This window comes from Scleropages formosus, chromosome 25 (assembly GCF_900964775.1).
Source record: "Scleropages formosus chromosome 25, fSclFor1.1, whole genome shotgun sequence".
Taxonomy (NCBI): Eukaryota; Metazoa; Chordata; class Actinopteri; order Osteoglossiformes; family Osteoglossidae; genus Scleropages; species Scleropages formosus.
Window position 1 is genome coordinate 18,675,262 of NC_041830.1, and position 72,089 is coordinate 18,747,350.

Sequence of the window (72,089 nt, forward strand, 5' to 3'; positions counted from 1 at the left end):
AAGGCGTTCCCAGGCCAGCCGGGAGACGTAGTCTCTCCAACGTGTCCTGGGTCTGCCCCGAGGCCTCCTCCCAGTGGGACAAGCCCGGAACACCTCCCCAGGGAGGCGTCCGGAACAGATGCTCGAGCCACCTCAACTGGCTCCTCTCGATGCGGAGGAGCAGCAGCTCTACTCTGAGCTCCTCCCGGGAGACTGAGCTCTTCATCCTGTCCCTAAGGATCCGCCCAACCACTCTTCGGAGGAAACTCATTTCTGCTGCTTGTATCCGCGATCTCATTCTTTCGGTCATGATCCAGAGTTCATGACCATAGGTGAGGGTAGGAACGTAGATCGACCGGTAAATTGAAAGCTTCACCTTACGACTCAGCTCCTTCTTCACCACAACAGACCGGTGCAATGACCGCATTACTGCGGACGCTGCATCGATCCGTCTGTCAACCTGCTGCTCCATTTTTCCCTCACTCGTGAACAAGACCCCGAGATACTTAAACTCCTCCACTTGAGGGAGCAACTCCCCCCTAACCCGGAGGGGGCAATCCACCTTTTTCCGACTGAGAACCATGGCCTCGGATTTGGAGGTGCTGATTCTCATCCCCGCCGCTTTGCACTCGGCTGCAAACCTCTCCAGTGCACGCTGCATGTCTTGATTCGATGAAGCCAACAGGACCACATCGTCCGCAAAAAGCAGAGACGATATCCTGTGGCCACCAAAACAGACACCCTCCGTTCCGTGGCTGCGCCTAGAAATTCTGTCCATGAAGACAATGAACAGGATCGGTGACAAAGGGCAGCCGTGGTGGAGTCCAACATGCACCGGCAACAGGTCTGACTAACTGCCGGCAATGCGAACCAAGCTCCTGCTCCAGTCATACAGGGAACGAACAGCCCGTAGCAGCGAGCCCTTAACCCCATAATCCCGAAGTACCTCCCACAGGATGCCACGAGGGACATGGTCGAATGCCTTCTCCAGGTCCACAAAACACATATGGACTGGTTGGGCAAACTCCCATGAACCCTCCAACACCCTAGTGAGGGTATAGAGCTGGTCCAGTGTTCCACGGCTAGGGCGAAAACCACATTGCTCCTCCTGAATCCGAGGCTCGACTATCGGTCGGATTCTCCTCTCCAGTACCCCGGCATAGACTTTCCGAGGGAGGCTAAGGAGTGTGATCTCCCTGTAGTTGGAACACAATCTCCGCTCCCCCTTCTTAAAAAGAGGGACCACCACCCCGGTCTGCACCGTCCCCAAACTCCACGCAATGCTGCAGAGGCGTGTCAGCCAAGACAGCCCCACAACATCCAGAGACTTGAGAAACTCGGGGCGGATCTCATCCACCCCCGGAGCCTTGCCACCGAGGAGTTTGACTACCTCAGCAACTTCAGCCAGGGTAATGGACGAGTCCCCCTCCGAGTCCCCACCCTCAGCTTCCTCTACGGAAGGTGTGTCGGAGAGATTGAGGAGATCCTCAAAGTACTCCTTCCACCGCCCGAGAACATCCTCAGTTGAGGTCAGCAGCGCACCACTTCCACTGTAAACAGTGTTGGCGGAACACTGCTTCCTCCCTCTGAGTCGCCGGACGGTTTGCCAGAATCTCTTTGAGAGCGACCGAAAGTCTTCCTCCATGGCCTCACCGAACTCCTCCCAGGCCCGAGTTTTTGCCGCGGCGACTGCCAGAGCCGCGCTCCATTTGGCCCGCCGGTACCCGTCAGCTGCTTCAGGAGTCCCATGACCCAGCCAGGCCCGATAGAACTCCTCCTTCAGCTTGACGGCATCCCTTACCTCCGGTGTCCACCACCGTGTTCGGGGACTTTTTAGCCGCAGCTCCGAACCGCCGCCCTGACAATGGAGGTGTGGAACATAATCCATTCGGACTCAATGTCCCCAGTCTCCCTCGGGACCTGGTTGAAGCTCTGTCGGAGGTGGGAGTTGAAGACCTCTCTGACAGGGGCCTCCACCAAATGTTCCCAGCAGATCCTCACTATGCGTTTGGGCCTGCCAGGTCTGTCCAGCTTTTTCCCCCGCCATCGAATCCAACTCACCACCAGGTGGTGATCAGTTGACAGCTCAGCCCCTCTCTTCACCCGAGTGTCCAAGACATATGGCCGAAGGTCAGAAGAAACGACTACAAAGTCGATCATCGATCTCCGACCTAGGGTGTCCTGGTGCCAGGTGCACTGATGGACACCCTTATGCATGAACATGGTGTTTGTTATGGACAAACCATGACTGGCACAGAAATCCAATAACAACTCACCGCTCGGGTTCAGATCAGGGAGGCCGTTCCTCCCAATCACGCCCCTCCAGGTGTCACTGTCGCTGCTCACGTGGGCATTACAGTCCCCCAGAGACCAGAGAACGGCAGAGTCCCCAGTGGGAGCGCTTTCCAGCACGCCCCCCAGGGACTCTAAAAAGGTCGGGTACTATGCACTGCCGCTAGGCGCATAAGCACAAACGACAACGAGAGACTGTTCCCTGACCCGAAGGTGCAGGGAGACGACCCTCTCATTCACCGGGGTAGACTCCAACACATGGTGGCTGAACTGGGAGCTATTAATAAGCCCACACCAGCCCGCCGCCTCTCACCTTGGGCAACGCCAGAATAGTGGAGAGTCCACCCTTGGTCGAGAAGAGTGGTTCCAGAACCCAAGCTGTGAGTGGAAGTGAGCCCGACTATATCTAGACGGTATCTCTCAACCTCTGAGATCATTCAGGCACTCAAACCCCTCCACCACGATAAGGTTCATTTATTTTATTTATTTTTATTTTTATAGAGCACTCTTCTCACGCAGTGACACAGAATGCTTTAAGACAGGCATAAAGAAAGAAAAACAGATACAAACAAAGAAGACAGTTGACTAATGGCTACCATAATGAAGAACTTATTAAAGAGCTATAAGTATATCTACTGGCCACCGGGGAAAGGAACAAAAACTCCCAACTGAAGGTTGAGGGAGAAAAAAACCTCTCGGGGGTCCACGGTCCAGTGGTTGCCCACCCCTCCTGGGCATTCTAGAAAGTAACAATTTGTAAGCCAGTGTTTCACAAGTAATTATCATGTTGGTAAATGGCATCTTGGATCCCCACTCGGCATGGAACATCTCGATCGTCATGGCAGATGGACATCATCCTCTGTCAGCACGGGATTCGTCTGTCAACACTTGCTAGCCTCCTTAAGTCTTATGTGGCTAGGTAGTGCTCAACGAGAAGATAGGACAGAGCTAGTAATTTGTTACTTAAGTAAATTTAACATGCATTTTTATAAAGGTGATAAACAACCAAGGCAGGTGGAATTACATTACGAGGTGGAATGCCTGAGTGAACATATAAGTCTTTAGTTGGGATTTGAAAATAGAAACAGACGGAACATTTCTGACAGTAACTGATAGACTATTCCACAGTTTAGGTGCTCTATAATTAAAGGCTCGACCTCCTACTGAGGTCTTATTGATCACAGGTACTTTAAGGTAACCTGCATCTAATGAACGGAGATATCGTCCTGGGATATAAAAATTAATGATCTCACAAAGGTCAGCCGGAGCAATGCCATGTACTGCCTTATAGGTCAAAAGTAGGATTTTATAATCAAATCTATAAGAGACCTGGAGCCAATGCAAGGATTTAAGTACCGGTGTTATATGATCAAACTTCCTAGTTCTAGTGACAATTCTCGCAGCAGCTTTTTGTACCAACTGTAGCCTGGATACAGTCTGGTACGGACAACCCGACAATAAAGCATTACAGTAATCCAGCCTGCTGGAAACAAAAGCATGAACCAGTTTCTCAGGATCCCGTCTGCAAAGGAATCGCCGCATTTTAGCTATGCTTCTTAACTGAAGGAAGCACGACTTAGTCAAAGCGTTTACATGAGATACAAATGACAGCTTTCCATCCAGCAGGACACCCAAATCCTTGACACAATAAAATTTAGTGTGGAGTTTATGTGTCTGAGTTACAACTCGAATGTAGGATATTTGTGCTACAATGTTGCCCCCAACAGGACATATGTGTAACAACATCCTCACATCTTCAGTGTCTAGTTCCAGTTCAAGTTCAAGTTTATTGTCATAGATACAAGTACCATGTGCAAGTGTCTTGAAATTCTTCCTGAATGTTTCTCTACAGGAGGGGGTGTGGTGGTGCAGTGGGTTGGACTGCAGTCCTGCTCTCCGGTGGGTCTGGGGTTCGAGTCCCGCTTGGGGTGCCTTGCGACGGACTGGCGTCCTGTCCTGGGTGTGTCCCCTCCCCCTCCAGCCTTACACCCTGAATTTCCGGGTTAGGCTCCGGTTCCCCGCGACCCTGTATGGGACAAGTGGTTCTGAAAATGTGTGTGTGTGTGTGTGTGTGTGTGTGTGTGTGTGTGTGTGTGTGTGTGTGTGTGTGCGTGCTTCTCCACAGACTATGGACAAAGACAGAAACATCAGAAATACTGCACAAACAAAACAATGACAGTGAGTAGTGCAACAGCAATAACAATAAATCATGGTAACAGTAATAACAATAATACCAGTTGACAGCCAGAGAACTCAGAATCAGAATGCTTAAAGTGGCAGTGTAATTTACCAATGTGCTTGGGAGGAGCAGTCCAACTCTAGTTACTAAAGGTGGCACATTGGTTAGTGTTGTATAGTCCTACAGCAGTTGGGTAAAAGCTGTTCCTGTACCTAGCACTGCGGGTTATGAAACATGGCGCCGGCACAAGGCGATGTGTTGATTGCTTCTCCTTGGAGACTTGTTAGCTTAGTGTATATTATTTCGTTTGTGTCACTGTCCTTGGAGTCAGTTTATTCCCTTATTACTTATGACCGCCAAACACTTCTGCAAATACATGAAACAGTGCGATCAGACGCAATTCTTAGCGTTAGAGAGCTGAACTCGCTACCTTCATTCTGCCGCGAACAACATTATGACCGCGACCCACCTGGGACCACTCAGAAGACGTGAGCTCAGAAACGGGGCCGCAGGGCCAGCGTACAGATTAGAGCGAAACACCGCGAGCTATGACCTCCGATGCCCAGAATTTTCCTGTCCAACGTTCAGTCTCTGGACAACAAACTGGACGATCTCAGAGGGCGACTTAAATTCCGAAGAGACTTATGGAACTGCTGTGCTTTCTGCTTTACGGAGACGTGGTTCACCACGAGCACCCTGGACCACGCAGTCCAGCCCGAAGGCTTTTCAATTTACTGCGCAGATCGGACTGGTTCATCGGGTAAAAAAAGAGGAGGGGACGTATGCTTTCTTATTAATGACACATGGTGTACGAATGTGGAAGTGATTGCACAGAACTGCACTCCGGACCTTGAATACCTTCTGATCAAATACCGACCCTTCTATCAGCCCAGGGAGTTCTCGGCTGTGCTCATGGCCGCAGTTTACATCCCACCCCAATGGAACACACACAGCGCTCTGAACGAACTGTACCACGTTGTCACTAAGTACGAGAACAAGCACCCAGATGGACTGTTCATTATCTCTGCCTGGGACTTCAACCAAGCCGATTTCAGGAACGTGTACCCAAAATACCATCAGCACATCTCCTGTCCCACCAGAGGCTCAAACACCCTCGACCATTGCTACACTTCACACAAAGGTGCGTACCGCTCCCTGCTGCGTCCACACCTCGGGCAGTCAGATCACGTCTCGATTCTGCTGCTCCCGGTCTACAAGCGGAACCTGAAGCGAGAGGAATCTGTGACGCGGATTGTGCAGCGCTGGACACCACAAGCGGAGGAAAGGCTCCAGGACTGCTTTGGCTCCGTGGACCGGGACATGTTCAGAAACTCATCCTCCAATCTGGACGAGTATGCCACAGTGGTCACGGACTTCATCGGGTACTGTGTAAATGTCTGCATACCACATAAAACAGTCCGCTCATTCTCCAACCAAATACCGTGGATCACCGCTAAAATATGAAATAAGATCTGCGCGCAAACTTGAGCGTTTCAGTCCGGAGACATGGACACATACAAGGAGAGCAAGTACAAGCTTTGCAAAGTCATCACCAGCGCGAAACGGGAATACAACAGGAAGGTGGAATCAGAGTTTAACTGCACTCAAGATCCTTATAGGCTGTGGCAGGGAATCCAAACACACACACACACACACACACACACATTTTCAGAACCGCTTGTCCCATACGGGGTCGCAGGGAACCGGAGCCTACCCGGTAACACAGGGCATAAGGCCGGAGGGGGAGGGGACACACCCAGGACGGGATGCCAGCCCGCCGCAAGGCACCCCAAGCAGGACTCGAACCCCAGACCCACTGGAGAGCAGGACTCGGTCCAAACCACTGCGCCACTGCGCCCCCCGCTGGAATCCAAACATTAACAGATTATAAAACACAGACGCGAACATTGACAGGTGCCGCCCCGTCTCTCCTTGACGAAGTGAATGCATTTTATGGCCACTTCGAGATCACGAACAGAGACTCCCGGTGCAAATCCCCACAGGCGCTGAATGACCCCAGTCTCACCGTCTCTGTAGCACAAGTGAGAAAAACTTTAAGCCGAGTCAACATCCACAAAGCTGCTGGTCCGGACAGAATTTCAGGGCGAGTTCTAAAAACATGCCGTGAGCGTTCCCAAGAAAATTAAAGTGAACTGCCTTAATGACTATCGCCTGGTGGCACTGACCCCCATTGCAATGAAATGCTTTGAGAGGCTGGTGCTGGGACACATTAAGGACACCATCCCAGACACTCTGGATCCACTGCAGTTTGCCTACCATCACAACAGATCCACTGAAGACGCAATATCACACACACTTCACACCATTCTGTCTCACCTGGATAATAAAAACTGCTATGCAAGGCTATTATTTGTAGACTATAGCTCAGCATTTAACACTGTCATCCAAACCAAGCTGATCCACAAACTACTAGGTCTGGGACTGAGTGCCACATTGTGCAACTGGATCCTGGATTTCCTCACCAACAGACCCCAGTGTGTGCGGATTGGCAGCAATACCTCCTCCCCACTGACCCTCAACACTGGTACTCCACAGAGAAGTGTCCTGAGCTCAGTGCTATACTCCCTGTTCACACATGACTAGGGGGCCAGGCACAGCTCCAGCACCATCATAAAGTTTGCTGATGATACCACCATTGTGGGTCTGATCACCAACAACGATGAGACGGCCTACAGAGAGGAGGTGAGGCTCCTGGGAGAGTGGTGCCAGGACAACAACCTGTCTCTCAATGTCAGTAAAACTATTGACTTCAGGAAACAGGATACAGTTCATGCACCTATCTGCATAGGAGGGGACGTTGTAGAGAGGGTCAACAGCTTCAGATTCCAAGGGGTCACCTTCACTACCAAACTCACATGGACTGAGCACACAGCATCAACCATCAAAAAGGCCCATCAACTTCTCCACTTTCTCAAGCGTCTGAAGAAAACCCGGATGTCCACTACAGTCCTCACCACTTCTGTGGAGTCCGTCCTCACAAGGTGTATTACATCTTGGGGCGGCAGCTGCTCCATACAGGACAAGAAAGCCCTACAGAGGGTGGTCAAAACAGCTCAGGGAATCATTGGCACGCAGCTACCAGCAGTCCAGGATACCCACACCACACGCTGCCTCAGAAAGACGATGCATATCATGAGAGACCATAGTCACCCCACACGGGCACTTTTCTCTTCTCTGCCATCTGCAAAGTGGCTCAAGTCTATTTTAATATTCATTGTTCTGGTCTTTATATGTCTGTTCTTGTGTTTGTCCGTTTCAGCAGTTATTTCTAGTAATAATAACAATAATACAAAAAATGTATTTCATATTGTGGCTTTTACATTAACCTAGAAGATATTGGACTGTCTGGAGTGTTATCATTTGTATAGCAAGACTACATATGAAGAGAAGTAACACATCAAGCACAGTTATGTGGTCTTACAGATCTGTTTAATCTCTCTCCTTCCCTCCGTCTCCTTTTGCTATGAAACTGATGAACGTTTCGCTACCATGTAGCTACACCACCAAACTGAACTGGGTTCAGAGCAAACAGGCTGGCTGGGTGAGAGCCAGTTTATATCATAATGATCTGCTTCATTTCCTCATGAAGGAAACACTGTGGTTTTTCAGTTTGTCTTTCATAGACAGGAGGTGAAGCAGGTTTTTGTATGAGTGTTGATGTAGATTCAGCACTGTGGTCTGCAGCGCGCAGTAATACACAGCAGAGTCTTCTAGTTGAACTCTTGAGATGGACAGAGAGGCTTCACCAGATGCCTTGTCAGCATTTGAGGAGAATCTTTCTTTTGCAAACTCTGCACTGTAGCTATCGGACCCACTGAGCAGTATGAACTGGGGACCTGTTCCTGGATACTGGCGGTACCAGTGGATATTGTAATAAGTGCTGGTTGTGCTGAAGGTACATTCCAGAGAAACACTCTGTCCTTCTTCCTTCAACAACGAGGACTCCTTCTGTTGAATCTCATCTCCAGCTGAAATGGCTGTGAACAACAGATAAAAACCCATCGAACTGTTTAATGATGAGAAAAGAACCAGTTTGGTAATGAAACAAAGACTCCAGAGACACTTACGGAGGCTCATGATGAACAGCATTCCCACAAGAGGCTGCATCTTGTCTCAGTGTGAACCTTCACAGTGCTGGAGGACAGACGACTGGAAGAATAAACGTGTTCTTGGTGTCTTTGGGTGGATGTCAGTCCTGTGATGTGGGTGGGGCGATGAGACCTTCTTGTGGAAGCTGTGGAAAACAAAGGAAGTTCTGACATATGACATCATCTGCGCACAGCAGTTTCACATCCATTTTGCTAAATTTTTTTACTTTCAGAGAGGAGACGGTGAGGATCAGTTTTAGCTATAATGACCCACGAAGTTCTCACAAGCTGTGTATAGTTTAGAAGAACTGATTGAATTTGGTTTCACCAGTACCATGAGACATACTGGTGTCCCATCTCTGCATATGAGCTGTTACATTTATTTCATGGCGTTTATTTTATTTCCACAGAAAACTAGCAATTTATGTCTTCTCATCCTCCAAGTTCTTATGTAGCTGCTTTTAGACAAGAAGTGATCAAAGTTGGTTTCATTAGAGGGCAGAATGGTGGTGGTGCTGCTTTGTAGTGCCTGGGCTGTGGGTTCAAAACTCACTCAATCTGGGCAGAGTTTGCATCTCTCTTATTTGCATGGGTTTCGATCCACATTCCGTAGACATGTGTTCCAGTGGATTGGTCACTCTGAATTGCCAGTACGTGTGTGCGGTGTTGATGCGAATGAATGATTCTTCTTTTGACCACTAGAAGGCAGCAGATGTTCACTTCAGAGACCAACAGCTATTATTGTACTGCCACAAGTCCACTAAACAATCACTGCATTCAGTTCTGCAATAACAGGCTTTTCACTGAAGTGATTTTGATGTGACACAGGAGGAATGCAAATTTGTGGAATATGATTTTCTCTGCGATTGTGACTGTGGAATAATGAAATTCACTTCATAAAGCTGAGACTTGATGACTGCATTGTGTGAATTTTTCTCCTTTAGTGAGTTTTCTTTATGGTGGTCCCGCGCGCGAAAAGCAAAGCATGGAGGTTCTCGGTTCTGGCTCCATTGAGGTGGAATTACCTCCCTCCTCTCACTCAGAACTGAAACTCTGTCTATATTCAAGAAGGGTCTGAAAACTCACCTTTTGCAGACCCACTTCGCCCATCATCTCTCCAACTCATGTATGGTGTAAATGTTCATGCACCGTAACTTTATGATCATACACAGATAACCCTTTATAGAGCCGCTACTCTCTATTCTATGTGAATGTCTGTGTACCTTATAAAGATTATAAAAATTCTATTAGAAAAATTTAATATTATAAAGATTTTTAAGATTATAAAAATTTAGGAAGGTATGTCTGCAACTATGTGTCTTTCTCCTAATGTAATGTACAAATTGTATTTTTGATGAGACGTACGTTGCTTTGGAGAAAAGCCTCTGCTAAATGAATAAATGTAAAATGTGAATGTAAAATCTCACAATATGAATATTCTTTGCAGTCGTTAGTTCATTATTTTCATGTGCTTTATTTATTTGTAGTACATTATTCTTTGCTTGGTGGCTTGACTGGCGACTTTTTCCTATGAATCATTTTTTTATGGTTTCTGGAAAATAAATACACACACACACACACACTTTCAGAACCGCTTGTCCCACCTGCGGTCGCGGAGAACCGGAGCCTACCCGGCAACACAGGGCATAAGGCCAGAGGGGGAAGGGACACACCCAGGACTGGACGCCAGTCCATTGCAAGGCACCCCCAGGGGGACTCGAACCCCAGACCCACCGGAGAGCAGGACTGTGGTCCAACCCACTGTGCCACCACACCCCCCTTGAAAATAAATAACTGGAAGCAATAAAATGAATTTTACTGTGCAACTGCATTTTAATGCTTGAAAGAGGGTGCATCAATTTTATTCAGATCTCCATACATTTACATAAATATAGTAACAGCAAAAAGTTTGACTTTTTTGTTGTGAAATGCCATTCTCTGAGTTTTTTTTTTTTTTTTTTTCAGTCACACTGAGGTTTTTGTACAGAGTAAATGGGTTTCCTGTCACTGTGGGCCTCAAGGCACAGTAGTACATCGCAGAGTCTGTCAGTGCTGTAGAGGAGAACTTCAGATCCACAGTGTTGTTCTTTTTGTGAACTTTAGCAGACAGGTGTGGATTTGGAGGACTGGCTTCCTGTACCTTTCCTGTGGATTCTAAAATGAGCAGGAGATATTCTGGTTTTGATCTGGAGTACTGTCGATACCACTGTATGCTACTAACAGTACCACTGTAGTTGCAGGAAAGTGTAACATTGTTTCCCTCCAAAACATGAACTACATCACTGAGTGGTGTAATTGAATTTCCAGCACTGTAATCTGTAGGAAATAAAGTAGATGTTAATTTCAATTTATAAATTTTAACAGTTACGTTTATTATTCTCATAATTACAAATGATCTAATTAGCTTTCTTATTTTAAATGGTGCTCTAATTCAAAAATGTCATTAATACTAATAAAAATATTTTAGTATTACCAAATATATGAACTGAGTGTAAAGTGTGACTTACCTACAAGTGCTGAGAGGAGGAGAAATGAAGAGAACAACATCATGGTGGATGGAGAAAGACACACTGACAGTGTGTACAGTTAGAGCTCAACACTTCCTCTACTGTACAGGAGAACTCCTCCTGCCCTGAAGTGCTCTGCTCCTCCTTCACACACAGCACAGACACACACAGCACACACACACAGCACACACACACTCAACTGTGCAGGAACACATGTTAATATCAGGACACAGCAGGTGATATTTCAGTGTTAGGAAGTTACGATATACTAACACAAACATCTGACAAAGTGATGTTACATAGCCACAATACCTAAACTGTTCCAGCTTGCATCAAAATCCAACTTAGAGACAGACTGTGGAACTGAACTTGTTCAGAATCCAGGGACTGGCTGTACAGTTTTGTAAATTTGTCAGGAGTTTTGCACGGAGTCGAGAGGAGCTGGAGGAAGCAGAAGTTGGAACAGGTGACAAACAGATGAACCGACACAGTGCTTCATGTCTCCTCTTTCCATTGTTCTTTCTCTCTATTAGTCCTCGTTTCCTTTCCTTTTCATGTGAAAACTGAATGCGCTTTCAGTCGTTACATGGCTGCACCACAAAGATGAATGTACTTCTGTGCTCATATGCTGACTAGATTACAATCAGGTATTATCAGCTCTCTTTCCTGCTGAGGCCAACCTCTGGTTGTGTCAGTTTGCCCTATAGAGCCCCTGGGGGGAAGTAGGTTTTTGTACCACTGATGCCCTGAGTTCATCACTGTGGGCCTCAGTGCACAGTAATACACAGCGGAGTCAGTCAGTTGCAGCCTCTGAATTGTTAAAGGTACCGCGGTTTTCTCAATTTTGGCATCGAATCTGTCCTGGAATTCAGTGGCAGTATCACCACCTCCAGATGTGAACCTTCTCAGAATGTACTTGGGAGAACCGTTAAGGTGGTGGATGTACCAGTAGAGATATGCAGCTGTGCTGCTAGTTGTAAAGGTACAGCTGAGAGTCACTGATCCTCCTTCGTATCCGATCACATCTCCTGTGGACTGAATCACTGTATCCTGAGCTCTGATTTCTGGGGAGAAAAGGACACAATATTTATAAGACACAACCAAAATCCATCAGAACTGACTGAACAAAATAATTAATTGTGAATATTGCAGTCATACCAAGGCAAATTGCAGCAAGAATGACAATAATGTTGATCCCATGTGCCATTACTGATCTTCTCAGTGACCAAACACTACAAACTGATCTGTGTGTCTGTTGCATTTATCCGTCTCTCTGGCTGTTTCCCGACCTTTAGACCAAACCTCTCTGCAGTGACAAATGTTAACGGGAAGGTTGCAAAAAGTGCTGGGGCTGAAAGAGCAGATGTTTCTGGTGTGGTGTCGCCCCCATTAGGCCATATGTGGAATAACACGCTCACAACCTCAGCAGCAGCTTCGTGTGTCAGACCCACAGGTGGACGGAGTGGTCAAAAGCAAAACTCAAGCAAATATACGATATACAGACCTGGACATGGAGGTGCGACTTCAGCTTCAGTCTGTAACTCCACCTGGACACATTTTGGAAATAGAGACACACACAGGTCCTCAGTTACCACAGTCTAAAGTGCCATTGTGGAATGTGTGCAACCACAGGTACTTGGGCCTCCAGGGGTTCATTTATCCCTGGGGTCTGGGGTTCAAGTTCCGCTTGGGGTGGCTTGTGATGGACTGGTGTTCCATCCGGGGTGTGTCTCTTCCCCTTCTGGTCTTGTGCCCTGGGTTTGGCTCCTGTTCACTGCAACCCCGCTTAAGACAAGTGATTTCAGACAGTGTGTTTGTATACATATATATTATTGTACCTTTTTGGATCTTTGTGTTGTATTTTCTGGAACTTGTTCAGTGCCCTGAGTCACTCCAGTGAGAAGGGCACCATGTAAAAATATGCTGGACCGAACTGAACTTTTTCACAAAGGGACTTCATGTACAGTTAGATTGACATATTTTTTGCAAAGATAACAGTGCATATGTGAAGCGTTAGTGGATGCGTAGCCAGTGTACCCTTTAGGGTTAGCTCTCACTGGCATTCTGTGCGCAAACAAACCAAGAAATTGATTTCACTTCAACAATAAAAATTACTTTACAACAAAAATTACTGTATATTACTTTGGTATTATTATTATTGCTGCTGTTGTTGTTGCATCCTCTTCCCTGTGAGTAAGATAATTTGAATTGCTTGAGTTAAAAAATATAACTGTAGAAATGGATAAATAACTGCATCTGGCTTACATTTACATGTCTGTTCATTTATCAGACACTTCTCTCCAAACCGACGTACATCTCATAGGAAGCCCAGTGTGTTCATTACTTGAGCAGGAAGAAAGACTTAGATGCACACGCGTGATTTTAAAGTACAGTTACTTACTTTCTATTATATGAACCAATGTACATGACACAAGTAGCTGTATAAAGCTTAATCAGGATATTCACGATTTCTCATCACATTCCTAGTAATTTAATTTATTTTTTGTTGTTGGATTAGCTGTGTAAAGGTTTATCCGGGCACGATCTTAAAGTTATAGTGCATGAGCATTAACCCTTACAAGAACTTAAGAGATCATGAATCTCTGTCCACATATAAAAGGGTCTAAGAACTCTCCTCTTCCAGACTCACTTAGCCATTGATCTCTTAAGTTCATGTAAGGTATAAATATTCATGCAAATAGAATAACCCCAACACTTTCATGAACCTGGGTTTCAGTTCCTTGCAAGACCACCAGAGGTCCCCCCTCCCCAGAATTTGAAAAACCATCACAAGAATGTGTGTGTGGAGTCTTGAGTGTGTGACAGTGCTTGACTAGTTACAGAAACACTCGAGTGTTTGTCTTTGTGTATCTCACCAGGCCTGGTCCTGTTCCTGAGTGTCCCCTGTGTTCTCTGAAGGTCCATCTCACTTGAAGATTTGAACCTTTCTCTCTCTAAATAAATTCTGGACACACTTCATCCACCTGTCTGTGCTACAGCTACTGTACCAGTTCTGACCACATTTACAGCACCTTCCTCCCAGATTTACTTCACTCTCTCACCCCATCAGCTCCACACAGTCATGTTTACCACAGTAACCACAGTTACTTCTGAAGCTCTGCTGCTGTGGAACTGATCTCAGACTGTGGGAAGGAAGCTGCATTTCATGGTTGCTGAGAGGAAGTTCTGGGCAAAAGAGTTTTTGTAGAGCTTCTCAGTGACTTTTGCTCACTGTGCCACCATCAGAGCGCAGTAGTAGATGGCTGTGTCTGACATGGTAAGAGCTTCGATGGTGAGCTGGGTTGAGTCCCTGGATGTGGTACATTTGAATCTGTCATCTGTTGTATGCTCGCTGCTATATGATCGGGCCCCCTTGTAGAGGAGGTACTGAGGAGCCTGGTTCATGTTCTGTCTGTACCAGTAGAGATAAACATTGTTACTGTTAGCACTGTATTTACAGCTCAGTGTCACGGATTCTCCTTCTGTACCGGACTGTTGATCCTTTTCAGGTCTGATATCATCACCAGCACTCAGTCCTGGAAAGAGAACATATAAATATCAAGGATGACAAAGAAATGGCACAAGAACACAACCCTACAATATTTATCACCGAGAAGAACACAAATCCCCAGGTGACAGTGACAACAGGAATTACTGTCCAACAGCTCTGACCTGTGGTGATGGTGTGTTGGAGATTCTATTCAGTGTGCTCTCATGTTGGTGAAATATCTATCGATCACATGACCTTTGTTGTGCGTGATGTGTTCTGATGAAGCACGTACGTAAATAAATGTTCTCCCCTTCCGGTTTAAGCAAACCGATGGTGTGAACGTGTACTTTGTTACCTCCGTTAAGTATAATCTATTTACCACTTCTCAAACGCAGAGATGGCTGCGCCAACAGGTTATGGGCCCAGAAGAGAAGTAGGTAATAGACTGAGCAGACTGTGTTTCGACGGAGACGAAAAGAATTACGAACTTTGGGAGACAAAGTTTTTGGGGCACCTGCGTCTGCTGGGACTGAAAGGGACCATATTGAAAGTCCCCACACCGAGCGATAGAGACAGCGCGGACGAAGATGAGATCGACGACACTGATAAAAATGAAGAAGCCTACGCGGAATTGATCCAGTTTTTGGATGATAAAAGTCTTTCCCTTATAATGAGAGAAGCCGCAGATGACGGAAGAAAGGCGCTGCAAATACTGAGGGGCTATTATGCAGGAAAAGGGAAGCCGCGAATTATTAACCTGTACACAGAATTAACATCCCTTCAGAAAACTGCAAAGGAAAGTATTACGGATTACATTATTCGGGCAGAAACAGCCATTACCGCTCTGAGGAATGCTGAGGAGACGCTCAGTGACGGACTGTTGATTGCAATGATTCTTAAAGGTTTGCCAGAATCGTTTAAACCATTCGCAGTTCATGTAACACAGAGTGATGAAACTATGACTTTTGCAGAATTTAAGACAAAGCTCAGAAGTTTTGAAAACACTGAAAAGTATGCTAGGTGAAATGACGACAACGTTATGAAAGCGAGTGGTGCAGCTCCTGTGAGAAGAGGAGAGAGAGAGAAAAACGCAGACCCTGATAATATTACATGTTATAATTGCGGTCAAAAAGGACATAAAGCCTGGAGATGTCCAAATGAACGTCGTAAAAGTCAAAAACAGTGGTGTAGCTATTGCAAAAGCTCAACACACAAAGACGCATCTTGCAGACGCAAAAGAAGAGACGACGCAAAACAAGCGACGCATGAAGAGGACGCAGATAAACATGCTGCATTTGTCTTCAAAACGTGTGATTATCAACTAGACGGGCTGAAACATAAAGGACTAATGGTTGATACGGGAGCAACATCACACATAATTACCGACATCGGAAAGTTTAAGAAATTTGACGAGACTTTCCAAACGGGCAAACATTTCATTGAGCTTGCGGACGGGACAAGAGCGAGTGGCGTTGCGCTGAAGAGAGGTGACGCGGAGATATGTTTGATTGACAGTGAAGGAAAGCAAGTGAGTACAACGCTAAAGAAAGCACTGTACATTCCTTCATATCCACAAGACATATTCTCTGTTAAAGCAGCGACTGCCAACGGGGCTTCTGTTCGTTTTCGACAAGGACATGACGAGCTCATCCACAAGGATGGCACGAGATTTGAAATAAAAGAGTATAATAGACTGTACTATCTAAACACTATAGATAAGGGAGGAGATTATTGTAACGGCTGTTACGACATTCAAACTTGGCACGAAATCCTCGGCCACTGCAACTATGATGATGTTTCCAAGTTGCCAGATATTGTGGAAGGAATGGAAATCAAAGGAAAGATTGACAAGTCCAAACTGCACTGTGAAGTCTGCACACAAGGCAAATTTGCGCAAAGCAGGAACAGAGAACCCGATGCACGTGCCAAAGTCCCACTTGAACTTGTGCACACAGACTTGGCTGGTCCTATTCAACCAGAGGCTAAAGACGGTTACAGGTATGCACTTGTATTTGTTGATGATTTCTCAGGCACAATATTTGTTTACTTCCTGAAAGCGAAAAGTGACACTGTAAAGGCTACGGAAAAATTCCTAGCAGACACTGCTCCTTATGGTACTGTAAAGTGCATTAGGTCAGATAATGGCACTGAATTCACAGCAACAAATTTTCGGTCATTGCTAAGCAAAAATCGCATTAAACATGAGACCTCTGCACCGTATTCACCCCACCAAAACGGTACTGCTGAAAGAAGTTGGCGAACATTGTTTGAAATGGCCAGATGCATGCTCATTGAGAGTAAATTACCAAAAGAGTTATGGACTTACGCTGTGATGACTGCTGCAGTAATTCGCAACAGATGCATTAATAACAGAGTAAAGCAGACTCCATACTACATGTTGACAGGAAGAAAACCGGATCTTTCAAAGATGAGAGTTTTTGGATCCATGTGCTATGCATACAAACACGACAGAAAGAAGCTAGATTCACGTTGTGAGAAGGGAATATTTGTTGGGTATGACAAGAATAGCCCTTCATACCTGGTGTATTACACAGACACTGGAAGAGTCCTTAAACACAGGCTTGTCAAATTCTTCAAGAAATGTGCTGTCGAGCAGCAAACTCAAACTGACCCACAAATACCAGATGAGGATGTTTATGGGGGAAGTTATTTGCCATCTAAGGTAACAACAAACATCACTGAACAGAGTTCAGGGAAGTCTCAAGATAGTGGAGACAAAACAGATCTTCAAAATGATGATCAGACTGAAAATATTCAGAATAGATGCAACCCCAAAAGGAACAGGAAAGCTCCCCAATACTTATCCGACTACGTAACTGATATTGAAGATGATGATCAGATACTTACTAATATTGACTACTGTTACAGAATGTGTAATGTACCACAAACCTTCAAAGAAGCCATGAGTTCAACCAAATCACAGATCTGGATTAAAGCCATGGAAGAAGAGATGGATTCTCTAAAAGAAAATGGAACTTTTACGTTGATGACTCTACCCGAAGGCAAACATGCAGTGGGGGGTAGATGGGTCTATGCAATCAAGAACAATGCAGATAAAAATGAAACATATAAGGCTAGATATGTTGCTAAGGGTTATAGTCAAGTAATGGGAAGAGACTATAAGGAAACCTTTTCTCCAACAGCAAATATCACATCAGTTCGTGTCTTGATGCAAATGGCAGCACAGTATGACCTTGTTCTACATCAGATGGATGTGAAAACGGCTTACTTACATGCTCCAATTGATTGTGAGATCTATGTGGAACAGCCAGAAGGTTTTGAGGTAAAATCGAATACTGGTGAAAAACTTGTCTGTAAACTGAACAAGTCATTGTATGGTCTGAAACAGTCAGGTAGAAACTGGAATAAGTTACTGCATGATTACCTGAGTGAAAATGACTTTATGCAAAATCCTGCAGACTCTTGTGTCTACAGTAGACAAACTGGAAAAGAGAGAGTGATGCTAATAATCTGGGTTGATGATCTGATTATTGCTTCTAGTACCAACGAGTTACTAAATGATGTGAAAAGGATGCTGACAGCTAAATTCAAGATGAAAGACCTTGGTAAATTGAAACATTTCCTAGGCATTGATTTTGAGCAAATGGATGGAGTTGTGAAAATGAATCAAAAGGGGTACATCTTAAAAATACTGGAAAGGTTCAACATGTCGAATAGTAAGTCCAGATCGACCCCATGTGAACAAAAGCTAGAGTATAACGGTGATGGAAACTCTGTAAACCACACAAAGTATCGTGAAGCAGTAGGTAGTTTGACCTATCTAATGACATGTACTAGACCAGATCTTAGTTGGGCTGTGAGTAAATTGTCTCAATCTATGTCAAAACCAAATGAGCAACACTGGTGTACAGTGAAGCATGTGATGAGGTATCTAAAAGGTACAGTAAACCAAGAACTGACGTACAAGAAGAGTAACGAGAAGCTGAAACTTACGGCATACAGCGATGCTGACTGGGCATCAGATCCAAATGACAGACGAAGTATGACTGGATACTGTTTCAGTCTAACCAAAAATGGTCCCCTCATTTCCTGGAAGTCAAAGAAGCAGCCTACAGTTGCTTTGTCAACATGCGAAGCGGAATATATGGCACTGGCTGCGACCACACAAGAAAGTCTGTACCTTGTACAATTGATGAATGGACTGGAAAATGGATGTCAGTATGCACCGGTAAAAATCTTTGAGGATAACCAAGGTGCAATTGCTCTTTCCAAAAACCCTGTTTGTCGACAAAGATGTAAACACGTTGACGTTAGGTACCACTTCATTCGATCAGCAATTAGTGATGGTAAAATAACAATTGAGTACTGTCCAACAACAGAAATGGTTGCTGATGTGATGACTAAACCAATGACGAAGTATAAGAAAGAAAAGTTTGAAAGCTTTATGTTTGGGGCATAAATGTTGCTGATACAGGGATGTAACTGTGTGTTGTGTTGTAAATGGACCTGTAGAGAATGAGAGCAAGTGGGGGTGTTGGAGATTCTATTCAGTGTGCTCTCATGTTGGTGAAATATCTATCGATCACATGACCTTTGTTGTGCGTGATGTGTTCTGATGAAGCACGTACGTAAATAAATGTTCTCCCCTTCCGGTTTAAGCAAACCGATGGTGTGAACGTGTACTTTGTTACCTCCGTTAAGTATAATCTATTTACCACTTCTCAAACGCAGAGATGGCTGCGCCAACATGGTGACAATCAGTAAGATGAATGATTTCTCCATGTAGAACTGAGAGTAACACGACTGCGCTCCTGTGTTCGCTGTGCTGTGGGTTGTGCTCATTGTTACCTCGTTCTTCTGGGCTTAATCAGGTCACATGACCTCACCTAAGGAATCGTTGCTCTATGTATCATCCATATATGGCCCCGAACTTCTCCATTTCAGACCCCTAGGTGGCAGTGTTGTCTTTACTTTTTATGTTGTACTTCTTCTCCAGGAGTTTCTGTAAGGGGTTCAGAGTGTTTCTGTCACTGTGGGCCTCAGCGCACAGTAATACACGGCAGAGTCACACAGCTGCACATCCTCTATTGTCAAAGGTACGCTGCTGTTAACTTTCCTGAGAGTGGATTTAAATCTGAGTTTAAATTCTGGCTCTGTGCTATGTCCTTCATTTGTATCTCCTCTCAAAATGTATCTGGGAGACTCATGAGGACGCTGGATGTACCAGAAGAGATCTGGGACTGAAGAGGTTGTTTTATAGGTACAGCTGAGAGTCACTGATCCTCCTTCATATCCGATCACATCTCCTGTGGACTGAGTCACTGTATCTTCAGATCTGATTTCTGGGGAAAAAAGAATATATTTTTTTAATGCATGAAAGTAGTTTTTACAGAATGCACTGAAATAAAAATATGGATGAAATTATACCTAAGTAACAAGCAGTGAGGATAACAGCTATTCTGAGGCACAATTCCATACTGAAGTTATAAAACACTTGAAAACTACAGAGAGTTTGTGGAGTGTGTAAAAAATCTCTCTTGTTGTTTCCAGTCTTGTCGTCAGTATCTCTCTGCAGTTTCAAGTCCTGATGAGGAGTTTATGAGGGTGTTCAAAGTACAGGAGTGGAAATATTGCTACAATGTCGCCCCCAGGAGGATGTGTGTAAATACTTGCTCACGTCTCCAGGAAAGTACAGTACACACACACATCATCTGGAACTACTAGTTCCATGTGGGGTCGTGGGGAGCCGGAGTCTAACCCGGCAACAGAGGGAGTAAGGCTGCAGGGGGAGGGAACACACCCAGGACAGGATGCCAGTCTGTCGCAAGGCACCCCAAGTGGGGCTCAAACTTCAGACCCACCGGAAAGCAGAACCCAGTCAAACCCACTGCACCACCGTGCCCCCCCAGTACAGTACAGTACACACACACACACACACACACTTTCCGAACCGCTTGTCCCATACAGGGTCACGGGGAACCGGAGCCTACCCGGCAACACAGGGTGTAAGGCCGGAGGAGACACATGCAGGATGGGACGCCAGTCCGTCGCAAGGCACCCCAAGGGGGATTCAAACCCCAGACCCAGCGGAGAGCAGGACTGTGGTCCAACCCACTGCGCCACCACGCCCCCCATCAGAACAGTACAGTATTTTTAAATTTGTCAGAGGTTTTGCACCGAGTCCAGAGGAGCTGGAGGAAGCAGAAGTAGGAACAGGTGACAAACAAAATCTACTTATCTCAGATGAACCGACACAGTGCTTCATGTCTCCTCTTTTCATTTTTCCTTCTCTCTGTTAGTCCTCGTTTCCTTTTCATTTCATGTTAAAACTGAATGCACTTTGAGTTGTTACATGGCTGCACCACAAAGATGAATGTACTTTTGTGCTAATATGCTGACTAGATTACAATCAGGTATTATCAGCTCTCTTTCCTGCTGAGGCCAACCTCTGGTTGTGTCAGTTTGCCCTATAGAGCCCCTGGAGGGAAGTAGGTTTTTGTACCACTGATGCCCTGAGTTCATCACTGTGGGCCTCAGTGCACAGTAATACACAGCGGAGTCAGTCAGTTGCAGCCTCTGAATTGTTAAAGGTACCGTGGTTTTCTCAATGTTGGCATTGAATCTGTCCTTGAATTCAGCCGCAGTATCACCAGCTCCAGATGTGTACCTCTGCAGAATATACTTGGGAGAGCCGTTAGGGTGTTGGATGTACCAGAAGAGAAATGGAGCTGTGCTGCTAGTTGTAAAGTCACAGTTGAGAGTCACTGATCCTCCTTCGTATCCGATCACATCTCCTGTGGACTGAGTGACTGTATCCTGAGCTCTGATTTCTGGGGAGAAAAAGACACAATATTTATAAGACACAACAAAAATCCATCAGAACTGACTGAACAAAATAATTAATTGTGAATATTGCAGTCATACCAAGGCAAATTGCAGCAAGAATGACAATAATGTTGATCCCATGTGCCATTAGTGATCTGTTCAGTGACTAAAAGCAACAAACCGATCTGTGTGTCTGTTGCATTTATTCATCTCTCTGTTTGTTTCCTGACTTTTAGACCAAACCTCTCTTCAGTGACAAATGTTAATCAGAAGCTTATATGATGATAATCACATCTGAAACTGTGCTTCTTTCTGATGTTGTGTCGCCCCCTTTTAGAAGGTGTGTGTAACGACATGATCGCAACAGACAGTTTGTTGCAGTTCATCACCGTGCATAAATTAAGAACATTTTCAACATTTTCAGTTTGTAATTTTTCTGCATTTTGTTGCGTTTTCAGCAAGATCAATGTGAATTATTTTAAAATAATTATAAGGGAAGAATTTAAGACCGTGAAAAAATGTTTTAAATTTTTATTCATGAATTCAGAAGAAATGTAAGATCTTTGTTCAACTGTTAATAAAGCACACACACACACACACACACGTACATTGAAGAGCAGTAACACATCAAGCTCTTGTCCTCTATTAAACACACCTGGAGCACTGGTGCCAGGAAAACAACCTCCTCATCAACGTCAGGAAGACTAAGGAGTTGATTGTGGACTTCAGCACAAAGCAGGAGAGGAGCTACCCACCCCTTATGATCAACGGGACTCCAGTGGAGAGAGTGGACAGTTTCCAGTACCTGGGTGTTCGCATCACGCAGGACTTGTCATGGTCCTGTCATGTTAACACCCTGGTGAAGAAGGCCCGACAGCGTCTCTACCACCTTAGGCACCTGAGAGACTTCAGGCTGCCCTCTAAGGTGCTAAGAAACTTTTACACCTGCACCACTGAGAGCATGATGACAGCAAGCATCACAGCCTGGTTTGGGAAGAGCACCCAGCAGAACAGACGGGCTCTACAGAGGGTGGTGCGCTCAGCTGAACATACCATCCAAGTGGAGCTCCCTGACCTGCAGTCTATCTACAGCAAGCGGTGCTGGAACAAGGCCAGGAAAACAGTGGAAGACATCAGGCATCCGAGCAACGGACTCTTCTTTGTGTTGCGGTCAGGGAAGCGTTTCCGCTCCGAAGGCCAATACAGAGAGGATGAAGAGGAGCTTCTCACCTCAGGCTTTTCGGGCCCTCAACCGATACAACACCAAGGACTAAAAACCAGTCACTTCGAGGAACCACTCCACCTCTGCTATTTCATTTCTTAAATACAAACTCTAACTTCTTGCACATTACATTGCATTGTTGCACACCATATTGCACTGCATTTTATGCTGCACAAATTTGTATAATTCATTGCACATCTTTTAATAGATATTTATTTATTTGGCTTTTTCATATGCATGATATATAGATTTTATATACACTTTTACATTTTACTACTTGTAATTTGATTTTGTGGTGATGTTAACTTAGTGTGTTTCATCATTAAAATCTTTGAATAATAATTCTCCGGCTTCTCTTGTTCGCTGAAGACAAAAAAGTAATGACCTGTGTACCGTGCAGTGTTTGTTTCTTGTCATAAGCCGATTTTTGATTTGTTTAAGAAGTACGTTAGTCACATCTAGTGGTGGAAAAATGTTATCGCACTACTCTCTAGAGCGTAACCGGAAGTCTAAAAAGTTCTAGAAGAAGAGACTGTGATCGGCGTCCAGAGTCGCGTTGTTGTTTGCTTTCAATCCTTGGGGTAGATACGACCGAAAGTCACTATTTTTATTCTGAAAACATCTGTAATACTTCTTTTGTGTTAGTTTGATGAAAGATGGTCGATATTGACGTGTTTAAAGATTGATGTTCTGTCCTGAAATCCATCGCGATCAGATGACTAACATGCTGACGGAGCTGTGCATCATTTTCATATATACGTATTACGTCACGTGCACGTCATTAATGCGCTTCGATTGTTTATTTAGCTGTTTGAATGTGTTAGCGGATGTTTATAAAGGTGAAAGTTGTATGTTATTTGTGATATTTTGTGAGTTACTTTGTAATTTGTATCTTTCTTTGTATTTTCTTTTTTAGTTTTACAAAAAAGTCAAATAAAGTCAAGTGTGCATCACAGAAGGAGAAGCGGCGCAAAGAAGAACGTGTGATGGAGCTTTATTTCTGTTAACTGTCAACGTTTTGGTTCAGAACACCACTGCCAGGGGCCAGGGCAGAATGACCTGTATTCCTGAAAAGTGTCACATTCGAGCATTTATTGTAAATACTTGTGAATGATAGGAATTCTGGGAAAAATGTAAAAGAGTTGTTTAACCACCGCGGGGGCTGACAGGGTTTATTAGGGAGTGAGTGCCTGTTGGGAAGGGTAGAAGATGAACTTGAGGTGTAGATACTTGAGGAAAATGGGTCCTGGAACTGAGTTCATTATTTCTTCATGTGTTTGTTGATACTTTTCACTGTGTCCTGGTGTTCCCCTAAATATTAATAATGAACAGTGAAACTGATGCACATTTCACTGCCATGTAGCTACATCACAAAACTGAACTGGGTTCAGAGAGAACAGACTGTGTCCTCTTCTTATCCAGCCTTGCGCTCTGTGATGCTGGGTTAGGCTCTGGTTCGCTGAGACTCCACTTGGGACAAGTGGTTGTATGCTCTGTATGTGTGTGTGTGTGTGTGTGTGTGAAAATCAGATGTGTTCAAGTCTCGAAATGACAATATGGGACTATGACGAAGCAAGGAATAACATTTATTACATATTCACACTTAGTTTTAATTGGAGAATCACTTACTTCAACTTTTCCAAGGTTTATTAATCCATAACCTACATAAAGTCACATTTTACCACCAACAACTCCAGAAGTCTGTGGCAGGGGCTCAACAACATTACGGATTTTAAAAAGGAAAACAACCACCCTCCGGACACCGCTGCCTCTCTACCTGACGAGCTGAACACTTTCTATGCTCGTTTTGAGGCGGGCAACTCCACCAGCAGCACAGAGAGAGCTCCCGCGGCTGCAGAGGTTAGTCCACTTTCTGTCTCTGTAGCGGATGTAGCCCGATCTTTTCGTCGGGTGAACACTCGAAAAGCTGCGGGTCCAGACGGCATCCCGGGCCGAGTCCTCAGAGTATGTGCGGTCCAGTTAGCGGGTGTGTTTACGGACATTTTTAACCTCTCCCTCTCCCACTCAGTCGTCCCACTGTGTTTTAAAACTTCTACCATTGTGCCAGTCCCAAAACAATCAAAAATTACATGTTTAAATGACTGGCACCCTGTTGCTTTGACCTCCTTAGTTAGAAAGTGCCTGGAGAGATTGATCAGAGACTACATCTGCTCTGTGCTGCCTGCCTCATTAGACCCTCTCCAGTTTGCCTACAGGAACAACCGTTCCACTGACGATGCTATTGCCTTCACTCTTCACACTGTTCTTTCCCACTTGGAGAAAAAGAACACTTATGTGAGAATGCTGTTTATAGATTACAGTTCAGCTTTTAACACCATTGTTCCCTCCAAGCTTAGTGTGAAGCTCCGGACTTTGGGTCTGAACAACTCCCTGTGCAGCTGGATATTGGACTTTTTAACTGGCAGGCGTCAGGTGGTAAGGATGGGCCGCAACATCTCCTCTCCGTTGACCCTCAACACCGGTGCCCCGCAGGGCTGCGTTCTGAGCCCTCTCCTGTATTCCCTCTACACTCATGACTGTGTAGCTACGCACAGCACCGATGCCATCGTGAAGTTTGCCGATGACACGACGGTTGTAGGCCTGATCACTGACAGCGATGAGGCGGCCTACAGGGAGGAGGTGCATACTCTGACACATTGGTGTCAGGAGAACCACCTCCTACTCAACACCACCAAGACCAAGGAGATCATCGTGGACTTCAGGAGGCAGGAGAGGGAACACACCCCCATCACCATCAGCGGGTCACCGGTGGAGCGGGTCACCAGCTTTAAGTTTCTCGGCGTCCATATCACCGAGGATCTCACATGGACCACTCACACTAATGCAGTGGTGAAGAAGGCCCATCAGCGCCTCTTCTTCCTCAGACGGCTGAGGAAGCTGAGGATGAACCAGAACATCCTCAAAACCTTCTACACCTGTGCAGTGGAGAGCATCATTACTGGCTGTATCACCTCCTGGTACGGTAACAGTACTGGACTCAACCGTAGGTCTCTCCAGAGGGTGGTGAGGACAGCCAGACACATTGTGGGGGTTGAGCTTCCCTCCCTCCAGGATATCTACAACAGGCGGTGTGTGAGGAAGGCACAAAGGATCGTTAACGATCCCAGCCACCCTAGTCACGGACTGTTCCACCTACTCCCCTCAGGTAGACGGCAGACGCAGGGCGTCTGACGGTATACGCAGGGCGAAGACTAAAATTCAAATCCGCTGCTTTATTTCCCTGTATTCTCTGTTTTGTTTTTTACTTCTCTATTTTTCTTATTTATTTATTTATTTATTTTTAATCTATTTTTATTTATTTTTATTCTTCTTATGACATACTTTTAATACTGCACTTTCTGGAGCTGCACTCAAGATTTTTCACTCTTCTCTACATGTTATGTTGATGATGATGTGACAATAAAGCTTGTATTGTATTGTATTGTATTGTATTGTAAGTACGTTGAAACATTTTTACTGTGTTTCTGTATGATTCTAAATTGGCAAACATATTGGTGTGGTATACAGTTTTTTCCCTTTTTTTACTTGGCATGTTTCACTACCCTGTAGCTACACCACAAAGCTGAACTGGATTCAGAGCAAACAGGCTGCTTGGGTGAGAGCCGGTTTATATCATAATCATCTGCTTCATTTCCTCGTGAAGGAAACACTGTGGTTTTTCAGTTTGTCGTTAATAGACAGGAGGTGAAGCAGGTTTTTGTACGAGTGTTGATGTAGATTCATTACTGTGGTCTCCAGTGCGCAGTAATAGACAGCAGAGTCTTCTAGTTGAACTCTTGAGATGGACAGAGAGGCTTTACCAGATGCTTTGTGAGCCCTTGAGGAGAATCTTTCTTTTGCAAACTCTGCACTGTAGCTACTATACCCCCTGAACAGTATGAACTGGGGACCTGTTCCTGGATACTGGCGGTACCAGTGGATATTGTAATAAGTGCTGGTTGTGCTGAAGGTACATTCCAGAGAAACACGCAGTCCTTCTTCCTTCGACAGCGAGGACTCCTTCTGTTGAATCTCATCTCCAGCTGAAATGGCTGTGAACAACAGATAAAAACCCATCGAACTGTTTAATGATGAGAAAAGAACCAGTTTGGTAATGAAACAAAGACTCCAGAGACACTTACGGAGGCTCATGATGAACAGGATTCCCACAAGAGGTTGCATCTTGTCTCAGTGTGAACCTTCACAGTGCTGGAGGACAGACGACTGGAAGAATAAATGTGTTCTTGGTGTCTTTGGGTGGATGTCAGCCCTGTGATGTGGGTGGGGCAAAGAGTCCTTCTTGTGGCAGCTGGAGAAATGAGACGAAGATTCAAAACTCTTTTGTGTACTTCAGGTTTTACACTGATTGTGTAGCATTTATTTTTTTATTTTTTTTTCTCTTCTAACTCATTAAAGACTTGTTTTGAATTTAGTTTCACTGTATTTCTTACGTGGGGGGCGCGGTGGCGCAGTGGGTTGCACTGGGTCCTGCGGTTCGAGTCCTGCTTGGGGTGCCTTGCGATGGACTGGCGTCCTGTCCTGGATGTGTCCCCTCCGACCTTACGCCCTGTGTTGCCGGGTAGGCTCCGTGACCCTGTATGGGACGAGCGGTTCTGAAAATGTGTGTGTCTATGTGTATGTATATTTCTTACTTCTGCTGTTCAGGTCTTGCGCCAGAGAGAATTGCACTGTGTTCACTCTGGAAAGTTGAGGTGTTTGTCTGAACACCTTGGTTTTGTTGGACGGAAACCTGTCATTTGTGTCTCATGTTACTACACTGACTTGGTCGTGCTTCCTTCAGCTGAGAAATATAGTGAAATCGAGGCAATTTTTATGTAGTTGGGATGCTGAGAAACTTGTTCCTACTTCTATTTCAAGTAGGTTGGACTGCTGTAATGCTCTGTTATTGAACTGTCCGTACCAGACTGTATCCAGGTTACAGTGGATACAAAATGCTGCTGTGAGACATGTTACTACAAGTACAAAGTACAAGGTTTATTAATCCATAACCTAGATTATTCGAGTACTTTCAGACATTTTTACTGTTTCTGTGTGATTCTATATAGACAAACATATAGGTGTGGCATCCAGATTTTTCCCTTTTGACTTTGGATACAGTGAACTGAATTCAGTGCACACTGTATTATATTTTTAAATAACTTTTCCAATACCTCAGTTTAAATAAACCTGTGCAATCTGTACAAAATGATATAGTAGCCATTTGACACAATAAACTACTGTGGATCTTTCGGTTATTGTGAGAGTGCAGTGTTTCTCAGTCACAGTGAGGTTTTTGTACAGAGTAAATGGGTTTCCTGTCACTGTGGGCCTCAGGGCACAGTAGTACATCGCAGAGTCTGTCAGTGCTGTAGAGGAGAACTTGAGATCCACACGGTTGTTTCCTTTATCCAGTATAACTGACAGATGAGGGAAAGGTGGAGTCGCATGTATTATTCTGTCAGAGGATTCATATCTGAGCAAGAGGAATTCTGGTTTTGATCTGGAGTGCTGTCGATACCACAGGAGAGAGTTAGCTGATCCGCTGTAGTTGCAGGAAAGTGTAACATTGTTTCCCTCCAAAACATGAACTACATCACTGAGTGGTGTAATTGAATTTCCAGCACTGTAATCTGTGGAAAACAAAAATTATCATGTTAATTCAAAGCCATTAATAACTATTTTGAAAATAAAGTGTTTACAGTCTTCCGTTTATCCCTGAGTAGAACAAGTTCACTTGAAATGCTGACTTGATGCAGATTTCATCATTTTTACATCAATGTGTAAAAAAATGAACTGTAAATTGACTTACCTAGGAGTGCTGAGAGCAGGAGAAATGAAGAGAACAACATCATGGTGGATGGAGAAAGACACACTGACAGTGTGTACAGTTAGAGCTCAACACTTCCTCTACTGTACAGGAGAACTCCTCCTGCCCTGAAGTATTCAGCTCCTCCTTCACACACACACTCATCTGTGCTGGAACACACATCAATATTATTACACATGACTCTCTAGAGTTAAACATGAATCAGATATCAACTGCAAATATTATCACTTAGTACCAAGTCTGCATAATTTTGAGTTTTTTCATTTGTGTTTTTATATGGGAAAAGTGGTGCGGTGGTGCAGTGGGTTAGACCACAGTCCTGCTCTCTGGTGGGTATGGGGTTTCGACTTTCACTTGGGGTGCCTTGTGATGGACTGGTGTCCCCTCTGCCCTTACGCCCTGTGTTACCGGGTAGGCTCCGGTTCCTCGTATGGGACAAGCGGTTCTGAAAATGAAATGTGTGTGTTTTTAGATGTTCAGAAGGTTGGTGCAGTGCGTTCAGCCGGTGCTGGCTGTGTGGTGGGTCTGGGGTTTGAGTCCTGATTAAGGTGCTTTGGGACTGAGTGACGTCCCATCCAAGGTCTGTCCCTTCAGCCTTGCACCCTGTGTTGCTGGGACTCTGCTTGAGACAAGCGGTTGTGGACAATGGATAGTTGGATGGATGGATTTTGAATTTAATTCAATTGGTTTCCTGCAATAGTCCAAAGAATAAGTGTGTGTCAGGTGAACTGGTGACTTTAAACTGCTTTCGGTGTGTGAGTGAAAATGTTACCCTGCCCTATAAACAGGTGCATGGCTGTTGGGAGTTTGACAACCCATATCTAGCACTGTAATTTACCATGAATGAAGGTTCCAGACAAGTACTAGAGAGAAATACTGTTACTTCACTGTAATTAAGGGGCTGCTATTGAATATTGCAGAATTTATTTATGAATAATCGAGAAATTTGTGAATGAAGCAGAAGGCGTCCTACTGAAAAAGTGTGATAGTGTCCTGGAGTTTCTGTAAAGGGTTCAGAGTATTACTGTCACTGTGGGCTTCAGCGCACAGTAATACACAGCAGAGTCACACAGCTGCACATCCTCTATTGTCAAAGGTACTGAACTTGTGTTGAGTTTCGCATTAAATCTCTTCTTGTACTCTTGTACTGTATCGTTGCTGTATTTGTCACGTCTCAGCATGTACTTGGGAGGGTCATTAGGACGTTGGATGTACCAGAACAGATAGTGTGTGTTTGTGCTGCTAGTTGTAAAGTTACAGCTGAGAGTCACTGATCCTCCTTCGTATCCGATCATATCTCCTGTGGACTGAATCACTGTGTCTTGAGCTCTGATTTCTGGGGAGAAAAGGACACAATATTTACAAGACACAACCAAACTCCATCATAATTAATTGAACAAAATGATTAATTGTGAATATAAAAGTCATACCAAAGCAAATTGTAGCAAGAATGACAATAATGTTGATCACATGTGCCATTACTGATCTGCTCAGTGACTAAAGACAACAAATTGATCTGTGTGTCTGTTTCATTTATCCTTCTCTGGTTGTTTCCCCACTTTTCGACCAAACCCGTCTGTAGTGACAAATGTTAACGGGAAGGTTGCAAAAAGTGCTGGGGCTGAAAGAGCAGATGTTTCTGGTGTGATGTCGCCCCCATTAGGCCATATGTGGAATAACATGCTCACAACCTCAGCAGCAGCTTCGTGTGTCAGACCCACAGGTGGACGGAGTGGTCAAAAGCAAAACTCAAGCAAATATACGATATACAGACCTGGACATGGAGGTGCGACTTCAGCTTCAGTCTGTAACTCCACCTGGACACATTTTGGAAATAGAGACACACACAGGTTCTCTGTCACTACAGTCCAATGTGCAATTGTGGATTGTGTGCAGCCACAAGAACTTTTGGACCTCCAGAGGTTTATTCATCCCTCCTTTTTCTCTTTGGAAGATTTTAGTTTTACGCTCCTCAGTTACCAGTTTGCTTACTTTTTAGCTTTTATTATTTAGCGAATATTGTATTGTTGTTGGGGGGCATGGTGGCACAGCAAGTTTGGCTTGGTCCTGCTCTTTGGTGGGTCTGGGGTTCAAGTCCTGCTTGGCATGCCTTGTGGTGGACTGGCTTTGTGTCCTGGGTGTGTCCCCTCCTTTGTGCCCTGTGTTGCTGGGTTCAGCTCCTCTTCACCGCAACCCCGCTTAAGACAAGTGATAGTCTTAGACACATAGTGTGTTTGTATACATATATATCATTGTACCTTTTTGGATCTTTTTGTTGTATTTTCTGGAACTTGTTCAGTGCCCTGAGTCACTCCAGTGAGAAGAGCACCATATGAAAATAAGCTGGACTGAACTGAACTTTTTCACAAAGGGACTTCATGTACAGTTAGATTGACATATTTTTTGCAAAGATAACAGTGCATATGTGAAGCGTTAGTGGATGCGTAGCCAGTGTACCCTTTAGGGTTAGCTCTCACTGGCATTCTGTGCGCAAACAAACCAAGAAATTGATTTCACTTCAACAATAAAAATATAACTGTATATTACTTTGGTATTATTGTTGTTGTTGTTGTTGCATCCTCTTCCCTGTGAGCAAGATAATGTGAATTGCTTGAGTAAAAAAATTTAACTGTAGAAATGGATAAATAACTGAATCTGGCTTACATTTAGATGTCTGTTCATTTATCAGACACTTTTCTCCAAACCGACGTACATCTCATAGGAAATACAATGTGTTCATTACTTGAGCAGGAAGAAACACTTAGATGCAGACGCATGAGTTTAAAGTACAGTTACTTACTTTCTACTATATGAACCAATGTACATGACACAAGTAGCTGTATAAAGCTTAATCAGGATATCCATGATTTCTCATCAAATTCCTAGTAATTAAATTTTTTTGTTGTTGTTGGATTAGCTGTGTAAAGGTTTATCCGGGCATGATCTTAAAGTTATAGTGTATGAGCATTAACCCATACATGAACTTATGAGAACATGAATCTTTGTCCACATTTAAAAAGGGTCTTAAAACTCTCCACTTCCAGACTCACTTGGCCCATGATCTCTTGAGTTCAAGTAAGGTACAAATGTTCATGCAAATGGAAAAACACCAATACTCTCATGACCTTGGGTTTCAGTTCCTTGCAGGACCACCAGAGGTCTCCGCACCCCAGAATTGCAAAAGCCATCACGAGTGTGTGTGTGGAGTCTTGAGTGTGTGTCAGTGCTTGACTAGTTACAGAAACACTTGAGTGTTTGTCTTTGTGTATCTCACCAGGCCTGGTCCTGCTCCTGTTCCTGAGTGTCCTCTGTGTTCTATGAAGGTCCATCTCACTTGAAGATTTGAACCTTTCTCTCTCTAAATAAATTCTGGACACACTTCATCCACCTGTCTGTGCTACAGCTACTGTAGCAGTTCTGACCACATTTACAGCACCTTCCTCCCATATTTACTTCACTGTCTCACCCCATCAGCTCCACACAGTCGTGTTTACCACAGTAACCACAGTTACTTCTGAAGCTCTGCTGCTGTGGAACTGATCCCAGACTGTGGGAAAGAAGCTGCATTTCATGGTTGCTGAGAGGAAGTTCTGGGCAAAGGAGTTTTTGTAGAGCTTCTCAGTGGCTTTTGCTCACTGTGCCACCCTCAGAGCACAGTAGTAGATGGCTGTGTCTGACATGGTAAGAGCTTCGATGGTGAGCTGGGTTGAGTCCCTGGATGTGGTACATTTGAATCTCTTACTTGTACTGTGTTCCACACTACTGGATGATCGGGCCCCCTTATAGAGGAGATACTGAGGAGCCTGGTTCAGGTTCTGTCTGTACCAGTAGAGGACTATGTAGTCACTGTTAGTACTGTATTTACAGCTCAGTGTTACTGATTCTCCTTCTTTACCGGACTGTCGATCCTTTTCAGGTCTGATATCATCACCAGCACTCAGTCCTGAGAAGAGAACATATAAATACCAAGGATGACAAAGAAATGGCACAAGAACACAACCCTACAATATTTACCACAGTAAAGAACACAAATCTGAGGTGACAGTGACAACAGGAATTACTGTCCAACAGCTCTGACCTGTGGTGATGGTGACAATCAGTAAGATGAATGATTTCTCCATGTAGAACTGAGAGTAACACGACTGCGCTCCTGTGTTCGCTGTGCTGTGGGTTGTGCTCATTGTTACCTCATTCTTCTGGGCTTAATCAGGTCACATGACCTCCCCTAAGGAATCCTTGCTCGATGTGTCATCCATATGTGGCCCTGACCTTCTTCATTTCAGACCCCTAGGGGGCAGTGTTGTCTTTACTTTTTATGTTGTACTTCTTATCCAGGAGTTTCTGTAAGGGGTTCAGAGTGTTTCTGTCACTGTGGGCCTCAGCGCACAGTAATACACAGCAGAGTCATACAGCTGCACATCCTCTATTGTCAAAGGTACTGAGCCTGTGTTGAGTTTCGCATTAAATCTTTTCTTGTACTCTTCTAATGTATCGTTGTTATATGCATTCCGCCTTAGGATGTATTTGGGAGAATCACGAGGACGCTGGATGTACCAGAAGAGATCTGGGACTGAAGAGGTTGTTTTATAGGTACAGCTGAGAGTCACTGATCCTCCTTCATATCCAATCACATCTCCTGTGGACTGAGTCGCTGTATCCTGAGCTCTGATTTCTGGGGAGAAAAGGACACAATATTTATAAGGCACAACAAAAATCCATCATAATTGACTGAACAAAATGGTTAATTGTGAATATTGCAGTCATACCAAGGCAAATTGCAGCAAGAATGACAATAATGTTGATCCCATGTGCCATTAGTGATCTGTTCAGTGACTAAAGACAACAAACTGATCTGTGTGTCTGTTGCATTTATTCATCTCTCTAGTTGTTTCCTGACTTTTAGACCAAACCTCTCTTCAGTGACAAATGTTAATGAGAAGCTTATGTGATAATAATCGCAGCTGAAACTGTGCTTCTTTCTGATGTTGTGTCGCCCCCTTTAGGAAGTGTGTGCAACATCATGTCACAACGGACTAAATTTTTGTCAGTAGTATCCAGGTATTCATTTTTTAATTTTTGAAGATTTTGCTGGATTTCCCACAAGTTGAAATGAAATTATTTTAAAGTAAATATGATAAGGAAAGATTTAAAGTGTGTGAAAAAATGTTTTGATGTTCTGTTCAAAATGTCAGAGGAAATGTAAAATCTTTGTCGTCTTTTATTGTTAATAAAGGTGATTAGGAATTTTGATTTTATGTCATTTTATCTTGTAGGGGAGACAAGTATCAATCCCATAATTAGTGAATTGTAAAATTTATTGATATAGTCTTATCTCAAGTGATGTGCAAGAGGCTGCATGTATTGTACTTTGAGCTCGTAAGTCAAAGTTTCTTTAAGGGGTCCAGAGTGTTACTGTCACTGTTGGCCTCAAGGCGAAGCAACGTTAAAAAGCAACGATAAAGACTAAAGACCATACTATTACAAAATGTAACCATCCATCCATCCATCTTCCTCCGCTTATCTGGGACCGGGTCGCGGGGGCAGTGGTCTAAGCAGAGCCTCCCAGACTTCCCTCTCTTTCTTTATGATTGCATTGTCTGAACTTTTCTCCTTCGGCGAGTTTTCTTTATGGCACAAGTAGGTCTCAAGTGAAAATCTCACGATATGAATAATTCTTGCAGGCATGTGTTTATTATTTTCATGTGCTTTATTTCTTTGTAATACATTATTCTTTGCTTGGTGGCTTTACTGGCTGTAGTTTCAGATTAATATTTCCCATAAATTAATTTGTTTTGGTGGGGGGTTCGGTAGCGCAGCGGGTTTGGCCAGGTCCTGCTCTCCGGTGGGTCCGGGGTTTGAGTCCCACTTGGGGTGCCTTGGGACGGACTGGCGTCCCGTTCCTGGGTGTGTCCCCTCCCCATCCAGCCTTATGCCCTGTGTTGCCGGGTTAGGCTCGGTTCTCCGCAACCTCGCTTGGGACAAATGGCTTCAGACAAGGTGTGTCTGTGAATTTTTTAAGATTTCAGAAAAATATACAGTATGTATATTTGGAAGCAATAAAAAGACAGTATTTCAGTGTACAGCTGTGTTTTAATTCTTGAAAGAAGGTCAATCAATTTTATTCAGACTTGCATAGATTTAGGTGAAAGAAAGTAACAGCAGAACGTTTGCCATTGTCTTAAAAGTATTTCTTTTCAGTCGCACTGAGGTTTTGTACAGAGTAAATGGGTTTCCTGTCACTGTGGGCCTCAGGGCACAGTAGTACAAAGCAGAGTCTGTCATTGCTGTAGAGGAGAACTCCAGATCCACACGGTTGTTTCCTTTATCCAGTATAACTGACAGATGAGGATGTGTAGATTTCTTTTCCTTTTCACTTGGGTAAATGATCAGGAGATATTCTGGTTTTGATCTGGAGTGCTGTCGATACCATAGGAAAGAGTTAGCTGATCCGCTGTAGTTGCAAGAAAGTGTAACATTGTTTCCCTCCAAAACATGAACTACATCACTGAGTGGTGTAATTGAATCTCCAGCACTGTAATCTGTGGGGAAACAAGAATTATCATGTTAATTCAAGGAAATTAATAAATACTTTGAATATTAAGTGTTTACATTTGTGCATTTATCCCTGAGGGGAACAAGTTCACTTGAAATGCTGACCTGATGCAGTTTTCATAATTTTTACATCAATGTGTAAAAAAATGAACTGTAAATTGACTTACCTACAAGTGCTGAGAGCAGGAGAAATGAAGAGAACAACATCGTGGTGGATGGAGAAAGACACACTGACAGTGGCTACAGTTAGAGCTCAACACTTCCTCTACTGTACAGGAGAACTCCTCCTGCCCTGAAGTGCTCAGCTCCTCCTTCACACACACACACACACACACACACACACACTCAACTGTGCAGGAACACATGTCAGCATCAGGTTATTGCAGGTGATATAGTAATGCTGAATGTATTAATTGCATCACCATCTGCAGGTGAAAACATTATGTTGTCCCTATATTTTTACCTGGTATTTATGCTGATATTAATAATGACATACTCTACTCCCACTGATTCTGTATTCCTGTTAATCAGATATTGCATATAAAATTTAATATGTATGTAAACTGTTCAAGCAATGTCATTTTGTACCCTAGAGCAAACCCATATTCCACTATGGTAAATCAAGGTACTTACCCTCCATTCAAACAACAAAAATGCTCTGCTGTGCAAATGGGTAAATCAGTGCAAAGTGCTTTTCTCAAAGTAATCAGTTCAATATAGACTAATAATATAAGAGCAGCTACTGAAATATTAATTGTACGTTTTTTGAGACATGTTACGTTTCAGAGGAATGTGAAGAGATGAGCTGAGCTGTGCAGTGCAGTTTCCGTAAGGGGTTCAGAGTGTTGCTGTCACTGTGGGCTGCACAGCACAGTAATACACAGCTGAGTCTTCTGTCTGAGTGTCACTGATGGACAGGTTGGTCGAACGTCCCTTTCTGTCCACATCCATTGAGAACCTTCCTTTGGAATCGACTTCATTAACTCCATGAATAATATATTCAGGTTCTTTGTTCACGTGCTGTACATACCAGTACATAGAGTTGAAGTTAGTGATGTCATGGTTGCATGTCAGTAGTGCTTTGCCTCCCTCCAAAAAATACATCAAAGGTTCCTGTTCGACTTTATCTGCATCAACTCCTACTGAAAAAAGGACAAGAAAAAAAAAAACTAATTAGACTGAGAAATTCTATTTCCACTGTTAGAAGCTAAATGATAAACATACTTACAGATTAGTCCAATAAGCAGCACTGTTGTAAAAACAATCATGGTGTCAATTACAGATGACTTTAAAATATGGTTTGAGATCAGTTTCTTCTGGTTGGATCACTGTGGTTACTCAGGTTTATACCCGGCTGTAAAAAGTGGTTTGTTGATGTTTCGGCTCTGGGTTTGAGGGAAGAATGTTCCCAGAAAGATCCAGAACCTTATAAAGTAGAAATAGTGTCATGTACAGTCTGCATCACACAAGCAATTTCTCTGTTACTTCAAAACGCCTTTTTATTCACTGGTGTGAGGGTGAGAACTTTTGTTAAAGAGCGCCACCAAGAGTTCAGGCAGGGAATTAATAAGTGAAAATTCATTTCCCTCGTTAAAATACAGACACAGACACACACACACACTTTCAGAACCGCTTGTCCCATACGGGGTCACGGAGCCTACCCGGCAACACAGGGTGTAAGGCCGGAGGGGGAGGGGACACACCCAGGACGGGACGCCAGTCCGTCGCAAGGCACCCCAAGCGGGACTCGAACCCCAGACCCACCGGACAGCAGGACCGTGGTCCAACCCACTGCGCCACCGCACCCCCCTCTCGTTAAAATAATGACTGCAATTATTTTAAATATATTAACAAATATAGATCTGGCAATTTCAATCTGAGAGCAGTATTTTCTTTTAAAACTATGTGAACCTTATCGCAAATAATGCTGTAAAATACAGTACAGTTTAAGTGTTTGGATTGTGCCACATTTTTTGTTAAGCTGGTTCTGTACATCGCACACGGTATGTGACATGAAAGAACAGCTATGAGGTTAAAATGCAGACTTTTGGCTTTACTTTGAGGGTTTATACAGGTATAAAGAGTGAACCGTGTGGTGATGACAGCTCTTTGTATGTGCTGGACACCCATTTTAAAGAACCAAAAGTAATGGGAGAAAGTAACACAATTTCAAACAAAATCACCATGTTTAGTACTTGGCTGCAAATCATCTGCATTTGGAGACTTCCTAAATTCTGCTACTTGTAGGAATAACCAGATGCTGGACATCTTCCCTGGAGATGATTGTAGTGCAGCCACATTCCATTGCTGCTGGTCTTCTGCATTTGAACAGCAAACTCAACCAGCATAACCAACAGATGTGTGGTGTACCATATCTCCGTGTGTGGTGTACACAGTGCAGTAGATAGCATTCATTTCACGTTCAAGGTCAAGTTCATTATTTGTCACATACACATCCATACTTTGTAAGACGTGCAGTGAAATGCTTTTCCAACTGTCCGTAATAGAGACTGATAGAAGAGATAATATAAATAAGGCAATACAAATAAAGTAGAAATTAGAAACATACTGCGAAAGTATGAAGGATATACAGTATAATGCTTAAAATAGGATACAATAAGTAGTAAAACAAATAAAGTAACAAAAAATATAGTGGTAAAAGAATCTGAAAAAAAATAAAAATATGTAGAGGTGTAAAAATGTGGAATAAACACATTTCACCACTAGAGGGGAGAGATCTTCACGTCACATGACCAATGACTTTTACTCCATATACAGAAATGATATTAATGTTCTGTTACTATGGGACAAATATGTCACAAATACTGAATGAAAACATGGACAGTAAAATTAATAAATGTGGTTGATTATACCCCGTCAGTTAATATACAATTAAAACCGATAAGCAAACTGGAGTTTCATAGTGTGTATTGAACGCGTCTCAAAGTATCAGTCAATGTAAAAAAGACGTGCGTTTCAGGTTAACTGACGACTCAAAATTGTCGATAGATAGATAGATAGATAGATAGATAGATAGATAGATAGACACTTTATTTACAAACATTTAATGATAAGGGGGAGTGAAACCTTGTACACAAATGACGAGTAAAATTCCAAATAAGCACTGAATTTGAACAGTGTCAAAGTGAAGTGTTGTATGTGTAGGCAAAGATCCCAGGATTTATCTGTTTATCTGACACTTTTTTGAAAGTCACTAACAACGATTAATATTTACATTTACATTCTTTCACTTAGCTGATGTTTTTCTCCAATGCAACTAACAATGTTAAGGTATTTTCCATTATTTACCCATTTATACAGCTGGGTAATTTTTACTGGAGCAATACAGGGTAAACATCTTGCTCAGGGTACTACAGCTAGAGGAGAAATTCAAACCTGGGTCCTTCTAGTGTAAGGGGGTGATGCTACCCACTACACTACCTGCTGCCCCCTTAAATTTTAATTGTTGAGTGTGTTTCAGTTGCTGTGAAAGTGCAGTGTTTCTCAGTCACAATGAGGTTTTTGTACCGAGTAAACGGGTTTCCTGTCACTGTGGGCCTCAGGGCACAGTAGTACATCGCAGAGTCTGTCAGTGCTGTAGAGGAGAACTTTAGATTGACACGGTTGTTTCCTTTATCTAGTATAACTGACAGATGAGGATGTGTAGATTTCTTTTCCTTTTCACTTGGGTAAATGATCAGGAGATATTCTGGTTTTGATCTGGAGTACTGTCGATACCACAGAAAACTATCAGCTGATCCTCTGTAGCTGCAGGAAAGTGTAACATTGTTTCCCTCCAAAACATGAACTACATCACTGAGTGGTGTAATTGAATCCCCAGCACTGTAATCTGTGGAAAACAAGAATTATCATATTAATTCAAGGACATTAATAAATACTTTGAAAATAAAGTGTTTACAGTCTTGCGTTTATCCCTGAGGGGAACAAGTTCACTTGAAATGCTGACCTGATGCAGTTTTCATAATTTTTACATCAATGTGTAAAAAAATGAACTGTAAATTGACTTACCTACAAGTGCTGAGAGCAGGAGAAATGAAGAGAACAACATCATGGTGGATGGAGAAAGACACACTGACAGTGTGTACAGTTAGAGCTCAACACTTCCTCTACTGTACAGGAGAACTCCTCCTGCCCTGAAGTGCTCAGCTCCTTCTTCACACACAGCAGACACACACTCAGCTGTGCTGGAACACATGTGAATATCAGGACACTGCAGGTGATGTTTCAGTGTTAGGAAGTTGTAAACTTCGTCTGTTTTCATTATTATTATTGTTATTAATGTTATTTATTGAAAGTTGCCAAAAAGTTTATTCATTTCCAATCACAAAATTTGAAACGGTGCTTTGTTGAATTTTCACAAAGCTGAATTTGCCTAATTTTCTTTTCATAAACCCAAGACAAAATATACAATATAAAATACTCAGGTGGAAGGAATCAGCGTTGCACTGTCCTGCACCTACAGTGTTAATGTAAATAACCGCTAGTGGTATCGTATCCCAGATCAAAACCGGAATACCTCCTGCTCAGTTACGCGAGTGAAACAGAAAAGAAACGTACGCATCTGTGCCTGTCAGTAAATATAAATGGAAAAAAATACTTATTAACTGTAAATGAAGGTCTCTTCATGGAAATTTAATAAACACTGATTTTTTTCACACAAGGAGGGCATCTGCAAATGTGATGTGAACTGTGATTGAATTTTGAGTGAGATTAAATACGTGAAGCTGCATGTATTGTACTGTAAGAGCTGCTCTCCAGGAGTTTCTGTAAGGGGTTCAGAGTGTTACTGTCACTGTGGGCCTCAGCGCACAGTAATACACAGCAGAGTCACACAGCTGCACATCCTCTATTGTCAAAGGAACTGTCTTCGTAGCTTTGTCCAGGCTGGCATTGAATCTTCTGTTGAACTCGACAGCATTTTCACCACCTCCCAAAGCAAACCTTTTCAGGACGTATTGGGGATACTGGTTTGGCCGCTGAAGGTACCAGAAGAGATAAGCATTTATGTCGCTAGTGGTGTAGCTACAGTTGAGAGTCACTGATCCTCCTTCGTATCCGATCACATCTCCTGTGGACTGAATCACTGTGTCTTGAGCTCTGATTTCTGGGGAGAAAAGGACACAATATTTACAAGACATAACCAAACTCCATCATAATTAATTGAACAAAATAATTAATTGTGAATATAAAAGTCATACCAAAACAAAATGCAGCAAGAATGACAATAATGTTGATCCCATGTGCCATTACTGATCTGCTCAGTGACCAAACACTACAAACTGATCTGTGTGTCTGTTGCATTTATCCGTCTCTCTGGCTGTTTTCCGACCTTTAGACCAAACCTCTCTGCAGTGACAAATGTTAACGGGAAGGTTGCAAAAAGTGCTGGGGCTGAAAGAGAAGATGTTTCTGGTGTGATGTCGCCCCCATTAGGCCATATGTGGAATAACATGCTCACAACCTCAGCAGCAGCTTCGTGTGTCAGACCCACAGGTGGACGGAGTGGTCAAAAGCAAAACTCAAGCAAATATACGATATACAGACCTGGACATGGAGGTGCGACTTCAGCTTCAGTCTGTAACTCCACCTGGACACATTTTGGAAATAGAGACACACACAGGTCCTCAGTCACCACAGTCCAATGTGCAATTGTGGAATGTGTGCAGCCACAAGAACTTTTGGACCTCCAGAGGTTAATTCATCCCTCCTTGTTCTATTTGGAAGATTTTAGTTTTACGCTCCTCACTTACCAGTTTGCTTACTTTTTAGCTTTTATTATTTAGCGAATATTGTATTGTTGCTGGGGTGCGGTGGTGCAGTGGGTTAGACCACGGTCCTGCTCTCCAGTGGGTCCGGGGTTCGAGTCCTGCTTGGGGTGGCTTGTGATGGACTGGTGTTCCATCCGGGGTGTGTCTCTTACCCTTCTGGCCTTGTGCCCTGGGTTTGGCTCCTGTTCACCGCAACCCTGCTTTAGACAAGCGATTTCACACAGTGTGTTTGTATACATATATATTATTGTACCTTTTTGGATCTTTGTGTTGTATTTTCTGGAACTTGTTCAGTTCCCTGAGTCACTCCAGTGAGAAGAGCACCATATAAAAATAAGCTGGACCGAACTGAACTTTTTCACAAAGGGACTTCATGTACAATTAGATTGACATCGTTTTGCAAAGATAACAGTGCATATGTGAAGCGTTAGTGGATGCGTAGCCAGTGTACCCTTTAGGGTTAACTCTCACCGGCATTCTGTGTGCAAAGAAACCAAGAAATTGATTTCACTTCAACAATAAAAATATAACTGTATACACACACACACACACATTTTCAGAACCGCTTGTCCCAGACAGGGTCGCGGGGAACCAGAGCCTACCCGGTAACACAGGGTGTAAGGCCAGAGGGGGAGGGGACACACCCAGGACGGGACGCCAGTCCGTCGCAAGGCACCCCAAGCAGGACTCGAACCCCAGACCCACCAGAGAGCAGGACTGCGGTCCAACCCACTGCGCCACCGCACCCCCCTATAACTGTATATTACTTTGGTATTATTATTGTTGTTGCATCCTCTTCCCTGTGAGCAAGATAATTTGAATTAGTTGAGTTAAAAAATATAACTGTAGAAATGGATAAATAACTGCATCTGGCTTACATTTACATGTCTGTTCATTTATCAGACACTTTCCTCCAAACCGACGTACATCTCATAGGAAATACAATGTGTTCATCACATGAGCAAGAAGAGACACTTAGATGCAGACGCATGAGTTTAAAGTACAGTTACTTACTTTCTATTATATGAACCAATGTACATGACACAAGTAGCTGTATAAAGCTTAATCAGGATACCCACGATTTCTCATCACATTCCTAGTAATTAAATTTTTTTGTTGTTGTTGGATTAGCTGTGTAAAGGTTTATTCGGGCACGATCTTAAAGTTATAGTGCATGAGCATTAACCCTTACAAGAACTTAAAAGATCATGAATCTCTGTCCACATTTAAAAAGGGTCTAAGAACTCTCCTCTTCCAGACTCACTTAGCCATTGATCTCTTAAGTTCATGTAAGGTATAAATGTTCATGCAAATAGAATAAACCCAACACTCTCATGACCCTGGGTTTCAGTTCCTTGCAGGACCACCAGAGGTCCTCCCTTTCCCGAAATTGGAAAAGGCATCACGAGTGTGTGTGTGGAGTCTTGTGTGTGTGACAGTGCTTGACTAGTTACAGAAACACTCGAGTGTTTGTCTTTGTGTATCTCACCAAGCCTGGTCCTGTTCCTGAGTGTCCTCTGTGTTCTCTGAAGGTCCATCTCACTTGAAGATTTGAACCTTTCTCTCTCTAAATAAATTCTGGACACACTTCATCCACCTGTCTGTGCAACAGCTCCTGTAACAGTTCTGACCACATTTACAGCACCTTCCTCCCATATTTACTTCACTGTCTCACCCCATCAACTCCACACAGTCATGTTTACCACAGTAACCACAGATACTTCTGAAGCTCTGCTGCTGTGGAACTGGTCTCAGACTGTGGGAAAGAAGCTGCATTTCATGGTTGCTGAGAGGAAGTTCTGGGCAAAGGAGTTTTTGTAGAGCTTCTCAGTGACTTTTGCTCACTGTGCCACCCTCAGAGCACAGTAGTAGATGGCTGTGTCTGACATGGTAAGAGCTTCGATGGTGAGCTGGGTTGAGTCCCTGGATGTGGTACATTTGAATCTCTCATCTGTTGTATGCTCGCTGCTATATGATCGGGCCCCCTTGTAGAGAAGGTACTGAGGAGCCTGGTTCAGGTTCTGTCTGTACCAGTAGAGATAAACATTGTCACTGTTAGTACTGTATTTACAGCTCAGTGTCACGGATTCTCCTTCTGTAGCGGACTGTTGATCCTTTTCAGGTCTGATATCATCACCAGCACTCAGTCCTGAGAAGAGAACATATAAATATTAAGAATGACAAAGAAATGGCACAAGAACACAACCCTACAATATTTACCACAGTAAAGAACACAAATCCGAGGTGACAGTGACAACAGGAATTACTGTCCAACAGCTCTGACCTGTGGTGATGGTGACAATCAGTAAGATGAATGATTTCTCCATGTAGAACTGAGAGTAACACGACTGCGCTCCTGTGTTCGCTGTGCTGTGGGTTGTGCTCATTGTTACCTCGTTCTTCTGGGCTTAATCAGGTCACATGACCTCCCCTAAGGAATCCTTGCTCTATGTGTCATCCATATGTGGCCCTGACCTTCTCCATTTCAGACCCCTAGGTGGCAGTGTTGTCTTTACTTTTTGTGTTGTACGTCTTATCCAGGAGTTTCTGTAAGGGGTTCAGAGTGTTTCTGTCACTGTGGGCTTCAGCGCACAGTAATACACAACAGAGTCACACAGCTGCACATCCTCTATTGTCAAAGGAACCATCTTCATACTTGTGTTTAGACTGACATTGAATCTCCCCTGGAACCCTGGGGCATGTTCTTCACCTCCAAAAGAAAACTTTGTCAGCATGTACTTGGGAGAATCATGAGGACGCTGGATGTACCAGAATAGGTAGTGTCCACCTGTGATGCTTGTGGTGTAGTGTAATGATGACGTATCATGGTGGAGACTAAGGGGTTGCTCCGCCCCCTCGTTGCTGGCTCCCGGGCGCGCAAGCTGATATACGTGGCCGTGTACACCCTTGTGCCTCGCACGTTTTGGAGATTGCTTTAATGTTGGTTATTTTATTGTAAGGACAGCTGTGTGAAATATGTTATCCATAGTTTCCCACAAGATATTAAAAAGAAGAGCGTCCTTTTGTCCGTGTCCATCTGGATTTATATACTTTTACGCCTTTCTGGAATCCACGTGAGGATCTGGGCTAACTCATTAGCTTAGCCGGATCGTTACAAATGGCGCCCGAACTGTGAATGAATACCCTTAGAAGGAAAGGTTTGGACACTGGACAGTGAGTATATTTGGAGTATCTCTTTGGTGGATAACGAAGGAAGCAGGCGAACTATTTTTGGAATTCGACTTTTTTATTTGCCTCGCGCACGTTGGCTAGCGGATTTACGATATTTCATTCACTCGTGCACGGTGTGGCAACCTAAAACTCCAGTTGGCCAGACCGTGGGACATTTTTCCTCGTCTTTTTCCCATTTCCTGCGGAGTTCTACGCGCCGTGAAAGAGAGGAGAGGGAAATTTAAAAGGAAAAAAAAAAGGGGGGTTAAAGGTTAATTGTATGTGAGTGTGTAATATATGTTAATAGTTATTAGCTAAATAATGAAAACTGACCAGTGCTGAGTTTAAGAGTAATTCATCATGTAAGGTTATTTGATGATATTATTTTCTTATGTATTGTAATACACTGAGTGTCTTCCTATTGCACATGCTGTTTTAGCCTACTTTAGGATAATTTTTTTTTCCAGTTATTCATGGTCACGTTTCTGTTTTGATTCTCTCGGTACATTTACAATGGCTAGACGTATTGTTGCATTTGTGGATGACGATGGTGAAGGTGATGGTGTTCCACTTGGGCTGTTGGGTGATGATTCGGTCACAATTCAGCATCTTGCTGCTCAGGTAAAAAAGTTACAGCAACAAGTAGATATGCTGACATCTGCATTTAGTATGTCTGTTGACTTGCAACACAGCTTGCTACAGCAGTTGGAGATCCAGACCTCTTCACACTCACAGGGACCAGACACACATGCCCATCCTATGTTTACCTCCACCCCTGCTACACGCACACTCACAAAGCGCAATAGTCGAGATGCCGAGGATTCTCAACATTCGCATGGACAGGATGCTGGTGCCCATCCTGGGCACACTTCTCTCACTGCGGCACACACTCTCTCCGAATGCACAGCCCGGTCATGTCCACACCCCCCGCTGGTTAGTTCTGCTCACCTTTCTGGCCTTGTGCCACCCAAGTTTGATGGGGGTGATTCTATTGACCCAGAGGATTGGCTTCAGTCTGTTTCGTTGTACAAAACAGCGGTTGGCTTACCTGATACTCGGTTTTTTCTAGAGTTGACGAGGCTGTTTGAGAGGGAGCCTCGGAAGTGGTACTCTGCCATGCAGCCCCACCTACTGTCGTGGGAACATTTCTCAGATCTCTTTCGTCAAGCATTCTTACCAACAGACAATGAAGAGAAGATCTGGAGAGGGATTTTAGACAGTGTTCAGGCTTCTGATGAATCACTTCCCACCTTTGTCGCTCACCTGGTGACTGAGTTCAAACGACTGAGGCAACCACCATCTGAGCAAGAACAGATCGAGGTGATTTGCCGGCATGTCTCAGACCAGTATAGACTGGCCCTCCATGCGGCCGCACCCACAACTTTAACTGAGCTGCTCCTGACTGCCCATGAGCTACACGCTGCCTTGGGGCCTATCTCCCCTAACAGGACTGCCACTTCTGCTCAGCTGGCCCAGCGACCAAACTTGCACTGCTACAAATGTTTTACCCCCGGGGTCACCACGCGTAACTGTGGGACCTGTAGGAAAACTAGGCAGAGTGGAAACACAGAACCTGGTGGGGGGGCAGCTGCGAGTCCTCAGGCAGATCAAGAGAACCCAAACGCTCCACAAGACACTAGGGGTGACCCAGGTGCTCGACCGCGTAGGTTTCAGCGGCCCCGGGGTGGAAACCAGAACCTGGAACCGGGGCCCAGCGTACAGAGCACAGGGGGTTCTCACTCCGTTAATTTGGTGCAGGACAGCCCACGGAAGTCTAAGAACTCCCCTTTGTCGTCAGTGGTAATGGTTAACCAAGTTTTTCTGAAGGCGACATTGGATACGGGTGCGTCCATTTCAGCAGTCCATCCATCCACTCTTCTTAGGTGTGGAATAAATGAGGATATTGTTCTCCCTTGGACTTTCTCCCCACTTGAGTTGGCTGACTCAAAACAGTGCACTCCTTCGGGTGTTGTGTGGCTGCCCGTGAGCTTGTTGGGTCACTTGTTCACACATCGCTTTGCTGTGATTCCAGACCTGTCTTGCCCCATTCTTTTGGGTACTGATTTCATGATCCAGGCAGATGTTCATATTCATCCGGCCACAGGTAATGTTAGGTTGGGAGACAATGCAAACTACGCACCAGACCTAGGCCTGTTGGAGGGGGAGTTTGGGGACTTGGAAGGTCATGTAGCTTGCCTGACTTTTAAGGATACCAAAGTTGATTTTATCCCAGTGTTGGATCAGGCAGCTTTACTTCCGGCAGACAAGGAAAGGCTGGCAAGCCTGTTGCGAGACTTTGAATATCTTTTCAGTGGAAAGCTGGGGAAGACCTCATTAGTTGCACATATAATCGACACAGGAACTGCGAAACCGGTGTGCCTTCCTCCCTATCGTGCCTCATCCGCTAAAAGAAAGATTATCGAAGAGCAGATTTCTAAAATGTTGGAGGATGATATTATTGAGCCGGCTTCAGGGCCCTGGGCGTCCCCAATCGTGATAGTGGAAAAGCCTGGCACAGAGCCGAGATTTTGTGTGGATTTTAGGAAAGTGAACAAATGTACAGTGAGGGACTCCTATCCGCTGCCGAGAGTAGATGACTCTTTGGATTTTTTGGCACGCGGTAAATTCATTTCAACTCTAGACCTTGCACGAGGTTATTGGCAGGTCTCGTTGGCTGCAGATTCGAGACCAAAGTCAGCTTTTATCTCTCACAAAGGGCTCTATCAATTTAAAGTAATGCCTTTTGGATTGTCAAATGCGCCTGCGACATTTCAAAGGCTAATGAACACTGTCTTGGCAGGGCTCACACACACCTGTTGTATGGTGTACCTAGATGATATAGTTGTTGCTTCACCAACCTTTGACCAACACCTGACAGACCTTGCTAGTGTATTGGGGCGTTTGGCGGAGGCTGGCCTTTCGTTGAAGCTGGCTAAATGTCATTTTTGTACGCCAAAACTTCGTTACTTGGGTTACCTGGTAACCCCAGGAGGCATTGGTCCTGATGAGAGTAAGGTTGCTGCAATCAAGCAGTTTCCCACGCCGAGGACGGTTAAAAACATGCGACAGTTTCTTGGTCTGACAAGTTACTATCGTAGGTTCATTTCAGGGTATGCTCGTATCGCTGAGCCCATGTTCGCTCTTTTGCGGGAGGATGCCCATTTCACGTGGTCTCCTGAGTGCCAGCAGTCTTTTGATCACCTGAAGCTGCGGCTGACTAGGGCACCAGTACTTGTTTTACCTAATTTTGGGAAGCCTTTTACAGTTCATACGGATGCTTGCGATGTTGGCCTCGGGGCCGCATTGACCCAGACTGGGGAAGATGGCTTGGAAAGGGCTGTCGCATTTGCAAGCCGCACACTTCACAAGTCAGAGCGCCTATATTCCACTTCTGAGAAAGAGTGCCTTGGGGTGATTTGGGCTCTCGAACACTTTCGTCCATATGTTGAGGGCTCCTATGTAACAGTTGTTACGGATCACAACAGCTTGAGGTGGCTGATGTCAAGGCCCTCCCCCTCAGGGCGATTAGCTAGATGGTGCCTACGACTACAAGACTTTGACTTTGAAGTGGTCCACAGACCAGGCTCTGCAAATTTGGTTCCAGATGCCCTTTCGCGGAACCCTGCCTGTGATCCTACCGAGCCCGTAGACCTGTTGCCATCATACGCCACTATTGGCTCTTTGAACCTCAGACGTCAACCACTGTTAATATTGGAGGACAAGCAACAGCTTAAGTCGCTCCAGCAGGGCGACCAGGTAATCGCATCGCTGTTCACGGAACTGGAGAGCGGATCCTGTGTGGACTCAACAGATTTTTGCATTCAGGACGGTTTGGTTTACTTCATGGACAAGAGGGCTTCCTGCCGGCTTCATCCTCTTAAGGCCCTGCGGTTCTATGTGCCGGGACTCCTCCGTGGTACTTTACTGAGATATTTTCATGACCACCCGATGGGGGGCCACCTAGGCATTACCAAAACCCTTGGGCGCTTACAGAGACGAGTTTATTGGCCAGGTATGAGGGGTGATGTCAAGAGGTATGTCCAGTCCTGCGTGACCTGCCAGTTGTCCAAGCCAGCCAATCAGAAGCCTGGGGGCTATCTGAAACCAGTAGTCGCTACATATCCATGGGAGTTTGCTGGTGTTGATTTCATGGGTCCCCTCCCCAGATCCGGCCGTGGGAATGAATATATTTTAGTTTTCATTGACTATTTCACCAAGTGGGTGGAGATCTGTCCAGCTCGAGAGGCTACAGCGGCGACTGCGGCCCGCAAGTTTGTCTCTGAGGTGTTTGCGAGACATGGCGCTCCTGCGCACCTGGTCTCTGACAGAGGTGTTCAGTTTGTGAGTGACTTCTTTGAGGAGGTTGTTGCTGCCATGGGCTCAGACCACAGGCTGACTACAGCCTACCACCCCCAGTCTAACCAGACGGAACGAGTGAACCGTACTATTAAGACTGCAATCCGTGCTTATGTGGGGCGAAAACACAGAGACTGGGACCTCCACTTGCCGCTGATATCCTTTGCGTTGAGAACAGCTCCACACCAGAGTACGGGAGATACCCCAGCTTTTCTTTTGTATGGCAGAGACCTCAATACACCCCTTGATTTGTGGTTGTCACCAAGCCCTCAATACATGGCTGATTCTGTAGCGGACTACAAGGTGGAGCTCACTTCCGCCCTGAGAGAGGCGTATGATCATGTGAGGGAGTCCCTAGCGGAGAGCCAGTCCACACAGAAAAAACATTATGATAAGAATCGGCGTGCCGTCTCGTTCCAGGTCGGTGACTTGGTTAAACTGAAAGCCCATCCTCGGTCGGATGCCTCGGCGGGTTTCTCGGCCAAGCTTGCCCCAGTCTATAAAGGCCCATACAGGATTACCAAAGTTTTGTCTGAGCTGAATTACAAGTTGTCCAGGGTGGCGGATGCAGCTGATGGTGGTGTTCACCATGTTTCTAATTTACTTCCATTTTTTACTTGGGATGACAAGGAGGACCTGGAGTGTTTGCCCCAGCAGTTGGCTGAGACCAATTTGCAGGAGCAAGAGGCCTGTGTCCCGGATGAGCAGGACGTATTTGGCTTTGATACCCTGTTTACGGAGCCGGACGTCCATGACCAGTTGGCGGCTGCTCCGACTGTGGGGGCACAGCCTCCCTCAGTTAATAGTCCTGTGGTCACGCCCCCTGTAAACTTTTCCTCACCCCGCGCTGACGCTCACCTCCAGCACCCACAACTTGTGCACATGCACACACATCCGTATTTTCTTCGCAGTGGATGTGCTGGTGATTCCTGCCTCACATACGCACAGCCCTTTCATGCGGAAACACGCTCATTCTCGCAACACCCTACTCATCCCACACAACCTGCCCACACGGCACACCCATACTTCCTCCGTCCTAGGCGCACACCAAGGGTTACCAGTGGGTGGGATGTCAACAGATGGACAAACCCTTATTTTGCTTTGCAATTTGGGTTTTGACATGTTTTATGATGTTCTGTTTGTTATTTTGGGGTCTTATTGTATTTTGTGTGCGAAAGAAAATGTTTTTCTTTGGCTGGTCTGGAGACTAGCAGGTATTGAAATGTTTGAAGGGGTTATGGCTGCAATGTGCACCACTTGTTCTTGAGATACTGTTCAGACCTGTGTGTTTTAAGCCTTTATTGTAATATCTTCTGTTTTAGTTTCTGCTTTAACAGTGTGAAGTTTGTGGAAAGAAGAGGGAAAAAAAAAAAAGAATAATTTAAGGGATGCTGTTCTGGCTGTGTAATGTTGGGCTATGGTATTATGTTGGGCAACTGTCTTTACTTTCTTTTATGTGCCACTGTTTGTCTCTGTTATGCAGTGATGTGCTACAGTGAAGGGGTAGATGTTTTATTTCTATTGTGGTCTGAGGACAGCCCTTGATCTAAGTGGGGGGGATATGTAATGATGACGTATCATGGTGGAGACTAAGGGGTTGCTCCGCCCCCTCGTTGCTGGCTCCCGGGCGCGCAAGCTGATATACGTGGCCGTGTACACCCTTGTGCCTCGCACGTTTTGGAGATTGCTTTAATGTTGGTTATTTTATTGTAAGGACAGCTGTGTGAAATATGTTATCCATAGTTTCCCACAAGATATTAAAAAGAAGAGCGTCCTTTTGTCCGTGTCCATCTGGATTTATATACTTTTACGCCTTTCTGGAATCCACGTGAGGATCTGGGCTAACTCATTAGCTTAGCCGGATCGTTACAGTAGGTACAGCTGAGACTCACTGATCCTCCTTCATATCCAGTCACATCTCCTGTGGACTGAGTCACTGTGTCCTGAGCTCTGATTTCTGGGAAGAAAAGGACACAATATTTACAAGACACAACCAAACTCCATCATAATTAATTGAACAAAATAATTAATTGTGGGAGGGCGCGGGGGTGCGGTGGCGCAGTGGGTTGGACCACAGTCCTGCTGTCCGCTGGGTCTGGGGTTCGAGTCCCGCTTGGGATGCTTTGCGACGGACTGGCGTCCTGTCCTGGGTGTGTCCCCTCCCCCTGTGGCCTTACGCCCTGTGTTGCCGGGTAGGCTCCGGTTCCCCCAGGACCCCGTATGGGGCAAGCGGTTGTGAAGGTGTGTGTGTGTGTGTAATTAATTGTGAATACTGTAGTCATACCAAGGCAAATTGCAGCAAGAATGACAATAATGCTGATCCCATGTGCCATTAGTGATCTGCTCAGTGACTAAAGACAACAAACTGATCTGTGTGTCTGTTGCATTTATCCGTCTCTCTGGCTGTTTTCTGACCTTTAGACCAAACCTCTCTTCAGTGACAAATGTTAATGAGAAGCTTATGTGATAATAATCGCAGCTGAAACTGTGCTTTTTTGTGATGTTGTGTCGCCCCCTTTAGGAAATGTGTGTAACAACATGATCTCCAAAGATGACATTTCTATCAATAGTACACAGCAAACTAAAGTTTCCAAGTTTTCTGCTAATAATTTTGAACGTTCCTGCTGGATTTTGCACAATTTGAAATGAAAATATTTTAAAATAGATATGTTAGAGATGAATTAAAGAGTGTTAAGAAAATGTTTTGATGTTTTGTTCCAGGAGGAGGGCGCGGTGGCACAGTGAGTTGGGCCGGGTCCTGCTTTCCGATGGGTCTGGGGTTCGAGTCCCGCTTGGGGTGCCTTGCGGCGGACTGGCGTCCCGTCCTGGGTGTGTCCCCTCTCCCTCCGGCCTTACGCCCTGTGTTACCGGGTAGGCTCTGGTTCCCCGTGACCCCATATGGGAGAAGCGGTTCCAAAAATGTGTGTGTGTTTTGTTCCAAAAACTCAGAAGAAATGTAAGATCTTCTTTTTTTTTTTTAATAAAGCTGATAAGGAAATTTGTTTTTATGTCATTTTATCTTGTAGGGGAGACAAGTTTTAATCTGATAATCAGTGAATTGTAAAATGTGTTGAGTCTTTTAAATCTCTTATTATAGTCTGTATCAGGTAATATGCAAGAGGATGCATATATTGTACTTTGAGTTCCTAAGTCCGAGATTCTGTAAGGGTTCAGAGTCTTACTGTAAGAGTGGGCCTCAAAGTATAGTAATACACAGCAGAGTCACACAGCTGCACATCCTCTGTTGTGAAAGAACATTTTCATGGCTTTGTCCAGCTTGGCATTGAATCTTCTCTTGAACTCTGGGGGATTTTCACCATTTCCAAAGGTGTCCTTTTTCAGCATGTATTTAGGATGCTGATTTTGATGTGGAATGTACTAGAAGAGATAAGTGTTTGTGCTGCTAGTGGTATAATTACAAATGACAATCCATTGTCTTCTTTTATAGCCGATCACATCTCCCGTGGGCTGAATCACTGCGTCTTCAGCTCTGATTTCTGGAGGAGCATAACAGCAGATTTGTAAGACAAATTGTAACTTCATAAAATTTAATGAACAAATGATACAAAGCAATGTAAAGAATAAAGACAATACTATGGGAAAATGTAGTGAGGACAAAAATAGTCCTCAGCTGTGTTTCCATTTTTCAGCTGTAAGGTGATGAGACGTAGTAAACAAGTAGATCAATGTGGACAGTGAAGCAGTAAAAGTCTTTCTTTTTGTTTTGAGTAATTTATTCCATGTGTTTCAAGTGCTAAAATTTAGTGTGGAGTTTGTGTCTGAGTTACAACTCGAATGTAGGATATTTGTGCTATAATGTTGCCCTCAACAGGACATATGTGTAACAACATCCTCACATCTTCAGTGTCTTATCTTCATTGTTCTGATCTTTATATGTCTGTTCTTGTGTCTGTACATATATATGCATACAGTTTTCTGTTTGTACAGTTATTTCCAGAAATAATTGCAGAATACAAGAAATGTATTTCCTATAGTGGCGTTAACAGTAACAAAAATGATACTGGACTGTATGGAGTATTATCAGTTATATGGCAAGACTACATATGAAGAGCAGTAACACATCAAGCTCTTGCACTATATTTGTAGAGTTAATAAGATGATGTAATAACCCGTATGACTGAAAAGTGCCATGTTTGAGTTTTTATTGCAAAAACTGTAAACAGTGTCTCTTTTTCCTTCTTTGCCCCATTCAAACCCAGGTGAGCACTACAATAAATATGAAGGAATCCAGAAGCATTTATCTGCATCTTTAAATAAAAAGACGTCACATAATAATTGATATAATGTAAGACCGATTTCAAATGTTTTTAAAACAGATATGTGGGCTTATAGATCTGTTTCATCCTTCTCCTTTGCTCTTTCTCCTTTTGCTATGAAACTGATGCACACTTCACTACCATGTAACTACACCACAAAGCTGAACTGGGTTCAGAGCAAACAGGGATGAGAGCCAGTTTATATCATAATGATCTGCTTCATTTCCTCATGAAGGAAACACTGTGGTTTTTCAGTTTGTCGTTAATAGACAGGAGGTGAAGCAGGTTTTTGTACAAGTGTTGATGTAGATTCATCACTGTGGTCTCCAGTGCACAGTAATAGACAGCAGAGTCTTCTAGTTGAACTCTTGAGATGGACAGAGAGGCTTTACCAGATGACTTGTCAGCACTTGAGGAGAATCTTTCTTTTGCAAACTCCGCACTGTAGCTATTGGTCCCCCTGAACAGTATGAACTGGGGACCTGTTCCTGGATACTGGCGGTACCAGTGGATATTGTAATAAGTGCTGGTTGTGCTGAAGGTACATTCTAGAGAAACACGCAGTCCTTCTTCCTTTGACAGTGAGGACTCCTTCTGTTGAATCTCATCTCCAGCTGAAATGGCTGTGAACAACAGATAAAAACCCATCGAACTGTTTAATGATGAGAAAAGAACCAGTTTGGTAATGAAACAAAGACTCCAGAGACACTTACGGAGGCTCATGATGAACAGGATTCCCACAAGAGGCTGCATTTTGTCTCAGTGTGAACCTTCACAGTGCTGGAGGACAGACGACTGGAAGAATAAACATGTTCTTGGTGTCTTTGGGTGGATGTCAGCCCTGTGATGTGGGTGGGGCAAAGAGTCCTTCTTGTGGAAGCAGGAGAAATGAGAAGTCTTCTGTGTACTTGAGGTTTTCCACTGATTCTGTAGCATTTATTTTATTTTTTTTACCAGAAAGAGGTATCAAGAATTTTCTTTGTTTTTTTTTTAATTATTTTTATTTTTATAGAGCACTCTTCTCACGTAGTGACACAGAGCGCTTTAACACAGGCATACAGCAAGAAAAATTGATACAAACAAATAAGACCGGCGACTAATGGCTACCATAATGAAGAACTTATTACAGCGCTATAAGTATACCTACTGGCCATCGGGGAAAGGAACAAAAACTCCCAGCTGAAGGTTGAGGGAGAAAAAAACCTCTGGGGGTCCACGGTCCAGTGGTTGCCCACCCTGCCTGGGCATTCTAGAAAATAACAATTTGTAAGCCAGTGTTTAACAAGTAATTATAATGTTGTTAAATGGCATCTTGGATCCCCAGCTCGGCATGGAACGTCTCGATCGTCATGGCAGATGGACATCATCCTCTGTCAGCGTGGGATTCGTCTGTCACCACTCTTTTCTCTCTTCTAACTCATTAAAGACTTGTTTTGAATTTAGTTTCGCTGTATTTCTTACTTCTGCTGTTCAGGTCTTGCACCAGAGAGAATTGCATTGTGTTCACTCTGGAAAGTTTAGGTGTTTGTCTGAACACCTTGGTTTTGTTGGACGGAAACCTGTCATTTGTGTCTCATGTTACTACACTGACTTGGTCGTGCTTCCTTCAGCTGAGAAATATAGTGAAATCGAGGCAATTTTTATGTAGTTGGGATGCTGAGAAACTTGTTCCTACTTCTATTTCAAGTAGGTTGGACTGTTGTAATGCTCTGTTATTGAACTGTCCGTACCAGACTGTATCCAGGTTACAGTGGATACAAAATGCTGCTGTGAGACATGTTACTAGAAGTAGGAAGTAAGACCATCAAACACACACACACATTTTCAGAACCGCTTGTCCCATACGGGGTCACGGGGAACCGGAGCCTAACCCGGCAACTCAGGGCGTAAGGCCGGAGGGGGAGGGGACACACCCAGGACGGGACGCCAGTCCGCCGCAAGGCACCCCAAGCGGGACTCGAACCCCAGACCCACCGGAGAGCAGGACTGTGGTCCAACCCACCACGCCACCGCACCCCCGACCATCAAACACCGGGTCTTAAATCGCTACATTGGCTTCTAGTTCAGTTTGGAATGGGTTCTAAATTTTATTCTCGATCTACCAGGCAGTAAATGGCATTGCTCCAGTTTACCTTAGTGAGATTATTGATTCTTTCTGTGTGTTCCAGAGGGGGGGCACAGTGGTGCAGCGGGTTTGACTGGTTACTGCTCTCTGGCTGGTCTGGGGTTTGAGTCCTGCTTGGCAAAGTTAGTTATTTCCCTCTCACCTTTTGGTTGTGTTTTTATTTGTTCCTTTCATCTGTGACCAGTTGGCTTACTTATAGCTTTAATAATTAATACAGTTATTGCAGTGATTTAATGTATAGCCAATATTTTCTTGGTGTTATGTCTCTGATCTTTTGTTCAGCGCTCTGAGTCACTGTGAGAGAAGAGCTCGATGAAAATACATTGAATTCAATGCTGGTGTTTGATAAACTCTTAATTAAAAAGTGTTATTTTCACCACTAGATGAAAGCAGAAACTTTTAGAACAGGGTTGTGATCTTCATCCTAAAAACTGTGTTCTTTTTCAAATATTTGAAAATCAGAGAGTGGAGTGCGGTGGCTGGGTCCTGCTCTCTGGTGTGTCTGAGGCTCTAGTCCTGCTTGGGGTGTCTTTGATGGACTGGTGTCCCGTCCTGCGTTGCCTGGTTAGGCTCTGGTTCGCTGTGACTCTGCTTGAGAAAAGTGGTTTTAGACAGTGCGTGCGTGCGTGTGTGTGTGAAAATGAGATGTGTTTAAGTCTCGAAATGACGATATGGGACAATGACAAAACAGGGAAAGACCTTTATTACATATTCACACTTAGTTTTAATTGAAAGATAACTTACTTCACCTTTTCCAAGGTTTATTAATCCATAACCTACATTAATGCAATTCTTTCAAACATTTTTACTGTGTTTCTGTATGATTCTAAATTGGCAAACATAGGGGTGTGGTATACAGTGTTTTCCCCTTTATTTCTTTAGGTTCAGTGAATTCAGTGCAGTTCACATTGTTTTACACTTCATTCTTACTCATATTTTCAAACGGTTTAACAATAGCTTAGTTTAAATATGCCAATGCAATTTGTAAAAAATAATATAGTAGTCATTTGATATAGTAAACTACTGTGGATCTTTCAGTTATTGTGAGAGTGCAGTATTTCTCAGTCACAGTGAGGTTTTTGTACAGAGTAAATGGGTTTCCTGTCACTGTGGGCCTCAAGGCACAGTAGTACATCGCAGAGTCTGTCAGTGCTGTAGAGGAGAACTTGAGATCGACATGGTTGTTTCCTTTATCTAGTATAACTGACAGACGAGGATGTGTAGATTTCTTTTCCTTGTCACTTGGGTAAATGATCAGGAGATTTTCTGGTTTTGATCTGGAGTACTGTCGATACCACTGTAGGTTATTTACAGTACCACTGTAGCTGCAAGAAAGTGTAACATTGTTTCCCTCCAAAACATGAACTACGTCACTGAGTGATGTTATTGAATTTCCAGCACTGTAATCTGTGGAAAACAAGAATTATCATATTAATTCAAGGACATTAATAAATACTTTGAAAATAAAGTGTTTACAGTCTTGCGTTTTTCCCTGAGTAGAACAAGTTCACTTGAAAAGCTGGCTTGATGCAGTTTTCATAATTTTTACATCAATGTGTAAAAAAAAATGAACTGTAAATTGACTTACCTAGGAGTGCTGAGAGCAGGAGAAATGAAGAGAACAACATCATGGTGGATGGAGAAAGACACACTGACAGTGTGTACAGTTAAAGCTCAACACTTCCTCTGCTGTACAGGAGAACTCCTCCTGCCCTGAAGTGCTCAGCTCCTCCTTCACACACAGCACAGACACACACATACACACACACACACACACACACACACACACACACACACACACACACACACACACACACTCATCTGTGCTAGAAGACACATCAATATTATTACACATGACTCTCTAGAGTTAAATATGAATCAGGTATCAACTGAAAATATTATCACTTAGTACCAAGTTTGCATGATGTTGAATTTTTCATTTGTGTTTTTAGATGTTTAGAAGGTTGGTGCAGTGCGTTTAGCAGGTGCTGGCTGTGTGGTGGGTCTGGGGTTTGAGTCCTGATTAAGGTGCTTTGTGATGGACTGGCGTCCCCTCCGGGGTCTGTCCCTTTGACCTTGCACCCTGTGTTGCTGGGACTCTGCTCGGGACAAGAGGTTGTTGACAATGGATAGTTGGGTGGATGGATTTTGAATTTAATTCAACTGGTTTCCTGCAACAGTCCAAAGAATAAGTGTGTGTCAGGTGAACTGGTGACTCTAACCTGCAGTGTGTGAGTGAAAGTGTTACCCTGCCCTATAAACAGGTGCATGGCTGTTGGGAGTTTGACAACCCATATCTAGCACTGTAATTTACCATGAATGAAGGTTCCAGACAAGTTCTAGACAGAAATACTGTTACTTCACCGTAATTAAGGGGCTGCTATTGAATATTGCAGAATTTATTTATAAATAATAGAGAAATTTGAGAATGAAGCAGAAAGTCTCCTACTGTAAGAGTGTGACAGTGTCCTGGAGTTTCTGTAAAGGGTTCAGAGAGTTACTGCCACTGTGGGCTTCAGTGCACAGTAATACACAGCAGAGTCACACAGCTGCACATCCTCTATTGTCAAAGGAACTGTCTTCAGACTTGTATTTAGACTGGCTCTGAACCTGCCCTGGAATCCTGGGGCATGTTTTTCATCTCCAGAAGAAAATTTTGTCAGCATGTACTTGGGAGGGTCATTAGGATGCTGGATGTACCAGAACAGGTAGTGTGTGGTTGTGCTGCTGCTAAGTGTATAGGTACAGCTGAGAGTCACTGATCCTCCTTCGTATCCGATCACATCTCCTGTGGACTGAGTCACTGTATGTTGAGCTCTGATTTCTGGGGAGAAAAGGACACAATATTTATAAGACACAACCAAAATCCATGAGAATTGACTGAACAAAATAATTAATTGTGAATATTGCAGTCATACCAAGGCAAATTGCGGCAAGAATGACAATAATGCTGATCCCACGTGCCATTTCTGATCTGTTCAGTGACTAAAGACAATAAACTGATCTGTGTGTCTGTTGCATTTATCCTTCTCTGGTTGTTTCCTGAGTTTTAGACCAAACCTCTCTGCAGTGACAAACGTTATTGAGAAACCTAGATGATAATAACCAACTGTGCTTCTTTGTGATGTTGTGTCGCCCCCTTTAGGAAGTGTCTATATAACAACATGGTCGCAACAGACGACATTTCTTTCAGTTTCCAAGGTTTCTGCTTGCATTTTTGAACGTTTTGTTTGATTTCCCACAAGTTGAAAGTGAAATTATTTTAGAATAAATATAATGGCAGAATTAAAGTGTCTGAGAAAATGTTTATAATTTTTTGTTCAAAAAACCAGAAGAAATGTAAAACTTTGTTTAACTGTTAAAAATGCTGGAAATTTGATTTAATGTCATTCTCTCTTGTAGGGGAGACAACTGTTAACCAGATATTCTGTAAACTGTAAATTTAAATTATTATAATTATATATTCTCTCAGACTAATGTGCAAGAAACTGCATGTTTTGTACTTTAAGAGTTGCTTGTCTCCAAGAGTTTCTGTAAGGGGTTCAGAGTGTTACTGTCACTGTGGGCTTCAGCGCACAGTAATACACAGCAGAGTCACACAGCTGCACATCCTCTATTGTCAAAGGAACCTCAGTTTTCGTTTTGTTTGCAACAGCTGTAAATCTTCTCTTAAACTCAGGAGCGGTGTGACCTTTTCCGTACGTATTTTCTCTCATCATATACTTGGGAGAGTCACTTTGCCGTTGAATGTACCAGAAAAGTTCTGCTGTTGTATCACTAGTTGTGTAGTTACAGCTGAGAGTCACCGATCCTCCTTCATGTACAAAAACACCTTCTGTGGACTGAGTCACTGTGTCTTCAGCTCTGATCTCTGCAGATAAAAGATATTTTGAGACACATTAATGAACAGCAGAGGAAGGTATCTGTATACTGAAAGCGGAGATACAGCATTAATTTTTTCAATAATCTCTTTGAAAAAGAGGGCAAAGCAGAGTTTCTGGCAGTAAATCATACCTTGATAGAATATGGAAAGAATTAAAACGATCTTCAGCTGATGTTCCATAATTCAGCGGAACATGGATGAAAACGGTATGTATGGCTTCTCAATGTATTTGAGTAGGAGCAGGTGAACAGCCTTTCTGGTTGTCACTTTCTGTCTTCTAGCTCATATCCCCCCTGCGATGCTAAGCCTCCATGAGGACTTTATGCAACAGTGTCGCCATCTTGAGGAAGGAGGTGCAACACTCTCTGCATCTGTGTGCTTCTCATACTTTACTGTACCATATCTGCTCCTGTCCCCAGAGAACTTTTCCAGGTTTTCAAAGTGATTTAAGTACATTAAAAGATTGCCCCTAGATCATGCACTACAGAAGGCGGTGAGAAAATTGGAGGATATGATATTTAAACATTTTTCTGAAGTTTTTTGTAAAACAAAAAAATGGAAAGTACGATGATGCATAAATGATAACGAAAATGTGAAAAGTTTAGAGCTATTTAGGTAGTTAGAAACAAATTGCACTTAACTCTGAAACACTATCTGACTCTGACTCTGAACCCAAGTAATGGAAGAGAAAACGGGGAACACGAGAGATGTGGAGGTGGAGATGGATCACTGTTGGATGAGGACGGGAGGGTAACCACAGACTTTGCTGAGGAACACTTCAGCATCTTTACTGTAAGAAAGTGCCGCAGTGACTGTCCGTGTCGATGCTCTTTTATTGTGTTCAGTGTTGATTGGTGTCCAGCGAGGGTGTGTGTCCTCAGTCAGGAATTCGCTGCTTGACAGTTAATTGATAACTGATTTGGTACCATCACTGACAGTTTAACTAGTTCCGCTAAGAATTTCCAAGAAGGGATGGAAATCCTTTACGCTCGTGTACTTTCAGAACACACACACAACTTTCTGAACCGCTTGTCCCATACGGGGTCACGGGGAACCAGAGCCTAACCCGGCAACACAGGGCGTAAGACCGGAGGGGGAGGGGACACACCCAGGACGGGACGCCAGTCCGTCGCAAGGCACCCCAAGCGGGACTCGAACCCCAGACCCACTGGAGAGCAAGACCAGGTCCAACCCACTGCGCTACCCCCCCCATTACTTTCAGAACACTTGTAGTAAATTCCAGTAATTTATGAATATCCTATTAATCAGCTGTGCTTTAATTTAACCGTTAATGTTATCAGTTCCAAAGAGTTAATTATCTATTACATTTTTCCAAACTGACACATACTTGGAGCTGTATTTTCCTCACTCACTCACTATAAATAGCTGCTTTTCCCAAGACCAGGTTGTGAGGGTCTTGAGCCTATCCTGGAAATGCAGGGTGCTAGGCTAGTCAGGGTAGGTGAGGGGAAGGTGGAGGTGAAGGTAGGTGAAGTCATTGCAAGGTGACCACACACTGTAAGCAGTGTGGAGTCACCAGTCCAGTTCAGTTCAATGTATTTCTGTGTGTCTCCCTCAACCAGGATGTAACTGAGCTCAACCTCCAGCAGCAGCACTGATATCTTATTAAACAGCACTGTAACCGCACCTTTTGGCCACCGTTTTTAGGAAGTCAGGAGCATCGCACAGATGTGATTGTGGTGAACCAACAGTAGAGGAATTAGTTCCTCAAAGGGTCGATAAGCATCTGGATGCCACTTGATTTCTGCTGAAGGTTTTTGCTGGAGTGCAGAGTCTCTCGTGTCACTGTGGTAGCTTCTATGGCGCAGTAGTAGATGGCAGAATCGTCAGCTGTCGGCGTAATTCTCAGTGTTCCTCTCTTTTCTGAGGTGACCACTTCTGGCTGATATTTCCCGCTGTAATCTCCATGCTTAGAGGAACCTGTCGCTTTATTTATGTATTTAGGCGAACCACCGTTAATGGGCTGTTTGTACCACTGCATCGCATAAAAGTTACTGGTTTTGTAACTGCAGTCGATAATGACGGATTGACCCTCTGTCACCTCCTTAGATGCCGGGCTTTGTGTCACTTCATCTGCGCTCTGAACATCTGAGGAGGTAAAGAAAAGCATGAGGTGAGTGAGAGATGATGGAGCAATGGAAGCAGATGACAATGTGATGTGCGGGAGAAACCCTGCAGTGGTACTCACATGGTACGAGTGAGCAGACTGACCAGGCCAGCAGGTGGCAGGAGAAGCGAACATGTACAGAAATGAACATTGTCCGGTGTTCTTTGTCTGCTCGGGATGGACGCTCTCTGCTTCCTTTCACCTCCTCCTCTCTCATATGAAGGGAAACGCTAAACGGGAAGTAGGAGGGGCTTGGTGAGTCTGCACTAAAACTGCACACTGCAGTATAGCAGAAAAGTCCTGAAATATGAAAAGATTTGGTTTCTACCTGTAAAAGTTCTCATGGTGAAAATAATGTGAGATTAACTGATATGTAAGTGCAATACAGAAGATGTGATAGTCGTTTGACTCAGTGTATAATGTGGGAATGTGAGTCAAGTTTTAAAATCAGCAAGTTAATCATAAAATAATTTAGTTTCCCAACAGAATTTTCACCAACAGGAATGATGACTTGGTGGTGTGCTGAGGAGCTGTTCTATCCCCCAAGGGCTGGGCAGTTTAGGCATACAGTATATTTAAGTGCAATACAGACTGTGCATGTTCATCTTGCGTTTATGTGGGTTTTATCCAGGTGCTCTGGTTTCCTCCCACAGTCCAAAGTCAAGTGTATCAGGTGAACTAGTGACTCAAAATTACCAAAGTGTGTGTGAATGTGTGAATCTGGCTACCATGTGGTGGACTGGGGTCACATTCAGGGTTTAACCCAGCCAGGGTTTCTGGGACAGGCTCAAAATTACCACAATGCTGAGTTGGAGAAGTGGTTAACGTTTGTTGGGGGGGTGCGGTGTCGCAGCGGATTTGGCCGGGCCCTGCTGTGTGATGGGTCTGGGGTTCAAGTCTTGTGTGGGTTGCCTTACTGTGCCCTGGCATCCCGTCCTGGGGTGTCCTCTCCCCTTCCAGACTTGCGCCCTCTGTTGCTGGGTCAGGCTCCGGTTTGCTGAGACCCTGCTCGGGACTAGCAGTTATAGACATTGTGTGTGTGTGTGTGTGTGTGTGTGTGTGTGTGTGTTAATGTTCTGACAGCTGGTTCTAGACTACAGTAAATATTTTACCCATCTGAGAATACCAGTGCATGACTGTACAGTATATATGTCTCTATTAAAGAATAAAGACAATTTGCCTACATCTGATTCTAGTCTCCTCTAATACTGCGACTGCATCTCTTGGTATTGAGCTCATGTGACAAATGGACTGTCATGAATGCAGTGGGTGAATTGCTACATGGAACAACAGCACCATCTGGAGTTTCATATCCACACAGCTGTTCTCCAGGCTTTAACTCAAAGCAGTCAGTCAAAACATTAGTGAATGTAAACCCTCGAAGCTTGCTTTATTTGGAAAGATGCTGCAATTTGAAAATGATGAATAAATCAAAGAGGAACAGATCTGGGCGTGAAACAGCATAGTTCATGAGTTGTTCATTTAACTGGTGCAACAGCTGGTAACACTGGGGTTTCACCGTTTATGAGCTGTGCATTGAAGTGCAGGTTTGAACCCAGAAAGGCAATAGATAGCAATATATTGCAAAAGCAGTGTACTTTTCATCTCCACGTAGTTCCCCATGAACCTCAATTAGCTTACATGTTACCCGGCTGAGTGCTCTGGATCCAGGTTTTATCTAAATGATCACTGCTTTTTCCAGCTCTGGTAAACCTCTGAGTTTTTAATTTTTTTTTTTCTGGACTCTTTTCTATAGGCAAACCAGGTTTTTGTACGAGTGTTTAGGTGGATTCATCACTGTGGTCACCAGCGCACAGTAATACACAGTAGAGTCTTCTAGTTCCTCTCTTGAGATGGACAGAGAGGCTTTACCAGATGACTTGTCAGCACTTGAGGAGAATCTTTCTTCTGCAAACTCCGCACTGTAGCTATCGGACCCACTGAACAGAATGAACTGTGGAGGTGTTCCTGGATACTGGCGGTACCAGTGGATCCAGTAGCTAGTGCTGGTTGTGCTGAAGGTACATTCCAGAGAAACACTCTGTCCTTCTTCCTTCGACAGCGAGGACTCCTTCTGTTGAATCTCATCTCCATCTGAAATGGCTGTGAACAACAGATGAAAACCCATTTACATTTATTCAGTTAGCAGATGTTTTGTCCAAAGTGACATAGATTTCAGCAAAAGTACAATTTATGCATTACATTCAGAGAAGGAGACATAGCTGCAGACATGAAAGTCTCAAGCAAACCTAGTTTGTTCCCTACCACTTGCCGCACCGAGGTTCATCTTTCAATTAGCTGCATAAGACACGGGATAGACAAAACCCGATACCCCACAAACACACACACACACTTTCTGAACCGCTTGTCCCATAGGGGGTCACGGGGAACTGGAGCCTAACCTGGCAACTCAGGGCGTTAGGCTGGAGGGGGAGGGGACGCACCCAGGACGGGATGCCAGTCCGTCGCAAGGCACCCCAAGCGGGACTCAAACCCCAAACCCACTGGAGAGCAGGACCTGGTCCAACTCATTGCGCCACCAAGCCCAAATCCCAATACCCTCCCACCAATTTTTTTAAAATTTAAAAAAAATATTATAAGACACCTCCTCCGTGAACCGCCACCTTATCGTGGTGGAGGGGTTTGAGTGCCTGAATGAGTCCAGGAGCTATGTTGTCTGGGGCTACATGCCCCTGGTAGGGTCTCCCATGGTAGACAGGTCCTGGATGACAGACGAGACAAAGCGCGGTTCAAAAACCCCTTATGACAAAAAAATCAAGGCGTCCGTTTACCCCGCCCGGTATGGGGTCACCGGGGCCCCACCCTGGAGCCAGGCGTGGGGGGGGGGCTCGCATGCGAGCGCCTGGTGGCCAGGTCTATGCCCACGGGGCCTGGCCGGGCTCAGCCCGAAGCCACAACGTGGAGCCGCTCTTCGGTGGGCTCACCACCTGCCGGAGAAACCATAAGGGGCCGGTGCGTTGTGATTTGGGCGGTGGTCGGGGCCGAGTGCCCGGCCGACCCGAACCTCGGGCGCCAACTCTGGTTTTTGGGACTTGGAATGTCACCTCACTGGCGGGGAAGGAGCCTGAGCTGGTGCGGGAAGTTGAGAGATACCGTCTAGATATAGTCGGGCTCACTTCCACTCACAGCTTGGGTTCTGGAACCACTCTACTCGATCGAGGGTGGACTCTCCACTATTCTGGCGTTGCCCAAGGTGAGAGGCGGCGGGCTGGTGTGGGCTTATTAATAGCCCCCCAGTTCAGCCGCCATGTGTTGGAGTCTACCCCGGTGAATGAGAGGGTCATCTCCCTACGCCTTCGGGTCAGGGAACGGTCTCTCACTGTCGTTTGTGCTTATGCGCCTAGCGGCAGTGTAGAGTACCCGGCCTTTTTAGAGTCCCTGGGGGGCGTGCTGGAAAGCGCTCCCACTGGGGACTCTGTCGTTCTACTGGGGGACTTTAACGCCCACGTGGGCAGCGACAGTGATACCTGGAGGGGCGTGATTGGGAGGAACGGCCTCCCTGATCTGAACCCGAGCGGTGAGTTGTTATTGGATTTCTGTGCTAGTCGCGGTTGATCCATAACGAACACCATGTTCATGCATAAGGGTGTCCACCAGTGCACTTGGCACAAGGACACCCTAGGTCGGAGGTCGATGATCGACTTTGTAGTCGTTTCTTCTGACCTTCGGCCATATGTCTTGGACACTCGGGTGAAGAGAGGGGCTGAGCTGTCAACTGATCACCACCTGGTGGTGAGTTGGATTCGATGGCGGGGGAAAAAGCTGGACAGACCTGGCAGGCCCAAACGCATAGTGAGGGTCTGTTGGGAACGTTTGGCGGAGGCCCCTGTCAGAGAGGTCTTCAACTCCCACCTCCGACAGAGCTTCAACCAGGTCTCGAGGGAGGTGGGGGACATTGAGTCTGAATGGACTATGTTCCGCTCCTCCATTGTCGGTGCGGCTGTTCGGAGCTGCGGCCATAAGGTCTCCGGTGCCTGTCGCGGCGGCAATCCCCGAACACGGTGGTGGACACCGGAAGTAAGGGATGCCGTCAAGCTGAAGAAGGAGTTCTATCGGGCCTGGCTGGCTCATGGGACTCCTGAAGCAGCTGACAGGTACCGACGGGCCAAACGGAGCGCGGCTCTGGCAGTCGCCGCGGCAAAAACTCGGGCTTGGGAGGAGTTCGGTGAGGCCATGGAGGAAGACTTTCGGTCGGCCTCAAAGAGATTCTGGCAAACCGTCCGGCGACTCAGAGGGGGGAAGCGGTGTTCCACGAACACTGTTTACAGTGGAAGTGGTGCGCTGCTGACCTCAGCTGAGGATGTTCTCGGGCGGTGGAAGGAGTACTTTGAGGATCTCCTCAATCCCTCCGACACGCCTTCCGTAGAGGAAGCTGAGGCTGGGGACTCGGAGGGGGACTCGTCCATTACCCTGGCTGAAGTTGCTGAGGTAGTCAAAAAACTCCTCGGTGGCAAGGCTCCGGGGGTGGATGAGATCCGCCCCGAGTTTCTCAAGTCTCTGGATGTTGTGGGGCTGTCTTGGCTGACACGCCTCTGCAGCATCGCGTGGAGTTCGGGAACGGTGCCTCTGGACTGGCAGACCGGGGTGGTGGTCCCTCTTTTTAAGAAGGGGGACCGGAGATTGTGTTCCAACTACAGGGGGATCACACTCCTTAGCCTCCCTGGGAAAGTCTATGCCAGGGTACTGGAAAGGAGAATCCGACCGATAGTCGAACCTCGGATTCAGGAGGAGCAATGCGGTTTTCGCCCTGGCCGTGGAACACTGGACCAGCTCTATACCCTCACTAGGGTGTTGGAGGGTTCGTGGGAGTTTGCCCAACCAGTCCATATGTGTTTTGTGGACCTGGAGAAGGCATTCGACCGTGTCCCTCGTGGCATCCTGTGGGGGGTGCTTCGGGATTATGGGGTTCGGGGCTCGTTGCTACGGGCTGTTCGTTCCCTGTATGACCGGAGCAGGAGCTTGGTTCGCATTGCCGGCAGTAAGTCAGACCTGTTCCCGGTGCATGTTGGACTCCGCCAGGGCTGCCCTTTGTCACCGATTCTGTTCATTATTTTTATGGACAGAATTTCTAGGCGCAGTCAGGGAACGGAGAGTGTCTGTTTTGGTGGCCGCGAGATCTCGTCTCTGCTTTTTGCGGACGATGTGGTCCTGTTGGCTTCATCAAGTCAAGACTTGCAGCGTGCACTGGGGAGGTTTGCAGCCGAGTGCGAAGCGGCGGGGATGAGAATCAGCACCTCCAAATCCGAGGCCATGGTTCTCAGTCGGAAAAAGGTGGATTGCTCCCTCCGGGTTAGGGGGGAGTTACTCCCTCAAGTGGAGGAGTTTAAGTATCTCGGGGTCTTGTTCACGAGTGAGGGAAAAATGGAGCGGCAGGTCGACAGACGGATCGGTGCGGCGTCCGCAGTAATGCGGTCATTGTACCGGTCTGTTGTGGTGAAGAGGGAGCTGAGTCGTAAGGCGAAGCTCTCAATTTACCGGTCGATCTACGTTCCTACCCTCACCTATGGTCATGAACTCTGGATCATGACCGAAAGAATGAGATCGCGGATACAAGCGGCAGAAATGAGTTTCCTCCGCAGAGTGGCTGGGCGCACCCTTAGGGATAGGGTGAGGAGCTCGGTCACCCGGGAGGAGCTCGGAGTAGAGCCGCTGCTCCTCCGCATCGAGAGGAGCCAGTTGAGGTGGCTCGGGCATCTGTTCCGGATGCCTCCTGGACGCCTCCCTGGGGAGGTGCTCCAGGCTTGTCCCACTGGGAGGAGGCCTCGGGGCAGACCCAGGACACGTTGGAGAGACTATGTCTCCCGGCTGGCCTGGGAACGCCTTGGGGTTCCCCCAGAGGAACTGGAGGAGGTGTGCGGGGAGAGGGAGGTCTGGAGTACTCTGCTCGGACTGCTGCCCCCGCGACCCGGCCCCGGATAAAAGCGGAGGAAGATGGATGGATGGATGGATTATAAGACACACAAATGAACAAGTACAATGCCAGAGTAATGACTGAATAAAGATTGTATCTGGGGATGCTTATGGAGTTACGATGCCTGGACAGTTACAGCGTAAACTAGCTGGAGAGATCTTGGGTAAAGTGGCTCTGGAAAAGGTGGGCTTTCAGACCCTTCTTGAAAACAGAGAGAGTTTCTACAGTTCTGAGTGACAGGGGAAGGTCGTTCCACCACAACGGACCGAGAACCTCCCAGTGTTGCTTTTCGTGCACAGGACCACCAAAGGAGGAGAAGTAGATGAGTGAAGGGGCCTGGCTGGGGTGTACCGCTTGATCAAGTCCTGTAAATAGCTGGGAGCAGTTCGACTGATGCATCTGTACACACTAACCAGGGTTTTGAATTTGATTCGGGCAGCTATAGTAAGCCAGTGCAGAGAGATGAGTAGAGGAGATACATGGGAGGGCTTTGGCAAATCAAACACAACTCGTGCAGCAGCATTCTGTAGAAACTGCAGAGGTTTGATGGCATTAGCAGGAAGGCCACACAGGAGAGAGTTGCAGTAGTCCAGATGGGAAGTCACCCTGGCCTGGACAAGTAGTTGGGTGGAGTCAGTAGTGAGGTAGGGACAGATCCTACGAATATTATAAAGGATGAATCTGCAGGACAGCGTTGTGGCTTCGATATGTTGAGAGAATGACAGACTCGCATCAATCGTTACTCCCAGACTCTTAGCGAAGAAGCCAGGCGAAATGAGTGAGTTGCTCAGTTTGATCGAGAGGTCGTGACAGGAGGACAGGCCAGCTGGGAGGTAAAGAATCTCTGTTTTGGAGAGGTTGAGTTGGAGGTGAAGAGATGTCCAACAGGCAGGCAGCAATGCGTGCGGAGATGTCTGACGTACCAGTTTTACACCAATTTTGTAGAATTTTTTTACTTCCAGAGAGACGGTGAGGATCAGTTTTAGCTATAATGACCCACCAAGTTCTCACAAGCTGTGTTTAGTTTAGAAAAACTGATTGAATTTGGTTTCACCAGTAACATGAGACATACTGGTGTCCCATCTGTGCACATGAGTTGTTACATTGATTTCATGGCATTATTTTATTTACACAGAAAACAAGCATTTTATGTCTTCTAATCCTGCAACTTCTTACGTAGCTGCTTTTAGACAAGAAGTGATCAAAGTTGGTTTCACTAGAAAGCAGAGTGGTGGTGGTGCTGCCTTGTAGTGCCTAGGCTGCGGGTTCAAAACTCGCTCAGTCTGGGCAGAGTTTGCATCTCTCTTATTTGCATGGGTTTCAATCCACATTCCGCAGACATGTGTTCTAGTGGATTGGTCACTCTAAATTCCCAGTACCGTGTGTGTGGGTGTTGATGCGACTGAATGATTCCTCTTTTGACCACTAGAAAGCAGCAGATGTTCACTTCAGAGACCAACAGCTATTATTGTACTGCCACCAGTCCACTAAATTATCACAACAGTCACACACACACACACACACACACACACACACACACACACACACACACACACACACACACACACACACACACACACACACACACACACACACACACACACATTTTCAGAACCGCTTGTCCCATACGGGGTCACGGGGAACCGGAGCCAACCCGGTAACACAGGGCGTAAGGCCAGAGGGGGAGGGGACACACCCAGGACGGGACGCCAGTCCGTCGCAAGGCACCCCAAGCGGGACTCGAACCCCAGACCCACCGGAGAGCAGGACTGTGGTCCAACCCACTGCGCCACCGCACCCCTTCTCACAACAGTCAGTTCTGCAATAACAAGCTTTTCACTGAAGTGATTTTGATGTGACACAGAAGGAATGCAAATTTTTGGAAGACGATTTTTGTTGTCACTGTGATTTGGGAATAATGAAATTCCATTCATAAAGTTGAAACTTTATGATTGCATTGTCTGAACTTCTCTCCTTCAGTGAGTTTTCTTTATGGCACAAATAGGTCTCAAGTGAAAATCTCACGATATGAATAATTCTTGCAGTCATTTGTTCATTATTTTCATGTGCAACAAAAAAACATTATTTCAGTGTACAGCTGTTTTTTTATGTGTGAAAGGGGGTGCATCACATTTATTCAGACTTGCATATATTTAGATAATAGTAAGAGCAAAAAGTTTGCCATTTTTCTAAAAGTAGTTTATTCAGTTGCACTGAGGTTTTTGTACCGAGTAAATGGGTTTCCTGTCACTGTGGGCCTCAAGGCACAGTAGTACATCGCAGAGTCTGTCAGTGCTGTAGAGGAGAACTCCAGATCCACAGTGCTGTTCTTTTTGTGAACTTTGGCAGACAGGTGTGGATTTGGAGGACTGGCTTTCATTACCTTTCCTGAGGATTCTAAAATGAGCAGGAGATATTCTGGTTTTGACCTGGAGTACTGTCGATACCACTGTAGGTTATTTATGTTGCCGCTATAGTTGCAGGAAAGTGTAACATTGTTTCCCTCCAATATATGAACTACATCATTGAGTGGTGTTATTGAATCCCCAGCACTGTAATCTGTGGGAAACAAGAATTATTATGTGAATTCAAGGACATTAATAACTATTTTGAATATAAAGTGTTTACATTTGTGCTTTTATCCCCGAGTGGAACACGTTCACTTGAAATGCTGACCTGATTGCAGTTTTCATAATTTTTACATCAATGTGTAAAAAAAAATGAACTGTAAATTATGACTTACCTACAAGTGCTGAGAGCAGGAGAAATGAAGAGAACAACATCATGGTGGATGGAGAAAGACACACTGACAGTGTGTACAGTTAGAGCTCAACACTTCCTCTACTGTACAGGAGAACTCCTCCTGCCCTGAAGTGCTCAGCTCCTCCTTCACACACAGCACACACACACACTCAGCTGTGCTGGAACACAGATCAGTATTATTACACATGACTTTGTAGAGTTAAATATGAATCAGATATCAACTGCAAATATTATCACTTAGTACTAAGTTTGCATGATTTTGAGTTTTTTAATTTGTCTTCTTAGATGTTTGGAAAGGTGGTGCAGTGCGTTCAGCTGATGCTGGCTGTGTGGTGGGTCTGGAGTTTGAGCCCTTCTTAGGGTGCTTTGTGATGGACTGGCGTCCCCTCCGGGGTCTGTTCTTTCGACCTTGCACCCTGTGTTGCTGGGACTCTGCTTGAGACAAGCGGTTGTGGACAATGGATAGTTGGATAGATGGATTTTGAATTTAATTCAATTGGTTTTCTGCAATAGTCCAAAGAATAAGTGTGTGTCAGGTGAACTAGTGACTCTAAACTGCTTTCAGTGTGTGAGTTGAAAGTGTTACCTTGCTCTATAAACACCGTAATCAAGCAGCAGCTATTGAATAACTTGCAGTATTAATTTACAAATAATAGAGAAATTTGTGAATGAAGCAGAAGGTGTCCTACTGTAAGAGTGTGACAGTGTTCTGGAGTTTCTGTAAGGGGTTCAGAGTGTTTCTGTCACTGTGGGCTTCAGCGCACAGTAATACACAGCAGAGTCACACAGCTGCACATCCTCTATTGTCAAAGGAACTGAACTTGTGTTGAGTTTCGCATTAAATCTCTTCTTGTACTCTTGTACTGTATCGTTGCTGTATTTGTCACGTCTCAGCATGTACTTGGGAGGGTCATTAGGACGCTGGATGTAGCAGAACAGGTAGTGTGTGTTTGTGCTGCTAGTTGTAAAGTTACAGCTGAGAGTCACTGATCCTCCTTCGTATCTGATCACATCCCCTGTGGACTGAGTCACTGTGTCTTCAGCTCTGATTTCTGGTGAAAAAAGAATACATATTTTTTTAATGCATAAGAGTAGTTTAACAAAATGCACTAAATAAAAATATGGATGAAATCATACCTAAGTAACAAGTAGTGAGTAAAACAGTTATTCTGAGGCACAATTCCATACTGAAGTTATAAAACACTTGAAAACTACAGAGAGTTTGTGGAGTGTGTAAAAAATCTCTCTTGTTGTTTCCAGTCTTGTCGTCAGTATCTCTCTGCAGTTTCAAGTCCTGATGAGGAGTTTATGAGGGTGTTCAAAGTACAGGAGTGGAAATATTGCTACAATGTCGCCCCCAGGAGGATGTGTGTAAATACTTGCTCACGTCTCCAGGAAAGTACAGTACACACACACATCATCTGGAACCAGTAGTTCCATGTGGGGGTCACCAGGCAACAGAGGGTGTAAAGCTGGAGGGGGAGGGAGCACACCCAGGACGGGACGCCAGTCTGTCGCAAGGCACCCCAAGTGGGACTCAAACCCCAGACCCACCGGAAAGCAGGACCCAGTCAAACCCACTGCACCACCGTGCCCCCCCAGTACAGTACAGCACAGTATTTTTAAATTTGTCAGAGGTTTTGCACGGAGTCCAGAGGAGCTGGAGAAGGAAGAAGTAGGAACAGATGAACCGACACAGTGCTTCACGTCTCCTCTTTTCATTTTTCCTTCTCTCTGTTAGTCCTCCTTTCCTTTTCATTTCATGTTAAAACTGAATGCGCTTTCAGTCGTTACATGGCTGCACCACAAAGATGAATGTACTTCTGTGCTCATATGCTGACTAGATTACAATCAGGTATTATCAGCTCTCTTTCCTGCTGAGACCAACCTCTGGTTGTGTCAGTTTGCCCTATAGAGCCCCTGGGGGAAATAGGTTTTTGTACCACTGTTGCCCTGAGTTCATCACTGTGGGAGTCAGTGCACAGTAATACACAGCAGAGTCAGTCAGTTGTAGCCTCTGAATTGTTAAAGGTACCATGGTTTTCTCAATGTTGGCATCGAATCTGTCCTGGAATTCTGGGGCAGTATCACTAGCTCCAAATGTGTGCCTTCTCAGAATATACTTGGGAGAGCCATTAGGGTGTTGGATGTACCAGTAGAGATATGCAGCTGTGCTGCTAGTTGTAAAGTCACAGTTGAGAGTCACTGATCCTCCTTCGTATCCGATCACATCTCCTGTGGACTGAGTGACTCTATCCTGAGCTCTGATTTCTGGGGAGAAAAAGACACAATATTTATAAGACACAACCAAAATCCATCATAATTGATTGAACAAAATGATTTATTGTGAATATTGCAGTCATACCAAGGCAAATTGCAGCAAGAATGACAATAATGTTGATCCCATGTGCCATTTCTGATCTGCTCAGTGAATAAAGACAACAAACTGATCTGTGTGTCTGTTGCATTTATCAGTCTCTCTGGTTGTCTCCCGACTTTTAGACCAAACCTCTCTGCAGTGACAAATGTTAATGAGAAGCTTATATGATGATAATCACATCTGAAACTGTGCTTCTTTGTGATGTTGTGTCGCCCCCTTTTAGAAGGTGTGCGTAACGACATGATCGCAACAGACTCCTCCTGCCCTGAAGTACTCAGCTGTGGAAGCTGGAGAAATGAGATGAACATTCAAAAGTCTTCT

General features: G+C 44.7%; 4 gene segments (V, D, J or C); all 4 read right to left on the reverse strand.

Moving 5' to 3' along the window:
* Positions 1-14,294: 14,294 nt before the first annotated feature.
* Positions 14,295-19,380, reverse strand: LOC114909475 (T cell receptor alpha variable 38-1-like). The segment is given in 3 exon segments: positions 14,295-14,602; positions 14,739-14,746; positions 19,286-19,380. Coding segments are annotated over 3 exon segments (411 nt in total).
* A 12,664-nt stretch (positions 19,381-32,044) lies between these two features.
* LOC114909476 (T cell receptor alpha variable 26-1-like) lies at positions 32,045-32,593 on the reverse strand. The segment is given in 2 exon segments: positions 32,045-32,355; positions 32,491-32,593. Coding segments are annotated over 2 exon segments (414 nt in total).
* Positions 32,594-37,201: 4,608 nt separating this feature from the next.
* LOC114909477 (T cell receptor alpha variable 26-1-like) lies at positions 37,202-43,211 on the reverse strand. The segment is given in 5 exon segments: positions 37,202-37,282; positions 38,477-38,572; positions 40,530-40,572; positions 42,599-42,902; positions 43,038-43,211. Coding segments are annotated over 5 exon segments (627 nt in total).
* A 12,588-nt stretch (positions 43,212-55,799) lies between these two features.
* Positions 55,800-62,980, reverse strand: LOC114909478 (Ig heavy chain V region 23-like; the record flags this gene model as incomplete). The annotated part of the segment is given in 3 exon segments: positions 55,800-56,089; positions 62,566-62,796; positions 62,959-62,980. Coding segments are annotated over 3 exon segments (543 nt in total), but the record flags the coding sequence as incomplete, so codon positions are not given.
* Between the last annotated feature and the right edge of the window lie 9,109 nt (positions 62,981-72,089).